At 49.0% G+C, this 72089-nt stretch overlaps 1 protein-coding gene across 1 annotated transcript; it reads right to left on the bottom strand.

Annotated features, from left to right (window-relative positions):
- Window positions 1-37451: 37451 nt before the first annotated feature.
- LOC142455958 (elongation factor 2-like) lies at window positions 37452-58641 on the bottom strand. Its single transcript, XM_075557302.1, is given in 4 exon segments — window positions 37452-38335; window positions 38338-39360; window positions 39362-39499; window positions 58504-58641. Coding segments are annotated over 4 exon segments (1731 nt in total). The 3' UTR covers window positions 37452-37903.
- Window positions 58642-72089: the final 13448 nt, after the last annotated feature.

Below are 72089 nucleotides of genomic sequence, written 5' to 3'. Positions count from 1 at the left end.
CAATTACAGCCACAGCCACACCTTTGTTTCTATCCACGACTCTTCAATTCCTTTCAAAACAAAAATGACTTTGGTATTTTTTTGCCTCTTCTGAATTTAAAGGCAATGCTTGTTCATTGTAAACAAAACAAAACAAACCCCACCAAATAAGCAAGCAAGCAAACAAAAACTCAGATTATACCAAAAAGCATAAGGAAGACTCCCTTTCAAGGGCATCCTCGGAGATGCTGCCGTTGGCGTGCTGGAATGACCTCGTGCGCATGTTCGCTCTGTATGCCTGTGCACACACAGAACACACGTTTACAAAGATGCCAGGAAGTACAGATTTAGGCTCTCCTTCAGAAGAGCTGTCCTGTATTCTATCACATGGGTGTAGCTTCCCTCTCATCTCCTCCCTTTTCTGCTGCAACATCTAGAAGGTTTTAATAAGCCCTTAATGAGCTTATTAAAGACATGGCAAGACAGCGTTATGATTTTAGCAATTTACGCCATGAAGACTCCATCTTCCATGCAGCTGGAAGTGAATTCGAACCCAGATGGACATGGCGGGAAGCACATCCTGTCTGGAGTCAGACAGGTTCTAGGTCTGCGTTTGCTGCTTTCCTGTGTGGGCAAGTCCCTTGGCCTCTCTGACGCGCATCTACAGGCGCATCGACATGAAAACTGGGTGTGAAGTCCTGTGAAATTGGGAGCCACCCTGGTCTGGGATTTCTCCGTTCTCAGAAAACGGGGAGAATTGTAGGATTTCCCTGGACGAGACTTAAAAGAAACCCATGGTGTCAGGTGGTTGTTGGTTAACGAGTCCATTCCAACCAGCCCTGCGCTATCCCTGCTGTGTTTGAGCCGCGTTAGAGCCGCTGGGTCCATCCAATTCACCGAGGAGCGTCAGTCCTCTTTCGATGACACTTTCCCAAGAGGTCCTTTGCCAAAGACTGCTCTCTCCGGACAAGATGCCCACAATCCATGAGATGAAGTCTTGCCATCTTCGTTGTTTGGGAGCCTTCTAGCTGTCCTTCTTCCAAGACCTAGGACTTGGTTCTGCCGGCCGTCCACGGTACTTTTCACCAACCCCATAATTCAAAAGCACCAATTCTTTTGAGCTCTTCCTTACTCATTGTCCAATTTCGGGTGCGATGTTAGAGAGCCCTAGAAAAGTTGAGCCTTAGCAGTTAGTGCCCTCTCCTTACTTCCGCCCACCACACCAGCTGCTTGGCATTGACTCTGACCAGGGAGGCCTCTGTGTGTCCGCGTAGACTGTGCGCCACAGGTGTTTGATGGCTGACTTTCAGAAGTAGATGGCCAGGCCTTTCTGCTGAGGTGTCTTAGGTGGGGTTAAACGCCAACCTTTGCATGAGCAGCCAAGTCCTTAACTATTTATGCCACCCAGGCACTCTGCTGTCCCTCCTTTTGATGTTTCAGGGCCTTGAGGAAGCCAAATGTTAATTAGGTGATGGTGACCGAATGAATCATTTCGGAGATCTCCAAGTCTATAAAATGACCTAGTGGGAAAATGGGAGTTGGCATACGGATTTTTCTCATTCCCACGACTGCCTTGGGGTCCTGGAAAACACTGTCTAACGCTGGAGTCCTCTTCTTCACTCTGTGATGCTTATGATCCAAGGCAATCTCTTTTTCTTTCCATGTTATAGCTGTTTCTGAGAATATACACAGCGGAACCAAAACAATTCGTTTCTACGTGTACAATTCAGGGACACTGATTATGTGCTTCAATTTGTTTCATCCTTCTTACCTCCTTTTCTGAGTTCTCCCTCCTCATTAACATACACTCCCTGCCGTCGAAGGTCCCTGTCTCGTGTGCCTGGTGGCTGTTGTCTGCCAGTGATTCCGGGTGCTGTGGTTAGGAGCTGGCCTCAACTTGTGCCGACCCCATGTAAACACAGCGGAGCGTTGCCCAGACCTGCACCAGCCTCCCATGATTAGTTACTCTTTTTATTTTCCCCTCACAAGGAGACCTTTTATTTGTCAACATTAATTCTGAATTTCAAACAGATTCCTGAACGGGTGGCTCATAGCCATCAGCTCATTCCACATTTGCACCTGTCTCGTCTCCGGTAGTTTCTCCAGGACTTCCACCTTCACTGTGACGCTCCATGAGTCTTCCCAAGCCAAACTTGGGCTTCTTCAGCATTTTACTTTTCTGACAAACACCTCATGGAGGGGGTAAAGAGACTGGCCAGCCTTTGCTCTGTCTTTCCCAGTGCTCTCTGGACTCAGTTTATTGACCACTTCTTTCAAGTCATTTGTCTGCCCCTCTCGGGTCCTGATTTCCCTCATTTTCTTCTGGATTTGGCAGACCCGTGAGCACAAGAGGTCTTCCGAATCCGATTATTGCGTTTTTTGGTAAAACCAACACAGAACAGACGCAGCAGACACCCGTTGGTAGTCTGGACATCAACACGAGCTTCCTTCCCGGTCTGCCATTTTGTGACCACGGAGCGCGTGCTGTCCCGCGTAAGGATGTCAGTCAGGCAGTGTTTGCCCTGAACATCGTCCATGATCAGCATGAATTTTCTAAAGGCAACCTCCTCACTTTGCAGGTCAACAAGGCTCACTTCAAAAACTCTACCCTGGCGGCCATCACATGCAATTTTGGTTCTTTGAGTCTTGGTGACCAGAGTTTCTTCAATAGTTCTTATATTGAACAGAGCTGGTGATTTCATATCAAACCAATCTTTCTTAGAAAATGGATCAATCGCTTTCTTCTTAGCTCCTTTTGTTGCTATCTTTTGTAAGGCGCTTGTTCTTGCCGGCCGCCGTGGTGCCGTGCAGAGAGCCATAATGGCCTCTGTCCAGAGCCGTGAGGCCCGGCCATGACTTGGAATTTATTAGCCTGAGCTCTGGGCATTCTTCTACCCCAGCCTACGTGACAGAGCACTGCAGCTGTAAAGCTTGAGCAAACAAGGGGTGATGCTCTTTAGATAAGCATCCGTGTCCTGCATCCCCTTGATTGGGCAAAAGATCGTCTTCCGCTATGCTTGATTTGCATGTACATGCCACTCCTCTGCGTACCTAATTGAAGACTGTAAGCCCTTACTGACCCATGGGCAGGGCACACTCCCCTGAACTCCCTGATTGGCCTGTTGCCAAAGTAGCCTAATCTGTGTGTGCGGCTGAGGCTCTCCCCCTTTGGTTGGCCCTTATAAGCTGTGACTCTTTGTTCATTAAAACAGGACTTGATCAGGATATTGTCTTGTCCTCATTCTCCGTGCCTCTTGTACCCCCCCATTTCCCACTCTCTCCTCCAGGACCCATGGTGAAGCGGGAACGGGACAGGCCTCGTTCTTACGCTTGAGCCTGTTGTTGTGGCTTGTGTCCATCCATCTCACGGAGGGTCTTCCTCTCTTTCACTGACCCTCACTTTACCAAGCATGAGGTCCTTCTTCAAGAACCAGCCGTCCCTGATAACAAGTACAAAGTGAGTGAGCCAAAGTCTGGAGCATTCGGGCCGCACTTCTTCCAAGGCAGATTTCGTCCTTCTTCTGGCAGTCCGTGTGTAGTCAACATTCTTTACCAACGCCGTGATTCAAAGGCATCTTTGCTAACCCTTCTTCATTGCCGAGGTTTCGAACGCAGATGAGGCAATTGAAAATACCATAGCTTGATCGGGACATCTTAGTCCTCAAAGTGACCTCTTTGCTTTGTAATATTTTTGGCATCAGATTTTCCCAAGGCAAGACTTCATTTGTTTTCTTGGCTATTATTTCTATGGTTGTTGTTTATGGACCCAAGTACAATGAGATTTTTGATCAATTTAATCTTTTGATAATTTTCTCTGTTTATCATGGGGGTTACATATTAGTCCAGTTGTTGTTGCGCTGTACTCCTCACTGCCGGCTGTAATCTTGCTTCAATTTCAGCAAGGAAACGTGTCATCTCCATATCACAGATTGTTAGTGATTCGTCCTCTAGTCCTTCTTCTCCGGGGAGTCATTTCTCAGATTATATGCTCAGCACACCCAGTGAATGAACATGGTGATGAGATGCAATCTCGACACGCACACTTTCCTTAATTTTACACAATGCAGTCTGTATCCTCGTGCTCTGTTTGAATAATTGCCTCTGGGTCTAAGTACAGGTTCCACGAGAGCACAGTTCAGCGTTCTGGGATTCTCATGCTTCACCATCCCGTCTATAATTTGCTATGATCTACACAGCTGAGCGTCTCTACATAGTCTACGAAACACAGGTACACATCATCCTGGTATTCTGTGATTCCAGCCAGCATCCATCTGGCGTCAGCACTGACATTGCTTGTTCCAAGTTCTCTACCGAACCGGTTTTGAATTTCTGACAGTTTCCTGTTGATGTATTGCTGCCACTGTTTTTAATTGTCTTCATCAAAATTTTAGTTGTGTGTGATATCGGTGACATCGTTGGATCCTTTCCACATTCGGTGGGCTCACCTGTCTTTGGACTAGGCACAGATATGCATCTTTTCCAGGCATTTGGCCGGGTAGCTGCATTCCAAATTTCTTTTTCTTTCCCTCTCCAAATGTCTTCTCATAGATGAGTGAATTATTACAGGATTGCCTGCATCTGTAGAATCTCTCAACTGACAGCTCACCACCACAGTACAACACGAGTCCCGATGAGTGGTGGAGATGAGTGCAGCCTTCCTATCCTGTGCACGTTTGCAGGGAAGGCGACAAGTCGCAGAGGGGCATGGCTCCGCTGGAGCCGCCCTCAAAGCCCGAGTGAGCAGCAGTGAAGAAATCAAATGAAGTAGGACATTTGGCAAACTTGCTGCAAAAGCTCCTTTTAAGTGCTATGAAGGTGTACTGACCGATCAAGCCATCACATTTTTAATTGCCTCGTATGCATATAAGACATGAATAATAACTAAGGTATACCCAAAAAGTGACGCCTTTGAAGGATGGCATTGGTAACGAACATTGACTACTGCAGACTACCAGGAGCACGAGCCGCATCCCCTTGGGAGAAGTCCTGGAATGTGCACCGGGAAGGCAAGACTTGCTCTCACGTATTTTGGACATGTTACCAGACCGAGACTAAATCTTGGAACAGGTCAACATGCTTGGTAAAGTCGGGGGTCAATGAAAAAGTGGAAGACCCTTCATGAGTTGGACTGATCCAGGGGCTGCAACAATGGGCTCAAGAGCAACAGCTAATGGGAGGATGGGGCGGGTCAGGGCAGAGGTTCCCTTTGTTGTGCTTGGGGCTGGTGTACGTTGGGGCCAACTCAACAGGACCTACAACAAGGACTGCTATGAGGAGGCAGCTCTTCCTCAGTCGTATTTGGAGTACCTTCCAGCTTGAGCGGTTCATCTCCTGGCACTACGTCAGATATAGCGATGAGATTTCCACAGGTTAATTTTTTTAATAGGGGGCACCAAGGCTTTTTGCCTTGTCTGTCCCGGACCGAGAAGAGCCCAGGTGGTGTAGTGGTTACATGTTAGGCTGCTCACCACAAGGTCAGCGATGGAAACCACCGGCTGCCCTTACAGTCGCTTACAGAGGGCAGCGCTCCTCTGTTCTATGGGGTCGCTAGGAGTCAGCAGGGAGTGAGTGAGCTCTCAGCGGGGAAGCGCTGCTAAAGCCCGCCCACCATCATAGGAATAGGCAAGCCGCCCCAGAACAAGGAGCTGCCGAGGGGCAGTGACCCCACAGAGATAATTATGGAAAGACCACAAGACTCAGGGCAGACATTCCTTTCCAGTTGAGCTAAACAATCACTGGGTGTTAAGAAGACTTCAGGGGGAACTTCTGGTGTCAGAGTTAAAGATGATCTCAGTGCGATAGCTCCAGGGGTTCACGCAGCCTCCGTGGCTTCAGGAAGTTTAGAGCTTGTGAGAATTTGAAATTCTGTTCTGCATGTCCCCCCTTTTGATTGGGATTCTTCTATGGAATCTTTGTTCACATTGTGCAGTGATGACACCCAGGCACTATCCAGCTCCAGTCTCATGGCAAAGGAGGCAGTTATTGTGAGGCAATTAGCCACACATGCCCTTTCCTCCTCTCATTCCTGACTCCTCCTTCTGTTGCTCCAGACAAATAGAGACCGTGTGTGCACGCGGCGCACATGCCTTAGATAGCTGCTTGTTAGACAAGCTCTTTCAGCCTCGGTACCTCAATTTTCTCTTCTATAAAATGGAGCTTACGATCCTGCCTGACCTGTCACACAGGGTCATTGTGAGCACACATGACAAGCCACATGTGAAAGTGTTTTGGAAATCTAAAGAGTTTCACACCCACAAAGCCGCTTCTCTGCAGGCCCTGCCCCAGCGCCGAGAGGCATGATGGGATAGCACACAGGTGGGTGAACCCCTGGTTAAAAGGTGGGCCTTTGTAGAGGAGGAGACGGGAGGCCTGCCCTGACAGGCGCCCTTCGGGGAGCTGGGGGACAGTGGGAATATAGCAGGCGAGGTCCCTGACTTACAGAACTGAGCTGCTGGCAGACAGTGAACGGGGAGGCGAACACAACTAGATCATCTAAGAGAGAGTCGGGGTTCTGAGTGACAGGAAACCCGTTGGCAGGGGGTGAAGTGGGGCTAGTTTGGGGAAGATACCACCTGAACACGAAGACGGGAAGGAGAGGGAGTGCTCAGTGGCGCAGAGACGGAAAGCGCAGAGCCCTGCCCGTTTGAGGAACTTAGAGCAGGCAGGGCAGCTGGCGGCTGTGGAGGACAGGGTGGGCAGAGAGGAGGGAGACACGATCTAGTTTGTGCGGTTTGAAGTCTCACTTCCTGTGGCTGGGGACTAAACGGCTGTCTAGAGCTTGTAAGAGTTTTCTTCATGAACCAGCCCAACTTCCTGAAACTACCAGCTAGGAAAGTGGGGGCTCAGAGCGAGGCTGCTGGCCCAGTGTTATCTGCACTCTGTACGTGGGTTGGTATTCCAGCACAGTTCTTCGATCCAGGACCCTGAGCGCCAGCCTCTCCCCCAGGGATGTGTGGGAGATTGGAAGGAGGGCCCCCAAAGTTCTCTCCCAGCAGCCAAGGCTTCCTGCTTCAAGCAGACCCCAGGACTGGGCTCCAGGAAGGTCATGTGCAGCCCAGCTGGGCCTTGAGCGGTGCTGTGAGACCCAGTCCACAGCCCTCAGCTGGCAGGAGCGGGAGGAGGGCTCCGCTCCACGAGCCCAGCCAGCCAAGAGCAACCTGATCGAGCAGGAAACGGGCCTTCAGCCAGACAAAGCCTCAACTGGGCACCTGGAGCCTTTGTTCCCTTTATTCTCGGTGCAAACTTTCCCAGGCACCTGCAGCTGGGCCTCACGAGCACCTGGGCCAACAAGGGGCTCCCACGGGATCTGGTTCTCCTGCCACAGGGAGTGGCCCAACTCGTGACCGTGAGGGAGCTCTCTTGTAGCGTAGCAAAAACAATCGTGTCCACTTAGTCCTCTTTCTACGTGGGGCCGGTGGCACTTCATTTAACTCACAACAAACCCACAAGCCACAGGATTACCACTCCCAGTGCACAGATTAGGAAACTGAGGCACAGAGAGAGAAAGTAACCTGCCCTAGGTAACATGGTAGAGCACCCCCCATTGAAGAAGAAGGAGAAAACCCTGTTGTTATGGCAACCCCCTGTGTTACAAAACCAAAGCTAATCCACAGGATTTTTCTGTGATTCTTAGAAAAGCAGATCACCAGGCCTTGCTTCCACGGTGCTACCAGATAGGTAACAAAGCATCAACTTTTAGGTCAGGGGTGGAGTAGGAAAATTAACAGCAGATATCTTACTTTGATTTTAAGGATTCTCTTTCTTATCCACAAACTCAAAAATTCACGGCCTTTGAGTCCATTCAGACGCACAGTCACCCTACAGGACAGGGTAGAACTGGCCCTGTGGGTTTCCGAGACTGTAAGTCTTTACAGGAGTGGAAAGCCCTGTCCCAGCACATGTGCCGCTGCCGCAGCGAGCCCCACCAGCCCTGTCTTTCTCCCTCAGAGAGGCTGTACCTTCCAACTGCAGCCTGATGGGTGACCACCATGCCACCCGGGCTCCTTAAGTCACCAAACCCAATGTTCATCATGCAAAACCTGCCTCCCAGAGGCTGCTCCACAGCAAAGCCATTCCGTCTGGGGACAAAGGGTTGTCAAGCCATTGCCTCTTGTTGCATTCTCAAGAGGCGTCAGACTGCAGGTGGGTGGTGGGCCAGATTCTTAGCAACCAGCGCTGCAGTTAACTGCGGTCAGAAAGATAGGACTCCAGCGACCACACTGCCATTGGCCAGTGCTTGATCTTCAGTTCTCCTTCCTGTCCTCGGTTTGTGGGGCGCCGTGCTTACAACGCTCGGCTGCTAACCGAAAAAAATGACCGTTGGGACTCGCCAATTGCTTCTCGGGAGAAAAATAGGGGGATCTACTCCCCTAAAGATGTTGGAAACCCCACAGAGCAGTTCTACCCTGTGCTGGAGGGTCCCTGTGGACCTGAACCAGCAGTGGGTTTGGGGGCGGGGTCTTCGCGTTACAGCCTTGTGTTGGAGTTGATTCCGAGCACTGGGTTGGTGGGAGGCTGTGGTTTATAGCGGTTGTCACTGCTGTTGGAGACCATTGTGTCGGCTCCGACTCATAGCAACCTGACGCAGACAGAGCAATACACCGCCCGGTCCTGCGCCCCATCCTCGCAATTGTCCTGAGCTCATCGTTGGGCCTGAGCCCACTGCTGCAGCCACTGTGTCAATCCATCGTGGGGGCCTTCCTCCTTTTCACTGGCCCTCCACTTTACGGAACACGAAGTCCTTCTCCTGTAACACGTCCAAAGTCTGTCCCAAGTCTTGTCACCCTTGCCTCGGTACAGCACTCTTACTGTACTTCTTCCAAGAAAGATTTGTTTGTCCTTTTAGAAATTCATGGGACTTTCAATATTCTTCACCAGGACCACAATGCAAATGCATGGATCCTCCGCTGGTCTTTCTTAGTCAACGGCCAACCTTCACATGCACACGAGGCAATTGAAAATACCATGACATGAGGCGTACCTTAGTCCTCAAAGTAATGTCTTTGCTTTTTAATGCTCAATCGAGGTCTTGTGGAGCAGATTTACCCAATGCAGCATCTCCTTTGGTTCCTTGACTGCTGTTTCCATGAGCGTTGGTCGTGGATCCAAGCAAGACAAAATCCTTCACGACTTCAACCTCTGCTTCATTGATCATGAAGTTACCTCTTGGTTCAGCTGTGGGGATTTGCGTCGTCTGTACATTGAGTTGTAATCCGTACTGAAGGCTGTAGTCCTGGACCTTCATCAGCAAGGGCTTCAGTTCCTCCTCCCTTTCAGCCAGCGAGGTGTGTGTCCCCTGCACGTCGCAGGTTGTTAATGACCCTCATCGATGCCAGCAAACTTGGAAGGCCGCTGTTGGCTAACTGACTGGAAGAGACCGTATCTGAGCCCCTCCAGAGAAAGGTGGCCCAACAGAATGCTCGACTACAGAATGGTACCATGCTATCTCACGCAAGTAAACTTTTCCCGGAATCAATGTACACCGACAGGGAGCCGCCGGAGGTCAGGCTGGAGTCCGAAGATGTCAAAAAGGGGTCTCATCGCTGGTGTCAGATGGATCTTGGCTCAAAGCAGAGAAAACCAGAAAGATGTTTACTTGAGTTTTTTTTTTTTTTTTGATTGTGCAAACACATTCAACGTGGTGGACCTCAATAAACCATGAATAACCCTGAGAAGAAGGGGAATTCCAGAACACTTTCTGGTGCTCCTGGAGAACCTGTACGTGGAGCAAGAGGCAACTGTGCAAGCAGAGCAAAGGGATACAGCGTGGTTTAAAGTCAGGACGGATGTGCGTCTGGTTGTCTCCTCTCACCATACAGGTTCAATGTCTAGGCTGAGCAAACCATCAGAGAACCTGGCTTCTATGAAGAAGAATATGGATCCGGATGGGAGGAAGATGGTTCATAGTGGGAGGACTAAATCCATTCACAGAGACTGAGCCTCCATGGAGTTCTCTCTGACTGTGACCAGCATGGTGAGCAGCGTTGCCCTCAGCAGAGTGTTGGAGAGTGGATAACTCCTACGACTCCCCCAGCCAGTCCAGGGAGGGGAGGCTCACCCTCGGACCCATTCCTGGGTGTGCCCTTGTTGGGGTTCTAGGCTTGAATTGGCTTAGAGACTGTCTTGGACTTGAGCCCTGAATCGATCCCGTACACATTTCTAATCTGTGATGCGGTGTATCTCCCCACCCCGGCCCTTTCCTGCTTCTCTAGTTTCGCCTTCGACTGATGAATTGCCTCCAATCCTGATGTGGGGAGCTTCCTGGGATCTTCATGTCCAGCACTGTCACAGTCCGGTGCTGCCGGTGTCCCTGCTCGGAAGGATTGCTCTCTGCCCCGCTGAAGAGTTAATGAGTGAGTTTCTATGAAATATATTTGAATTTGAGGCCTCTTGTCTCTCCTCAGGAGCCAGGCTGGCCATTCTCCCTCTGCAAACTGCTAGTCTTGCATCAGCACTGACTCGGTGGCAGAGTTCGGTTTGGGTTTTCTCTCTCTGAGCACAGGCTTCTTCCAGCCGTCTCCTTGTTCTGGCCTCAAAATGCCCTCCTGCAGCACCCGGGACTGCGCTCAATAACCCTGATCTTCAAATTCCGCATGTTTTAGTGATTTTTCCACTCAGGGCACTCATGTGATGGAAAGAAGTGTGGGCTGGCCTTTGGGACCAGCCACCTGAATCCTGCCTGGCTCTGCGACCTTGGGCAGGGCATTTCCTAGTCACCACGCCGGTCATCTGACTCTGACCCCAGCAAGCTGCTGTGTCCCTGGGAGCATTTGATGTATGCAAAGCCTCTGGCACAAAGGCTCACGGTCCACCCACGTGGCCGCCTCCTCACTTCCCACGGCTCTGTGACCTTGGACATGTTCTGGGCTCGAGCCTCAGTTTCCTCCTCATGTAAATAAATGATGTTACCTAATAGAGCCGTGCAAAGCCTAGGGCTCTTCTGAGAGGAGGCCCCCGCACCTTTGAAGTGGCCACACGCCGAGAACTGCCCCCTCTGCTTTCGACCCAAAGAAACAAGCACAGCTGCAAAAGCCCATCCTAGAGCCGTCTCCATTTGAGGCAAAAAGCCGTACTCTGGGGCTCCGAAGGTTTTCGCAGGAAGGTAAACAAGAAGAGGGGGCTCAAGTCAGGAAAGGGCTGCCCAGTTCTCCAGGCTACCTAGTGCCACACTCTCAGATAAGAGAAATCCTCAACCAGCCGCTCTGACCCCCAGCTGTAACCTGATGTGTCGGGGGAAGCCAGCCCCTAACACATCACCACGGGTCCGGTAGGCACAATTGTACAGCGATAATAAGTAAAGATCATAGTAAAGTTATAGAGAGCATGAGAGATAGAAGTATTGAAATAAATGGAGTCAGACACGATTCATGGTAGCATGCTCACCTCAGCCCCGCTTGGTGGTCCACGTTGAGGGAGAGAGATCTTTAATGCTAGCCTAGGCTTTTATCTTCTCTGGGGACATGCAAGCCCCCTAATTACAGGCGAGGACATACATCACAGGGAGGGATTGTGCTATAGGTAATACAATAATGAGAGGGGGTGGTCTAGGGACATACATGCAATAGGGAGAGGAGGGATTGGGGCATACATGTGACAAGATGGGCGGATAACTTAACTTTGGATGTCACAGAGCCAGTTTGGTCTCTAACAACTGATAGAGATCATTATTAGTAGGGTATGAATGCTTGGTCTTGGTCGCAGGCCTCAGGGAGAAATAGTTTATTGTCCCCAGCTGCGGGGCGCGAGGCCTACCCTGTAGTCTGGTGATTAACTGCCCTCAGTGAGGATGTCAGTGAGTGTCTGGCCTCCCCCCACACTGATGGACAGCCAAAAAACGTGTGCTAAGGAGAAAAAAAACCCTAGATTCAAATATGTTGTATTTTTATTGAGCCTTAAACAGGCTAAAGATGAAACAAGTACCATCGTCTTGGATGAGGGAAACCGTCAGTGCACGCACAGCTGACCGGCTGATGGAGCCTGCCTACTCCCAGCCCGGGCGTTCACTACACACCCCAGAGAAGAGGAGCTGGTCACCACGCCATGGCTGGTGGCAGGTCAGCTCATCACTGCTGCAGGCGGGACACAGCGCGGAAAGGGCCACGATGGGAGGGCCACGACGGGACTACAGGACACATCCCTGTATGTGTTGGACAGGTCCTCTAGAGAGACAAACCAGATTGCTAGTGATTATATATAAATATATTTACAAAGATAGACATAACATTCAAGAAATGAAATGTTAAATTATATACAGATAGATAATACAAGAAATTAACAGTTAAATTATAAAGCAGTGAGACACTAGCAGTCCTTCAAGTTTTGAGAGCTGCCAGGTGCCAGTCCCCTTCTGTAGAGAGAGCTGGGCTATATATACCCAGGCAGCAAACAGCAAGGCAGGTCCCCAACTGTCATCAACTGTCAGTCCCCAGCTCCAGAGATGAACATTCCAATCATGTGGGCTTAAAGGGACCTCAACTTACAGTGACACAGTCCACAGGCTAGGCATCCCACAGGTAGTGTACCCCTTTAAACTGAGGCACAGAACAACCAAGGTGAGGCTCACCAAGCCATTTATCCCTCTGCCCTTCAGTTAATTCTACTTGTGTTTATCGGCCAGGCTGGCACAATAAACCATAGCACTGTAGGAGGAAATAGGTTGCAGGATTGGCTCTGAAGCTCCAGCACCTGGCTCTGTGGTGGCCCAGGGAAAACTCATGCTCATGTGACCCTGAGCCATAGCCACAAGGTGCTATGAATACAGGACCCCCTCCCCGCACATTTTCAACTAGATACTTCGCTTCTGATCCACTAAACCTGTGGCAGTCAGATTGGACTAAGTGACAGTGGATTTAGCCAATTAGAAACAAGGTATCTAATTGAAAGGTGGGGGTGGGGGAGTCCTGTCTTGGAAGCACCTGTGGCTGTCTGTAACTTAGTGGTTTCTGAGACTAAATCTTTAAAGGACCTCACAGGCTAATCCTTCGGCCTCTGAGTGGCTGGTGCGGTTAAACTGCTGACTTTGCAGTTCGCAAGCCCACACTGAACCCAGAGTGCCACTATCCAGCCAGTCTCCTTAGACCCCATCCAAGAAGACCTCGCTGCCATCGAGTCAGTGCCGACGCAGCAACCCCATAGGACAGGGTAGAGCTGCCCCTGTGAGCTTCTGAGTCTGTAACTCTTTGTGGGAATGGCAAGCCTCATCTTTCTTCCCCAGAGCAGCTGGTAGTTTCGAACTATTGACCCTGAGGGCAGCAAGCCAATGTGTAGCCCACTGTACCACCAGTACTCCCACTTGGACTTCATGCACTTACTTAACGTCTAGGGAAGGGTGCTGGGGATTTCCATCCCCCAACGCCCTTTTCCTATAAGTTAGTAAACCCTTATTAAGTTCTTGCTGTCCTATGTGCACATGTGGTCCCTGTCCCCAAGAAACATGAAGAAAAGACAAAGCCACTACCCTCGTAGGTATGCTTCAGGCCAGGGGGCTCACGCACAGTTCTTTCCCGGTGGCCATGCCTGTGTGTGGACTTTTGAAAGTTCATGGAAAAATGGAACTAAAAGATAATGGCATTTCCCCACATACTTTTTGAAGCCCCTTCATGTTTCCAGCCTTAGATTATTAATAAGCACAGTAAGCATGGGTTTCCATACGAATCTGTGGTGAACGGTTTCACAGGGACGTACCTTGCTTTTTAGGACGATCCACCTCAGTCTGTTTTTCTCAATTTCTATTTCTCTCGTCCAACGTTGCGATGCGGGTAAGAGCTGCCGACCATTGTACAATTCTGTGTTGGCCACAGGCCTGGTCCAGGGTGGAGCATGTGATCCCCAATAGCAAGGCCCATTAGAGATTTTGGGGGGTGGTTGTTTTTCAGTAGTAGAATTCTTACCTCCAAGGCAGCAGTCCCAGGTTCACTTCCCCACCAATGAACCTCAAGCACGGGCACCACCAGCCGTCTGTGGAGGTTTATGTATTGCCATGGTGCTGAGCTGGTTTCAGCAGACTCTCAGGACCAGAGGAACAGGAAGAAAGGCCTGGTGATCCACCCTTCCCCCCACCCCAACAAAACTAGCCGCTGACAATGCTGTACTGGCTGCTTCCTGGAAGGTGGTGTCATGTGGAACCTCTTAGAGGCTCCATCTGGAGTTCCAGAAACAGAGTGGTTAAAATCAGATGGAGTTACTTAAATTTACACCTGCTTCTTTGGAGCCCCCTGCCTCGAGATTCCAACACCAGGTGGAGTTGGTCCTGAGTTCACTGCTTTGGGTGCTGCCGTGGGGGAAGCGGTGGAAGCAGGAGATACGACTGCTCTCTTGTTAGGAGTGGTTCTCAGCATGTCTTGGGAGGATGCTCGGAAGATAAATGGGCAGATGTGACGCTGAAGGGCCTCCTGAATTAAACTTGACCCCGACAAACCTTTGTGCTATTGAAGTTCATTAAAACTGACCTTTGATGCTTGAATGTTCCCAAAGAAGCAGATAGTTAGTAGGGAAGTTTTGCGTTTTAGATGTTTTCTCTAAATGGGAACACACTGAGGTCTATTAAATGGGGGAAGGTGTTGTCACATCAAGCTGTACTGGGCAGTGCAGGCTATGGTTGGTGTTTGCTGACTGGCACGGAGGTGAGAGAAGTGACATGACTGCACCTGCTGTTGGGTGGGAAATAAAGCAGGAAGCCCCTGCCCAGACTCCCGGGGGAGCAGCAGTGTTTGGTCCTAATTACAGCTTCTGACACCAGTCACCCAGGACTCTCCCCCCATTGTTTCACTGGGTTTTTGTTGTGTCCCTAGTTAATGTTATACTTACCTATCAAATAGAGTCCTTCGAAACGGAAACTCTTCTTTCTTTGGTGGAAAAAAGTTTAGAAAAATCTATTCAATGTGTATCTAATCCTGAAACATAGATATTATTTAAGGTTGAAAAATTTTTACATCCAACATTGAAATGGAGAAGATATTTATTGTTTTCCAAAACCAACATTTATATTAACATACCCATTACGAGAAGTGCTATGTTAAATATAAACCCTTTATGTTGGGAGAATAAACAGAGCAACAGCCACAGAAACGTGCTGGATCACAGCAGTCTGAGTCTCAAAGGTACCACCATCACCGCCCGCAGTAACATCAGAGCTTGACCAGGATTGTTGAATTGGAGTTGGGCAGGATAAACAATCTGGGGAAGAAACAACAGGACCGAAGGGTCTGGGAGGACATGGGAGAAGAGGAGTTGGGTGGGGGTCAGGGTGGGGGGAGGAAGTGGGTGTTAACAAACCCAGGGACAAGGGATCCAAAATCGATGGTGAGGAGGGTATAGGAGGCCTGGTAGGGCATGATCAAGGGCAATGTAATGGAGGAATTATTGAAATAGAAATGAAGACTGAACATGATGTGGGACAAGAGGAAAGTGAAAGGAAATACAGGAAAGAACTAGGAGGCAAAGGTCATTTATGGAGTTCTAAATACAGGCATGTACATATGTAAATATATTTATATATGACAATAGGGAAATAGATCTATGTGCATATATTTATAGGTTTAGTATTAAGGTAGCAGATGGACATTGGGTCTCTACTGAAGTACTCCCTCAATGCAAGAACACTTTGTTCTATTAAACTGGCATTCCATGATGCTCACCTTCCCTACATGATCGCTGAAGACAAAGCAGGTGCATAAGCAAATGTGATGAAGAAAGCTGATGATGCCCGGCTATCAAAAGAGATAGCGTCTGGGGTCTTAAAGGCCCTCTAGCACAGAAGCAACAAAGCCCACATGGAAGAAGCACACCAGACTATGCGATCAGGAGGTATCGATGGGATCAGGCATCAGGCATCAAAGACAAAAAATCATATCATTGTGAATGAGGGGGGGTGCAGATTTGGGACCCAAAGTCCATCTGTAGGCAACTGGACATCCCCTTACAGAAGGGCCGCAGGGAGGAGATGAGCCAGTCGGGGTGTGGTATGGCAACGATGAAACATACAACTTTCCTCTAGTTCTTTAATCCTTTCCCCCTCCCCCCACTATCATGATCCCAATTCTACCGTACAAGTCTAGCTGGCCCAGAGGGGGTAGTACACCGGTACAGAGGTACAGATAAGAAGAGCTGGAATCACAGGGAATCCAGGACAGATAAACCCTTCAGGACCATTAATGAGAGTAGAGATAGTGGAGAGTAAGGAGAAGGGGGCGGGGGGGAGGGAGAAAGGGAGAACTGATCACAATGATTTACATATAACCCCCTCAAAGGGGGATGGACAACAGAAAAGTGGGTGAAGGGAGACATCAGACAGTGTAAGACATGACAAAATAATAATCATTTATAAATTATCTAGGGTTTGTGTGGGAGGGGAGAGGCGGGGAGGGAGGGGGGAAAATGAGGACCTGATACCCAGGGCTCAAGTAGAAACCAAATGTTTTGAGAATGATGCTGGCAACAAATGTACAAATGTGCTTGACACAATGGATGGATGGATGGATTGTGATAAGAGTTGTACGAACCCCCAATAAAATTATTTTTTTTAATGGAGTTGGAGGGGGATTCCCTGTTTTTCGTGGATTGGTGCTTTTGAAGGCTCCGAATGTCGTCCAGCTGACAGTCAGGGAAGAGTTTTCTGGGAAGCCAGTTTTCTGGGAAGCAGAGGCCTGTTGGCAGTAGCCGGGATGAACACATCAAAGAGGGAGGCCCGACTGAGTGGCAGAGGATCCGGACAACATTATAACCCCCATGCGCCAGTTGTCCTTCAGGCAAGCTCAGCCCCTCCTGCCCTGCTTGTGGTGTGGCTAAGGGAGCCAATAAATTCCTTTCTGTTTCTTACAACCCAACCCCCAGAGCGCTGAGTCGTTGTAAACATAGCAGCTCAGTAGAGAGATGTCACAGGCCAGACCTGAGGCTTTGCCAAGGGAAAGTGTTAAATCAGCTAGGCCGTGAAGACAGAATACAGAGCCAGCTCGCACCTCTCCACGGAGCCCCCATCTGTGCCGGGCACAGTGTCAGGCATCTCAGAAGGAGATGAGGAAGGCTCGGTCTCCTTCCTCAGGGAGTAATCGGCTGGGACTTCTTAGATCGAATGAGGCTTGCGGGAGTCATGAAAGGACAGCTGAAACCTGGCCGGGGGTGGGGAGAGCTTGCCGCCCAGGGAAAAGCAAGAATTGAACACGGAGGCACCAGACAGCTGTTCGCGAAGGCATGGGCATTGCTCATCACTGGCGCTCCGCGGAGAGCTGTCGTGGTGGTAGGGTGCCCTTGGGTTGGCGCTGACTCCTCGTGACCTTATTGACAACAGAGGGAAACATTGTCCAGTCTTGCGTCATCCGCACCACCACGGCCACAGCCACGTTCGAGCCCGGGGTTGCAGCCATGAAAGACCTGCTGATCTCCCCCAGAGAGTCCAGCCTCGTCAACCCTCTGTGGGCAGGGCTGCTGGATCACCTGGGGTGGCTATGAGTTCAAGTCAACTTGATAGCACCCCGCAAGCGTGCTGTCCTCCTCCAGATGAAGTGGTGTGCCCTCAGCAAGACGGAGCCTTACCGTTCTTGCTTCTAAGGAACCAACTGGCTGTCCTCTGGCTCCAGTGGACAATGCTCACTGCATGTATGACTAGAGGACAGGCGGAGAAAGGGCATGAGCCTGCCATTCGGCGGGCCTGCAGAGGAGCTACTTGGACAGTGGAGAGGAGGAGTGGAGGGTGATGGGAGTCTGGCCACAGTGGCCCTGGCTGAAAAGAATGGGCTGTGTCTGAGCCCTGCCACACAGTCCTCCTGGCAGGGCCGGAACCAGCTGGCTGGGCAGAACGGATCCCACAGGTCCGGTGGCCCCATCTCAGTTGTGGTTGCCACGCCTACACTCTCTCTGCCAGCCTGGCCAACCAGGCTCCGCCCAGCACCCTAACCAGTACCACAGCCACTGGAGGTCATGCCCCAGACGCCACCCGCCCTCCTGGCTCCTGGCGAAGCTGCCAGCGCAGCACTCTGGTCCCAGTCTGTAATTTCAACATGACCTCCTCCCCAGTCTGACCGCTCACGGCCTTCTGACCCCGGGATGCACACCCTCCAGGGAGCGGCCGGAACAGCCAGGCTCTGGGGTGGTGCAGGGGCTAACACACCAACCCCGAGGTTGTTGGTTTGAACCCATCAGTCGCTTTTACAGTCTTGGAAGCCCCATGGGCAGGTCCTCGGCCTCGTGTCCTCGCGGTGAGCTGGAATAACTGGACGCCAGTGGGTTGTTTAGGTTGGAGTCTTCCATAATCCCTGGATTTGAGCTTCAGAACAGAGGTTGACGTCTGCACTGCCTGGAGGCTGGGCACAGCCGGAATCATCCAAGCCTGGACCAAGGAGAGCACTCCCTCTAGTGGCCAGAAGCCGCATAGCACCTTGACCGTCCTCCCTCTTGTTGACTGCCACCCAGGCTCTTCTGCCTGACTCAGTAATTCTGTATGGGCAGGCTAGAACTGCCCCTGTGAATTTCTGACAATGTATCTCTTCACAGGAGTAGAAAGCCTCATCTTTCTCCTGAGGGGCGGCTGGTGGCTTTGAACTGCTGACCCTGTGGTTAGCAGCCCAACGCAAAACCCACTACATTACTGGGGCTCCTTTGACCATCCCAGAGACCCAGAATTTCATCCCCCTTTCCCTCCCCCTCCCCTCCCCCTCCTCTCCTTTTCTTCTTCTTCTTCTTCTTCTTCTTCTTCTTCTTCTTCTTCTTCTTCTTCTTCTTCTTCTTCTTCTTCTTCTTCTTCTTCTTCTTCTTCTTCTTCTTCTTCTTCTTCAGCAAGCACATTTCTGAGGTGCCGAGAACACAAATTCAAATGATACAAGGTGGGCTTGATACCTCAAGGAATCTCATGGATTTCTTCTGGAAAAGTCTTTGTAGACTTTCTGAAGTCAAAGCAGCACCTTTCTGACTCCAATTTCCCTTCCCATTTGTCTGCTAGGTCAGGAGGGGGTGGAGAACTGAGAGGACCGTGGTGCTAGTTAGTTAGCGGCTCTCTGGAGAGCCCGTGTAGTTAAACATGCTCCCTGAGCTTAAGGAACATGCTTCCCATGCAGCTGTAATGCTCACAGCCCTGTCGGGGCAAACAGAGAGGAGAACCCAACCACACTCATCTCTGGGAATGGAGCTGGACCCATGGCTGGTCGGGTGTTACTGAGCAGAACTGAGCTCTCTGTTAGCATGTAATTCTGAGCGCTAGGTTTGGGAAAGGCTAGGGCTTGCAGTGGGAGCCTCAATGCATTCTGAGTCTCCACATAAGATCGAGCCTCCGTTGAGTTCCTTCTGGCCACTGACCAGCACTGTGATCACATTTGTCCCCTGTGTTTGCTACCACTCTGCTAGTCAGCTCGGGGAGGAGTGGCCTCTCCCTCAGGGACTTGCCTGGATGTACCTTTGATGAAAGCTAAGCTCATATGGTCATGAGTCTTGCCCTGATCAAGATCAAGGTGGTCAGACAATCTTGTAAGGTTTTCTTACCTGCAGTAAGGTAGTCATCCCAATCACGGGCCCTTTCTCAATTCATGGTCCTTTCTCCCACCTGCAACTGTAATAAACGGATCTGCTGCAAATCATGATTTTGTGACAGTGGCCTTTGTGCTCATGGCCTATTTAAGTAGCCACATCACTGTGAATCCTTGGATACCCTGATGACCTCCTAATGATGGTCTCCCTCCTTCGGATGATTTGTCTTTGTCTTATTTAAAATGTAATAGAAATGGATATTGTAGCCCCTAATAAAACGTTTTTTTAAAAAAGAAATGGATATTGTGGTAGTTACATTATCTGGTGTCAATTTGAGCATTAAGAGTGTAGGGGTGGAGTCTAGGCTGTCAATCAAGAGATAGCCAATGAGGCCTCTCCTGAGGAACCTGAGAACTCCTGTATTTCTTCGTTGGAGGTGGGAGACTTTCCTCACCTCACTCCCTTGGAGACTCTCTCCTGACAAGGCTCACTCCCTGAGCGATAATCTACTTACAAGACACGTGGCACTACGCTGATAGAGCCCATTCCCTGGAGCCACGTGGAGATGCTTCCACTGCCACTAGATCCACAAGACTTTCCACCCACTGGCTTGGGATCATCCTGCATTTGACATCATTGCATGTGTTTCATGAGACTGAAGAGGACGTTATAGACTGGTATTGGACATATGGGCTAAATTACCTTATGCAAAGACCGAGAGTTAAAAAAGCAAAAGAAAGAACACATCCAGCATGTCTTAAACTGAAAGGACTCAAGAAGAAACTCAAGCTTCTATCCAAAAATTGTGAACGGTGCAGGAAGCATCCAAAGAAGATGGAAAGACCGCACAGAGCCACCACCACACCAAAGAGAACTAGCTGGCATTCAATCACCCCGATATGCCCCATCTGAGCGAGAACCAATGGTACTGAAGGAAGCAGTCCCAGCTGCACTGAAAGCATTAGCCAAAAACAAGGCTCTAAGAATTGATGGAATAGCAATTGAAATGTTTCCACAAGCTAACGAAACACTGGAAACACTCACTAATCTATGCCAAGAAATTTAGAAGACAGTTACTTGGCCAACTGGTTGGAAGAGATTCATATTTGTACCCATTCCAGAGAAAGGTGATCCAAGAGAATGTACAAAATTTATAGAAACATATCATTAATATCATAGGCAAGTAAGATTTTGCTGAAGATCATCCAACAGTTATCTGCAGTGGTCCATTGACAGGGAGCTGCCAGAGATTCAGAAGAGGATGTCAGATGGTTCATTGCCGATGTCAGATGGTTCTTGGCTCAAAGCAGAGAATACCAGAAAGATGTCTGCTTGTAGTTCATTGACTATACAAAGGCATTTGACTGTGTGGACCATAATAAACCGTGGATCACCTTGAGAAGAATGGGGATCTCCCAGGACTACACTGTGCTCATGCAGAAACTGCATGGATCATGAAGCAGTTGTGCGAACAGGGCGCAAGGTTTAAAATCAGGAAAGATGTGTGTCGGGGTTGTATTCTCTCACTCTACAGATTCAATTTGTATGCTGAGCAAATAATTAAAGAAGGTGGCTTCTAGAAAGAAGACTGTGACATCAGGATTGGAGGAAGGCTGATCAACAATCTGCTTTATACAGATGACACACCTTGCTTGCTGAAAGGGAGGAGGACTTGAAGCACTTGCTGATGAAGAGGAAGAATTGCAGCCTTCAGGATGGATTACAACTCAATGTGAAGAAGACCAAAATCCTCACAACTGAACCAATAGGTAACATCATGATGAATGGAGAAATGATTGACGTTGTCAAGCATTTGTCTTATTTGGATGCACAATCAATGTTCATGGAAGCAACAGTTGAGAAATCAAAGGAACCTTTTTTACAAAGATGGCACTGAAGGCAAGAAGGAATCTCCTGCCCCTCTCAAAACGGAAGCCAAAGCAAAGGCTTTAAAAGTCAAGAAGGCCATGTGAAAGCTGTCCACAGCCACACGAAAAAGAAGATCCGCACGTCACCTACCTTCCAGCGGCCCAAGACCCTGAGACTAAGAAGGCAGTCCAAATACCTTCAGAAGAGCCACCCCCAAGAGAAATAAGCTGGACCACTGTGCCATCCACAAGTTCTCCTTGACCACAGTCTGCCATGAAGAAGATGGAAGATAACAGCACACTTGTGTTCATTGTGGATGTCAGAGCCAACGAGCACCAGATCAGACAGGCTGTGAAGAAGCTCTATGACAGTGACGTAACCAAGGTCAACACCTTGATCAGGCCTGATGCTGAGAAGGCATGTGTTTAACTGGCTCCTGACTATGACACTTTAGATATTGCCAAAAAATCAGAATCATCTAAACTGAACCCAGCTGGCTAATGCTAAATATAAACATTTTCAATACAAAAGAAACAGAAAGAAAGAGATCAAAGGAGACATTTCATTGGGCAAATCTGCTGCACAAGACCTTTTTCAAGTTTTGACAAGCAAGGATGTTACTTGGAGGACTAAGATGCGCCTGATCCAAACCATGGTGCTTCCCGTCGCCTCAAATGCATGTGAAAACTGCACAATGAATCAGTAAGAAGGAAAAAATGGCTACTTTTGAACTGCGGTCTGGTGAAGCATACGGAAAGTTGCATGGATCGCCCAGAGCACAAATGGCGCTGTTTTGGAGGAAGTACAGCCAGAATGCTCCGTAACGGCAAGACTGGTGAGACTTCGTTGGTCGCACATCCTTTGGACATGCTGTCAGGAGAGAGCAGCCCTGGAGAAGGGCGGCAGCCGGCAGAGTGGAGACGCAGTGAGAAAGAGGCAGGTGCTGGACAAGACGGATGGACACAGTGGCTGGACGCAAACCTAGGGACAGTTGTGAGGAGGGCGCGGGCTGGGCCGTGACTGGCTTTGCTGTGCATCGGGTCGCTGTGGGCGGGGACGGACTCGATGTCACCACACAGCTCAGTGCCTTTGAATCTGGGGCTCCTTGGTTGTCATCCTCTCCCCGACCCCACAGTTTTATTGGCATATATCATACAATTTAATAGTTCGATCACATCAAGAAGACTTGTACAATCCTCACCACAAGCATTTTTAGAATGTCTTTTCTTCAGTCTTGTTGGCTGTCATCTTTACGACCGCTTACCAGCAGGCCTTTCCTCCAGGGGGTTGCTAGGTAACTTCGAACTGCCAACCTTGGAGGATTGACATCGTCAGGGTTCAATGGACGGACAAGCTAACGCCCTCCTCTCTCTGCATCCCTCACCTCTGCAAACTTGGCTTTTCACCTCACTGGGACTTCTTTACAGGGCCTGGGGCGCAAACTGAGTACCAGCTCGCTTTGCCTGGGTTGTTAGGTCATGCCAGGTGCTTGGTGCCAGCTGTGGCTGGTGGTGGTGGTGAGGCAGGAGGAGGGTGGGGGTTCGAAACAAGAGAAGACAGGTCCTGAACACCCAGGGCTTCTGGCCACCGTAGACACAACATACACATATGACACAACGTTTAAACAATGACGAAACAACAGAGCGCCAACTAACAAACATGTGAGTGGGAGGGATGCCCATGGCGGGAAACTTCCTGGAAATGTGGCTTGGAGAGGTTCTGGAAGAATGCCAGGTCCCCAGACAGAGGCCTCCTGGGGGCTGGAGCAATGTCAAGGAGGAGGCCAGTATCTGCATATCTTTGGAGATGCACCCATTTAGACCCACTTATGCCCCACGGCACCGTGCCCACCTGGCAACCTCTCTTACTCTGCTGCCCTTGCCAAAGACCCCACACGCCTCCTCAGCCTCCTGCTACCATCATTTGGCTGTCACACAGGCTCAGACATGAACCACGACCTGGGACCCTTGCCCTGAACTCCAAGGGCCCCCCTGGGAGCACTAAGGCAGGCTGTGGGTATCATAGTGGCCCTGCCCCTCAGGAGGTCCTGGTGGTTGTGTGCTTATCTTGCTTCCAGCTTAGAAGTGACCTAGCCAAGTCCTTTGGATGCCCAGAGCCACACAGGCTCCCATGCCCAGAAGCCTGGTGTGCTCATTCTCACCTGGACAAGGTTGGCACAACCCCCACAATGGACACTATGCCCCCACTATGGCACACTGCACGTGGCCGCTGCCCACTCTGACTGTAGCTGGCATGGATGCTTGCCGGGCTCCTTGGGTTCAGTGGATGGCTATGAAAACAGTGCATGAAGCAGCGGAGCTTGAGAACAGGAGCCAACTGCTTTTCACCATATTGCAGACCAGGAAGGTCATGGGCAAAGAATGTTGGGTGCAGGGTTTGGGGGATACCACCGAGCTTGTTTAGCATGCACTACTAGTCGGCTAAAGACCAGCAGAATGCCAACTTAATAATTAACAATGGGATAGGCAATTGCCACCCAATTTGGAAGCACTCAAGAACAAGAAAGGGGATCAGTAAATCAGTAACTCCATGAAAGACCATCAGATGGAACAAATAGAAGAGAAATGCATTCCAGAAAGCCCGAGCAACCATCTTGCCACCCAAGTGCCAAGTCCTGAGAATCATTTCCCCATTTGGACTCCACGAGAGTTTTTAAATACTCAAGGCGCACCCCACCCCCATCCTATGACGGCAGAATTGAATACAAACCAAGGCCTCTGCCCACTCACTGCATTAGTGACGGCTCGAGGCCCATTCTCCGGGAGGGATTCTGCTGTCGGAGATGATATCAGCCTTTGACCTGTGCCTGTCTGGACTTGGCTGGTTGCTGGATGACCCACTTCGACTGGGCAGTTTGGCTTCTGGACAGAACAATTTTGCTCCTGGGCGAGGGGGCGAGGGGCAGGCAGGGGCATCATCTGGATATTTTTTGCCCATTACCATGAAGTCGCCTTTGACTCCTGGCAACCCCAGATGTGTCTCAGAGCAGAACCGGCGGACATAGATTTCCAATGGTTGGTTTTCCAGAAGTAGATCACTAGACCTTTCTTTCAACATGCTTTGCATGCACTTGAAGCTCCAGATTTTCTTTCAGCTACTAAGTGTGTTAACTGTTAAACTCAAACTACTGCCACTGAGTTGATGTCAATTCATAATGTCCCTATAGGACAGGGTAGAACTGTCCCTGTGAGTTTCTGAGACTGTGACTCATTATGGGAGTAGAAAGTCCTATCTTTCTCCCATGGAGTGGCTGGTGGTTTTGAAATACTGACCTTGCAGTTAGCACTCCAGTGCATAACCACTACACCATTGGGGCTCCTGCTACCTTTTAGTATTGCCAAATGGTTTCATCAGCGAGGATGCTTTTGTGTGATTTCATATGAAACTCAAGGGAGGGTCAGACTTTTGTCCATTTGCCCAGTAAATATGACCTCTTAATGGGGACACAGAGATGCCAGTTCATTTGTTTGTGCTTTCAGTCTCGGCCCTCCCCAGAGGGTTGAGCCATTTTGCTCTTCATAAAAGAGAGTGTTTATTTCTCCACCGCCTTACCGACAGAGAGTGTTTAGAAACACTGGGTTCTTGCCAATCTGATAGGTGCAAAGTGGTATCACCGTGTGATTTCAATTTTAATTTTCCTTATGGCTGGAGTATCTTTTGATGAAGTTGCCTCTCTTTTCTTTGTTTTGGGTTTTTAGATATTTGAAATACAACTTTATTCTGCTTCTGCATGAAAAGGAATGGGAACGAAGGTCCACGAACGAAGTGTCACCATTGACGATTGCGATGTGACTCCCACAGCCTTGTATTTACGTTTCAAGAAAGAAAACAGCTATGTTCCCAAACAGCTAGATACTTGGGTCCAAAACACAACACAACCAAAGGAAGGTTTTAACAGCCACGCCCACGCATCTCCTTCAGCAGCCTGAAGATGCACCTCCTGCTGAGCGTGATAAGAGTGGCGAACACACCACCCACTGACATCCCAGGACAGATACCTTTAAGACTGGACTTGTGATGCTGCACATCCTCTACATCATGCTCGCCTTGGACTCCAAAGCTGGGTCCATAACAGCCCTGGGGGGTGGGAGGGGGGAGGGGGGCAGGAGCAGGCATGGGAACAAACTCCAAGTTAGGATCTCCAGTTAGTTCTGTAGCAAGTGGAAGGGAGGGCTTTTTGAAGTTTGGCAGAAATTCCATCAGACTGAAGGGTCTTCTTTCGGTGGGAGACGATGGATTTTACCTTGACTTTCCTGTCCTTAATGCCCAATTTGTTGCCGCACGGTACCATGGGATGGTTTCACACACTTGAACCGGATCCCCATGCCAGTTACGCTCGACATTATCATGGCACTCTGGGCTTGGATACACCAGCCATCACTCGGCCCTCCCATTTCTCGTGACCTGCCGGCCGTGTCCCACACGTCGAATTCCACAGGTCCTCTGGGAGGGTGGAGCACCAGGGGATGGACCCCAGCTCCTCCGGTGGCTACATGCTTCTCAAATTCACCACCAGAGGACAGTTCACCGGTGACGGTTTCCCAGTGCGAGCTTGGACTGGACTTGGCGTTCTCCTTGGGGGGCGCGGTGATGGACGTTTCCAGAGTGTCTCCAGGCTGCACCTGACAGAGGGATCTGAAGCTATCTTTTTCTGTGTTTAATGCGTCGTGCTTTCCCCTGGTCTGCAACATGTGTCTTCGCGGACTTTGTCCGCTGTCCCGGGTTGTTCCATGTTCTTTCTTTTGGTGCTGGTCTTCGCAGTGCTGTGTCATCCTCGGGCTAAAACTAAGAGGGTGGTGGCAGCAATCCCAGTCACCGAGCTGTGCAGAACGCCACACAGGCTCCCTCTCCATGCGCAACTGTCCCTAACCACCTTCTCCTATGTTTCCATGGAGAAAATTCTTCAGGCCAAAGAGCCAAAAAGAAACCACTTCACTTTCCCAGCCTGCTTTGCAGCTAGGAAGGACCACGTGACACGGTCCTGATCAGCAGAACTGGGGACTTCTAGGAAATCTTCCGTTAGAAGGGGTCACTCACAGAGCCCCTTCCTTTCTGCCTTAAGCGGGGTCAAGTGGCTGGGCTTGCAGTCTCCGTGAGGTAACAAAAGAAACGCTAAGCGTCTTCAAGAGACGTTGATCCAAATATTACTTGAGCTGTCCAGACACTGCCAGTCACCACCTCCCTGCAGACCTTCGGCTCTGGTCTTATGGAACCTTAACTCTCTTCATTCCTGTTTCTTCTTTTCCACAGGTGAAAAGAGGAAAACTGGACTTTGGTGGATCGAGCAAGGAGCAGGCCAGGACTCAACGTCACCAAGGCAAGCCCTGGGAAAACGGAGGGGTACACATTTCTACATGCACAACAGGGAGTAAACCGAGGGAGCTCTGAATATGGAACGGACACCACGCTCATGGCTCTGCATTAGGGTGAAGGATAGGGCTTCTCAGACTCCTTGTTCTCAAAAATCTCCTGAGTTGGTCTCTGACATCTTTCCAACTATCTGCATTCTGTTTCCCTCAGGTCCTTTTATTAGGACATAATGCAGACGCCCTACCTAATTCCATCACTAAGTCACAGCAAGAAGTGTTCAATCGCTACTATAATCAATTTTAATATCTTCATTCTTAAACCACTGTTGGTCGGGGGGCAGTGGTGGCGGTGGCGGTTCTGTTACTTACTGATAAAAATATTCCTAACGGACTTTTCCTGACTGACTGCTTTAGGGGCAAGAAAACACTTCCCAGAAGTAGCCCTTTCCTCATCCCTGGAGTTGATTAGATTGGATCACATGCTCTTTCCCGAACCAATCACCATAAGGGGGATAGGCTTACCCTTAGCCAATCTGGGTGAGTCCAGGTCAACTTTCCCTAAGGCGAAAACTGGATGAAAAAAAAAAGTACTTTTAATGCAAGGTATGGCTGCTGGGTGGCAGCCAGCCTGTCCTCCCGCAGTGACTGAGTGTACTCAAGTCCTGGTTTTGGCCTGGGGTTGTTACCCCTGCCTGTTATGTGAACTAGTGATCCAGTCATGCTGCTTCAGACATTGATGGGTTCCACCTGTGTGCAGAGGTTTGTAATGTGTTCCGTCAGGGAGGCCACCCAGTACAGTGAAGGAGACACAGTCGATTCCCCTTGGTGCACGGATACAACATCCCTCAACATGTTAATGTTATTTTTTTTAACAATTTATTGGGGCTGATACAATTCTTTTCACAGTTCATACATATACATACATCAATTGTATAAAGCACATCTGTACAGTCTTTGCCCTAATCATTTTTTTCTCTTTTCTTCTTTTGCATTTTATTAGGGACTCAAACAACTCTTACCACAATCCATACATATACATACATCAATTGTATAAAGCACATCCATACATTCCCTGCCCCAATCATTCTCAAGGCATTTGCTCTCCACTTAAGCCCCTTGCATCAGGTCCTCTTTTTTTTCCCCCCTCCCTCCCCATTCCCCCCTCCCTCATATGCCCTTGGTAATTTATACCTCATTATTTTGTCATATCTTGCCCTATCCGGAGTCTCCCTTCCCCCCTTCTCTGCGGTCCCTCTCCCAGGGAAGAGGTCACATGTGGATCCTTGTAATCAGTTCCCCCTTTCCAACCTACTCCACTCTCCCAGCATCGTCCCTCACACCCTTGGTCCTGAAGGTATCATCCACCCTGGATTCCCTGTACCTCCAACCCTCATATGTACCAGTGTACAGCCTCTGTCCTATCCAGCCCTGCAAGGTAGAATTCGGATCATGGTAGTTGGGGGGAGGAAGCATCCAAGATCTGGGGGAAAGCTGTGTTCTTCGTCGATACTACCTCACACCCTAATTAACCCATCTCCTCTCCTAAACCCCTCTATGAGGGGATCTCCATTGGCCGACACTTGGGCCTTGGGTCTCCACTCTGCACTTCCCCCTTCATTTAATATGATATATATATACATATATACACATACATATATACATACACACACATACATACACACACTTATATCTTTTTTTTTTTGCATGATGCCTTATACCTGGTCCCTTGGCACCTCGTGATCGCACTGGCCGGTGTGCTTCTTCCATGTGCGCTTATTTGCTTCTGAGCTAGATGGCCGCTTGTTCACCTTCAAGCCTTTAAGACCCCAGACACTATCTCTTTTGATAGCCGGGCACCATCAGCTTTCTTCACCACATTTGCTTATGCACCCATTTGTCTTCAGCGATCCTATCATGGAGGTGTGCAGTCAATGATATGATTTTTTGTTCTTTGATGCCTGGTAACTGATCCCTTTGGGACCACTCGATCACACAGGCTGGTGTGTTCTTCCATGTGGACTTTGTTGCTTCTGAGCTAGATGGCCGCTTGTTTATCTTCAAGCCTTTAAGACCCCAGTCACTATCTCTTTTGATAGCTGGGCACCATCAGCTTTCTTCACCACATTTACTTGTTCACCCACTTTGGCTCCAGCCGTTGTGTCGGGAGAGTGAGCACCATAGAGTTCCAATTTAATAAAAGAAGGTATTCATGCATTGAGGGAGTGTTTGAGTAGAGGCCCAAGGTCCTTCCGCCACCTTAATACTTGACCTATAAATATAGACACATAGATCTATTTCCCCATCCTCCTATATATATTTGCATGTACATGTCTTTGTCTAGACCTCCATGAATGCCCTTTGACTCCTAGCTCTTTCCTCCATCTCCCTTGACCTTCCTCCTGCCCTACTACCATGCTTCATCGCCACCTGGGCTAGAGTATACCTCTTCTCTAAGCAACCTTACCCTTGATCATTTCCCACCAGGCCTGCCACTCCCCCTTCTCTACCATTTGGGGTCCCATGTTTTTCCCTTGTCCCTGGGTTTGTTAACACCACTTCCTTACCCCCCCTACCCCCCCACCCCAAGTCCCCCCGGAACTGTCGGTCCCGTTGTTTTTCCTCCAGATAGTTCATCCAGCCTGTCCTATTCAGACTTAATGTTATTGTTATGTCTATTTCGGCTCGTGGGGGAGCTCCTTCAGGTGTTGTAGGCCATAATCTCTATGGGAGCAGGTCAGCAGGCCGTCTTCTGTCGATTATCCTGTTCATGGACTCCACAAGGGCAAGGGCATAGCTTCTTTTTTTTCTACTTGTGAGTTGAACTGTGTCTCCCGGTCTTAGCCCTTGTGCCTGTGATTTTCCTTGAGGATAGAGTCTGTGCTGCTGTCAGGAAGGACAGGACCCCAGGGTGAGATCATTCTGGAGTTAGGATGGGTCCTAAATCTCATGGCTGGGGTCCTTAGAAGAGAAAAGAGGAGGGGATCAGGGACACAAGGAAGGGCACATGAGAATAGAGGCATGGGTTGGGGTGATGTAGCTACAAGCCACAGAGAACCAAGGGTTTCCAACAATTACCAGAGGCTAGAAGAGAGTCAAGAGACAGATTCTTCCTCAGGGGCCTGTAGCAGAAATCTAACCCCGCCCTTGGGTTTAGGTTTCTGGCCTCCAGAACCTTGAGAGAATACATTTTTGTTGTTTTAAACTACCTGGGGGTTGGTAATTCCCTGCGGCGACCCTAGGAAGCTAACCGGTGCTGTACCTCTAATCCCTAACAATGGATAAAAAAGTGCTGGGTAGGATCAAGCCTTTCTATGCAGACCCAGAGACCCCCCTCCTCTTGCCATCAACACACAAATGTTGGGTTCTGACCATTCCGTTTGCTGCCTTATGACTCCATAACACCCCTTCTTTCTCCTTCTTTAGTCAAGGTCACACCAAGGTGAAGGATAGGCCGAGAAGTTGTCACCTCTTCTAGCCTCGCACCCCTGTCCTAGAGGGAGCTGAAGGTGGGCAGGACCTCTGACTGAGTCCCTCACTGAAAGAATCACTTCTTTTTCTCCGGCCCTTCAATTTTGCTCAGCCCTCTGATCCAGCCCATCTGCTCCCTTCAGAAAGGGGAGTGGCTCTTGGCCTCTCTCCAGTCTCTTGGCTTCAGTCTATCTTCCTTGTAAAATTTCAAAGGCCATTGGCAGTGGCTCAGAATCCCATTTCCCAGTAGCCGGGGGTATAATTAGGCCAGACCCAAGCACCTAAACTTATTTCCAGGAGCCAGGAACTCATTGGCAAACACCCTCAACTTATCTTGGACTAGCCTGGAGCCTGGCCCTGTCCCCCCACATCACTCGTTCCCGGTCTGTCCCACCTGAGAGAAGGCGTTCTTTCCTCTGCATCCCTCCCTTGGATCCTCCCGGCAGGCCTCTTTTTCTTTCATCTCTTGCTCTGAGCAGAAGGAAAAGTTCCTTTGAATTGTCTGCCCTGGTAGGATTCTGTTACGGTTACTTCCACCATGCGTTTACTTCCACAGCTCTTTTGTAGTTTGTTGTGGGATGATTCAAGACGAGAAGAGAGAGCTGGAAACATTCATTGATCATTGTTGTCATTGCTAGGGGCCATCCAGTCGGCTCTGACCCACAGTGACCCTAGCACATGGTCCTCCGCCCTCCTCACACTTGCTCCTATGCCCGAGGCCATTGATAGCACCACCGAGTCAGTCCATTGCATCGAGGGCCTTCCTCTCCTTCACTGACCTTCCACTTCACCATACGCAAGGTCCTTCTCCAGGGACTGGTCTCTCCTGACAATATGTCCAAAGTATGTAGGACAGATTCTTGCCATCCTGGTCTTTAAGTAGCATGCTGGCCTGACTTCTTCCAACACAGATGGATGTGTCCCCTTGGCAGTCCACGGCACTTTCAATATTCCTTTCCAGCACCACAATTCAAATGGATCGATTCTTCCCCGGCCTTTCTTATTCGTCCCCCACTTTCACGTGCGTAGGAGGCCACGGAGGATCCCATGGCTCGGCTCAGGCACCCCTTAGTCCTCAGAGTAACATCCTTGCTCATCTATACTCTGCAGAGGTCTGATAGCTTTCCTCACTAGCCAGTGAAGGGCCCATGCAGCGTGGTGGAGTTCCCCATCGAAACTTCAAGGGGAAACGTTCACCTTGTCTGGAGCCCTGGGTGTCTGCACATGGAGGACCTCAAATTCCTCGCCGAAGAAACCCATTTCGGTGGCTTCCCCCGGGACAGCACATCCACAACAGGAAGCGTGATGGCACCTCCATCATAAACCGAGGAGGACCTGGGAGCAGCTTCCGTTGGTGGCTGGCGCCACGGTTGCCACTGAAGCGCCTGCTGACGTGAGTGTCCTGTCTTCCAGGAACGGCAGCCTGCGGGCTGGGCTCAAGGTTTCTGCTGCGCCCGGAGTGACTCCCATTGCAAGGCGCTTTCACTCCCGGAACTTCAGTCCCGGGGCTGCCCACCTGCCTCTCACGGATGTGAGCTTGCCCACCATTGCTCTGTGTAACAGATTCTCCTCTGCGGCTGCGTGGACCGTGCCAGCCTATGTACCCACAAGGGAGCTCACTGGGTGCAGCTGATGGGCTGGAGGCCGGCTCGTGTGCTTGTGGGAGGTCATGCCTGATCTCTGCTTTTACAGAGACCCAGAGGAGGTGGAAAAGGACGAGCAGGCTCCGTCCGAAAGGCTGTGACCAAGGAAGAGTGTCAGGGGGGATGGACTGCTCCCGCTTCACTACTGCCCAGCCTGAGGCCACAGACGGGTGCGAAGGCGTGTAGGCGCCCTCAGTATCCAGCAGTCCCCACTGAAGACTACAGATACCACTTTGAAGACTAAGGTTCCCCTGACCCAAATCGTAGGGATGTGAAAATGGTATAGCGAAGAAGGAAGACTGAAGAAGAATCGATGTTTTTTCACGATGAGGCTAGCCAAGCATGTTGAATGTGCTCTGGACTGCCAAAGGACAAACATATTTGCTTGGAAAGAGGTGCCCAGGATGCTCCAGAGAAGTGAGAATGCAAGACCCCTCAAGCACTTTGGACACGTTACCAGGAGAGGCCAGTCCTGGAGAAGGGTGTTACGCTGGGGAAGTTGAGGGTCAGGTAAGGAGACAGACCCTTGACAAGATGGATTTCCATGGTGCTTCCAACAGCGGACTGAGACATGGCACTGGTGTGGGCAGTGCCGACCTGGGCTGCGTTTCCTCTGCTGTGCACAGGGTCACCTGACAACAACTTTTCCTCTATTATCAAAAACAACACATGCTCATTAAAACAATGTAGAAAATCCAGTTAAGTAGGGAGAGGAAGTTAGGAAAAACAGCGTCTGGTCTGATCAGCTAGACTGAAGCATAGGTAAACTCTCCTAACGGTCGTACTTTCCTTTATTTGCCTTCTTTACATGTTTTCCCCTTTAAAATGAAATTCTCACTATTAGCACACTTGCATACCCATCCACAAAACAATTCCACTTTACAGAATAATTGTGAATGTGTACAAATAGGTCAACCCTCAGAAGGCCCACCTTACAGGGAGTCTGTTTTCTATCAACACCAGCAGGACCGTGTTCCAGAGCCGAGAGAAGGCTGTTTGTGGAAGCAGCTTGTACCAGCAGACAAGAGTTGGAGGGACAGAGCCCTCTTTCCCAAAGCCGTGTTCTTTGGGAAGAAGAGAGAAGTAAGGCTGGAAGGTACCCTTTTACTTTCTACTTTATGCACCCAAGCATTCATGCATGTGCAACCTCAGAGGGAACAAGAAACACACAGCAAAATAATAAAAACAAGCGGCATTTGAACACAAGAACAATGATGATTTTTGCAAAGCGATTTCAGTTTGGTTTCTCATTTCAGAAGTTCCCATACTTGCTGCGCTGGGTGCCCTGCGGCCACAGGCTGCAGCACGTTGGGAATCTGTAAAACAGGCCCAGGACAAGCAATGACACAGGAGCCGTGGCAGGAGCCGTTAGAGCCCTGGAGGATGTGGGTTGGTCACAGGAAACCCAGGGGTTCTTGCAGCCGTTTGTGATTTCCTCGTCCTTTTTAGTTTTTGTCTGAAATTTGGGCCTCAGCCTAAAGGGCAGGGAGCAGGTGCAGAGCCAACAGAGATGGAAGTGCCTCCACTAACTGCCACAGGCTTCCACCCAACTCATCGTTGCTCTACTGTGTTCCTCTCACGGGGACCCCGTGGGTGTCCCCGGAGAACTGTGCCCGTGGGGTTCTCGCTAGGCCTTTTTTTTTGAGGTGCCCGGGCAGAGGGCCTCTGGTAGCACCCAGGGACGCACGCTTCACTTAGCCCACACACCAGGGCAGGAGAAGCAGGTCTCGGGATGAAAGGGACTCACTGCTAACTGCGCTAATGTGGTGGAGGGGGGCAGGGGACCTGAAGGAGTCAAGGAAAGTCGTCCTTGTTGGCCAGAGAGCTTTCCCAAAGAACCGTCACTGGCCCATTCCATATGGAAGCCACCCAGGCCCGCCCACTGCACACTCCAGGCCTGCCTCGGAGCCTATGTGGTCCACAGACCCCACTGGAAACACAATGACAAGAAGGAAACTCCTCCAGGAAGATTCTGACCAAAGATTTTCATTTCGGGGTCTTTTGTCTTCCGCCTCCCCCTCTCCCGAGGTCCCTGCACCCCAGCCAAGGAGCCCTTTCTGGCCTGTGGGTCACTGAGTGCCTGCCTACATTTTTTGCCTCTGGGGTTTGGTGTAAGCAAGCTGCTATCCCACTTTTAGAGCACGCTGCCCTCTGGGGGTGTGTGTGTGGGGTGGTGGTGGTGGTATCTAATTAAATGTGAAGAAATGTACCTAATCTTACCTACATATGTCCATCTAATTGTTTCACCATGTATATAACCCCCAGGGGGGAAAATTCATTTCCTTCAAAATGCCGTCTATTACTAAAACCACACTATTTCACCAAAGACTGCAAAGCAGAAAATCATCCAGAAAGCTTAGTGTTTGGCGGCCAGAACAGAGGTCAGCAGGTCGTTCCAACAGTTTCCGCAAACAGCTGAGCCGCGTTGGCACTGTGATGAGAGCCTGGGCGTCTCACTCCTTCAGAGTGGCGGAGAGCTGCGGTAGAGGTGAGGGTGCGCTACAAGCAACAATTGGCATCCCGACGGCACTGGCTGGAACTGTTCAGCCAGAGATGGATCCTGTTGCTCCCAAACTTCCTATCCAGTAAGCGAGAAGGCGAGCGGAGAGGGCCGCCGAGGAGATAAACCAGCAGGCAGCCGGGCCCTGCACGAAGGATCCAGGTGGATGCTGAGCAGCACCGGCCTCGAGCAGACGCTGCCTGTTGGTCTGAAGGGGCTTGTGTGTGCGTGTGCGTGTGCGTGTGCGTGAGCGCGCGCGAGCATGTCATGTGCCAAGAGAAAAGGCCCCAGCACACCCCGTGGCCCCCAGATAGCTTTCTGTTAGGTGGCTAGCATGGGGACTGGGGTGTCCATAGCGCATGCTCAGAGGTTCGCGCTTCCGGCCAAGAAAGGGTGGCACACCTGGGTGGGCGATGCACCTGGATTGGCCCATGTAGGCCAGGTGAATTTGATTCAGCCGATGGGATCGGCCGCGCCTCCCAACGGGGTGGGGGTGGGGTCGCGCCCCTGAAAAGCCACAGTTTGCTCTGGTGGGTGCTCTCCCGGCACACAGTGCAGCATGGCCGGCCTTCTGGCCTCTATAAGGTCACTTGGCTCACAAACGAGGCTTCCGCGTGGATTCTTTCTGGCACGCAGCCCAGGACGGAAGTCTGTCTCTCCCCCCGAGAGGGACCTCACTTTCCCTCTTCAATTGACGCTCATCAGAGAGAGGAAGGGTAAGCCGAGGCACGTGTTCAGTGAAGCGGTGGAAAAGACAAGCAATGGGATGGTGCCGCACCTGTACAAGTAAGCGCTGCAATCTTTTAAAAACGTATTATTATTTTTTTAGCTTTCAAGCCCAGCGTGCCTTCACCCCGACAGGACAGGGAGCTGCTGGGAAATCGGAGCCAGGTGGTCTCCGGCCTGCGTTTGCTGCTCTGGATGGGGCATTGTGACCCTCGCAGACACCAGCCAGCACTTGCTTGCTGGGTCGTTGTTCGCCTGTGGGAGCCGTTTCCAGGCCACTCTCCCCATGGAGAAGGCGACAGCAGGGTTGCTTCGGTAGGTACCAGGCTCTGTTATAATACACGTGCTTCTGAAAATTCTTACTGAAGACCTCCTTGTAAGGATCAGCCATTTCTTCTGCACTCCGCGTGGCCTTTGGACCTGTTTCAGTCTTCAGTCCCCATGGATGGGCTCTTCGTTTCCATTCCTAAAAGTCGATTCTGTTGCGCCCAGAGTTCCCGGTTCCATTCTTGTATTTCTTTATTATTTCTTTCAGTCTGACAAGAACATTTATTAAGTCTTAAATGAGACAAAGACACAGGCTCTGGATTAGGGAGACCAGTAGCACCGAACCAGAACGGTATCTCTATTCGTGTATTTCTTGTCTAGTTCTCAAAGCGTTTGTTTGTTGCGATGGTGACTGCTTTGCAGGGATGTAACACTGAACAGGTGGAGGGGTTGATTGTCTATCCGGGGGTCCAATCCAATCATGGCAAGATTTCCTTGGAGGACAGAACCCCAAGATCCCTAGTTGCTCCATCCCTGCACTCAGTGCCTTGCTCTGGGTGAGCTCGTGACCTGGACCAGCAAAAGGAGGAGGGGAGGTCTTGCTCCTGGGCCAGGTTCTTGACCCCGTAACTGTCTGATTGTGACGTGGGTCAAAGTTTCCAGTAGAAATAGGTTTCCATTCAGTGTTTTGTGCCATTGCTCGCAACCCCCACCATGTAACAGCTCCCTTCCCCGGGCTGATCACCTCTACTCCTTCTTCTCCATCCCTTCCTGCCTTTTGAGCCGAGTCCCTGGGCAAATGCAGCCCTTTTGATGGCCTGTGGTTGATTGGACTCTAAAGAGTTCCTACCTGTCTGATGTTGTTCACCTGATAGGCTTTCTGTTGTTTGGCTGAAAGCTGAGCCGTGAGAGGTCAGATCCAGGCCCGAAGCACAGCTAGCTAAGGGCATAGTCTTGGGCGTTCCACCAGTTTTTGTCAGACCAGGGAAGCTACCTACCTACATTTCTTCCTTCCGTCCTTCCTTTGTTTCACCCTGTACTATTCAGGACCCTTTTCAGAGCACTCCACGTTGGTGGCTGGGCACCTTCCTATTCTCCTGGTCTCAGGGACACGGAAGCTGGGTTCCTGTGGTCCAGTAGTCCTTTGGACTAATCGTTTCCGTGTGCCTTCGATTTCCTGCACTCTGTGTGCTCAGGATGGGGAAGACCAAGAGTTGCTCTTCAGACAAGCACGGGAGTTCTGAAACAACCAAACCGGAGACTCCTCTTTGTCGCAGCATCGTGTCCAGCTTGGGAGGTCTGGGGCACTCACTCACTCTTCTGTTTTATGAATACCAGACACTGAAGTAGTGGATAATAAAAACTTCTTCTTGTACATTGGCTTATGAGGTGAGGTGAAGCTACAAGTATGCTCACTGCAGGGCTATTTATATATATATATATTTTTTTTTTCATAGAAGGGAGAGGTTTATGTACAAGAGCAATTGAACATTGAGAAAACATCCCAGCCCAGTCCAGATCAAGTCCATAAGTCTGATATTATCCCATATGTCCAATACCAATCTATAAAGTCCTCTTCAGACTCACAAAACACATGCAATGAAGCCAAATGCAGGACGATCACAAGTCTTTGGGTCCAGTGGTGTTGTAAGCATCTCAGTGCTGGCAGGGGTCTCTCTGTGGCTTCTCCAGCTTCCGAGGTCTGGTTGTGTCCACATGGCTTGTCTTCTGCAATGTCTCCCAGGGAGTAGCAGAGAGAGGTGTCAAATGCCTCAAAGGAGGAAGTACCAGATTTTCCAGAATTCTCAGGAGAAGGCCATGCCCACGCTGAAGTCTCATTGACTAGCTCCAGATTGACAGTCTAGACTCCACCCCTACACTCTTAGTCCTTAAATTGACACCAGATTAGGTGACAGCCACAGACCACCACTTGTCAGTTTATCACTTTCACATAACTCTTTAGCCATATATAATTTCAAACAATAATAAAGTCACATCTTTACCTAATAGGATAAAACAAGAAAGCATACAATTCAATATGTGCCACACTCATTTAAACAACATTCTATAAGTGAACAAAACATATCTATGCCTAACAATTGCAGTTAAGTAACACCTACACCTTAATCCTATAATCCTATGAATATACTACCCCACCTATGAAAGTTTGTAAGCCAACCACTTCATGCCTTTATTCCCCCAATTTGGGGTATCCAGTTTCTTTTTTTTTTTCCACCACCATCCCGAATTTATTACACCAATGGCACTGACACAGCTGGAGGTGCCCCCCATAAGCCCACACACAACTCCCTCCCTGCCTCTGGTAGCTGGCTGTCCAAGGAGGGCCTGTCACCCAGATAGACCTCCAATGTTTTCATTTAATATATACTTTTTTTGGACGTCAGTTTCCTTCTGAATTGAGGGGGCAGGGTGTCGGGATGTCCCATGTCCCACCTCCCAACCGGCCAATTAAGTCCTGCCAAGAGGCCGTTCATCCCGCCGCCCCTGAAATAAATACCGGGAGATGGCATTGAGTGTGAATGCAGAGCGATGGCACAGAGCAGGCCCGCCCCCGCCCCTAGGGCCAGGGTGACAAGAGCATGAGGACGTGTTGCTGTAGGTGCTGGCCCAGTCCCACCCAGGGCTGCAGGTGGCCACCATGAGGCCACCTACAATTTGTCCAGGAAGTTGTCCAGGGCCGGGATGCCCTCCTTCAGGCCTTTGCGCTTGCGCGTCTCGGCCACCACCTGGCTGGGTCGACTGGTGTTTTCGAAGGGGTCCCCGGGCAGGATCTGCCCGTGGTCGAGCACGCACTGCGGGAAGGCCTGGCCGCCAGTGTTGGACCGTAGGTCGGCTGTGAAGCCAAAGGACTCATTGACTGGCAGGTATGCCTTCACAACAAACATGGGGGTGCCAGCCACCTGGGACTCCTCGAACACATGGCCCCGCTTCCTGTTCAGAACGCCACAGATGCCCCCGACCACTTGCTCGGGACACTGGATCTCCACAAGGTAGATAGGCTCCATGAGGCGTGGCTGGGCTGTCAGCACGCTGGAGTAGAGGCAGCGCCGGGCAGTGGGGATGATCTGGCCACCCCCCCGCGGTGGATGGCATCCGCATGCAGGGTCACGTCGTGGACATCAAAGCGCACACCCCTGATGTTCTCCTCGCACAGCGCACCCTCCTTGGTGGCCCACTGGAAGCCGGCCACCACGCTGTCCTTGATCTCATTGAGATACTGTACTCCCTTGGTGATGTCGGTCAGAACGTTGGGGCCAGTACCATCAGGCCCAAAGCACCAGATCTTGCGGGCCTCAGCCACATCCCACTCGTACTTCTTGGCCAGGTACCGAGCCCGCTGCTTGAGCTCCTGGCGCGCTGACACATCACCCTTGTCGATGTCCTCGGCCAGGCCGTCGGGGAAGGGCCGTGCCTTCATGTACAGCCGGTTGTGCTTGTTGGGGGACTTGGAGAGGCAGAGCATGCTCGACTCCTCGCTGATGGTCTCGCGGTAGGAGACAACTGGGTCCGATTTCTTGATGGGGATGCAGGTGTGGTCCTCCTCCAGGTCCTTGAGGCAGATCTCCAGGTGCAGCTCGCCAGCCCCTGCAATGATGTGCTTGCCGGACTCCTCGATGATGCACTGCACCATGGGGTCAGACTTGGCCAGCCGCTTCAGGCCCTCTACCAGCTTGGGCAGGTCAGCGGGGTTCTTGGCTTCCACAGCCACCCTGACCACAGGGCTCACACTGAACTTCATCACACGCATGTTATGGGCATGCTCAAAGGTGGTGATGGTGCCAGTCTTCACCAGGAATTGATCGACGCCTACCAGACCCACAATGTTCCCACAGGGCACATCCTCAATGGGCTCCACATAGCGGCCCATCATCAGAATAGTTCTCTGGATGGACTTCAGGTAGAGGTCCTCCTTCTTTCCTGGGGTGTAGTTGGGCCCCATGATCCGGACCTTAAGGCCAGTGGACACTAGTCCAGAGAAGACACGGCCAAAGGTGTAGAAGTGACCCTTGTCTGAGGTTGGCACCATCTTGGAAATGTACATCATGAGGGGACCTTTGGGGTCACAGCTTTTAATACCCATGGCAGCCTCATCGTCGGGGGGGCCCTTCATAGAGCAGCTCGCAGCGGTACTTCTGGGCCGTCACAGGAGAGGGCAGGTGGATGGTGATCATCTGCAGCAGCGCGTCCCCGGCTGGCAGCCACCGTCGCATCACAGCCTTCAGGAGGGGTATCCAGTTTCTATACTGCCCACTTACATCAACTCAGTGCTCTCAGGAGACAATCATCCGTGAAGAATCTTCATTCCAGTTGGAACCTTGTGAAATCCCCATCTATAAGTCAAGTCAAATCAGGACTGGCCATCCATAAAGTCAACAGCAATAGGCACCAGTTCACAGGCTCAAAAATCTCTTCATCTGATGAGGTTCTGGTCAACTCAATGTAGGCTGCCTCTCTTAGCCTCAACAGGGTGTCCCTTGGTCGCCTTGCCTTAGACCAGGGGTCCTCAAACTTTTAAACAGGAGGCCAGTTCACTGGCCCTCAGGCCCATTGGAAGGCCAGACTATAGTTTTAAAAAACAACAACAAACTATGAACAAATTCCTATGCACACTGCACATATCTTATTTTGAAGTAAAAAAACAAATGGGGCAAAAATACCCGGCGGGCCGGATAAATGTCCTTGGTGGGCTGCCTGTGGCCCACGGGCCATAGTTTGAGGACCCCTGCCTTAGACCATGGCCCCATCACAAATTCTCAACAACCTTGAACTAGGTCATGAACTTCAGACCAGCCAACCCGCTGTTGTTTTCTCCTGTGAGCCAAGTCCATGGGGATCAGTGGCCACACTCAACCCGTCTCTTTATTGCTGCATTTCTCCCACTTCCACTCAACAAGTGGATCCAGGTGGTCACCTGCCAAGCATTTTAGTCTGCTCTCAGGCTCCCTTTAACATTCAGTCCCAGAGAGGAGTTTTCTTCATGGTTCCAGATTTTTTCCAGCATTTCTATTTATACTAATTTTTTAAATGTCTCTAAATAGGAGACTGCTTAAATAGTTTGTGAAGTGCTACTTGACAGACTGTGATTGGCAGTCTATTAGATCTAGGACAGGAACAAAGTGCCAGTAGGTAGGCAGTGTATCACAATAGGAATTTACCCTCACCGTTGGGAGGCTGCTGAAATGAAAGCAGTGTTGGTAGGGACGTGCTTTGTTGGTAGGGACGTGCTTTGTCTGAAAGCTCCAGGGGAGGCTCCTGCCTTCAAGCTTCAGATTGTTCCTGTTTCTTGGATGTGGCAGCTTCTTTCCAATCTAGGCCTCTGTCTTCACATGGTTGTCTTCCTTCTGTGTCCGCATTTACATGATGTTCTCCCCTCGGTCCGTCTTCCCATCTCTTTTCATAAGGACTCACAATGGATTGGTGCCCATCCTGCTCCTATGTGACTTCATGTCAACTGGGTACACCTGCCAAGATGCTGCTTCTAAATAAAGTCACAGTGACAGGTACCATGGATTACAACTTGAGCATGTCTTTGTGCGCGCATGTGTGTGTACACAATTCAACTCAGAATAGGCAGCGATCTAAAGTGATGGTATAAAAAATATGATGTGCAACCTTGCTCAGCTAAACGGTCGTTCCATGATACCCACCTTCCCAACATGATCGCTGAAGACAGACGTGTGCATAAGCAAATGTGGGAAAGAAAGCTGATGGTGCCTGGCTATCAAAAAATATATAGCGTCTTGGATCTTAAAGGCTTGAAGGCAAACAAGTGGCTCTCTAGCTTGGACGCAACAAAGCCCACAGAGAAGAAGCACATAAGCCTAAGTGAACACGAGGTGTTGAAGGGATCAGGTAGCAGACACCAAAGAGCAAAACCATCTTTGTGTGATCACCTGTGATCATTATGTGAAGATGAATGTGTGCATAAGTAAGTGTGGTGAAGAAGGCTGATGGTGCCCAGCTATCGAGAGATATAGTATCTGGGGACTTAAAGGCTTGAAAGTACACAAACGGCCATCTAGCCCCAGAAGCAACAAAGCCCACATGGAAGCAGCATATCAACATGTGTGATCATGAAGAGCCAAGGGACCAGGTTTCTAGCAACAAAGGCAGGGAAAAAATATCATATCATCTTGAATGAGGGGAGTGCATGATGGGGACCCAATGCCCATCTATAGACAACTGGACATCCCTTGCAGAGGGGTAGTGGGGAGGAGATGAGTCACTCAGGGTTCCGTGTAGTAATAATGAAACTCACAACTTTCCTCTAGTTCTTAAACGCTTCCTCCCCTCCAACTATCATGATCCCAATTCTGCCTTGCAAACCTGATTAGACCAGAGGATGCACAACAGTACAGTTGGGATCTGGAAACACAGGGACTCTAGGACAGATGAACCCTTCAGGACCAACTATGAGAGTGGCGATACCTGGAGGGAAGGGGGTGTAGAAAGGGGGAACCGATATGGGGGATCTACATATAACCTCTTCTCTGGGGGATGGGCAACAGGAAAGTGGGTGAAGGGAGACACCAGGCAGTGTAAGATAAGATAAAATAATAATTTATAAATTATTAAGTGTTCATGAGGGAGGGGGAGTGGGAAGGGAAGGGGAGGGAAATAAGGAAAATGAGCTGATTCCAAGAATCCAAGTGGAAGGTGAATTTTGAAAATGATGAAGGCAACGAATGTATAAGGGTGCTTTACTCAATTGATGTATGTATGGATTGTGATAAGAGTTGTATGAGCCCCAATAAAATGATTTATTAAAAAAATGATGTCCAAATCTTGCCTCCCATAGTCCCAAGCTGTGGAGTTATTTTTGTTTTCATTGAACTTTTTGAAGTCACCTTTTAAGTCTACGTCTGGGTTACAAGTGGCTTCTCTTACCTTGGCACTCATAGAAGATATGAAAATGCTTTAAAGGCCCTCCAGTCAGAGTGGGGGCATATGGAGGTCAAGTTATCAGTGGAGTTTTAACTCAGGTATGCCTCACAGGGGGTCCAGTGGGTCCCCAAACCCATCCTGTTATTTCCCAAGATCCAGAATGCATCATTGGAATAGACATACTTAGTAACTGGCAGAACCCCCATTTTGGATCCCTGAAATGTGGAATAAGAGCTATCATCATAGGAAAGGCCAAGTGGACACCATTAGAACTGCCATTACCTAGTAAAATAGTAAACCAAAAGCAGTACTGCATTCCTGGAGGGATTGCAGAGATCAGTGCCACCATCAAAGACTTGAAGGTTGCAGGGGGCATGATTCCTACTACATCTTCATTTAATTCATCTATTTGTCCTGAAAAAAAAAATCTTGGAGATGGAGCTTGGAGAATGTCAGGGGATTATTGTAAACTTAACCAGGTGGTGACTCCAATTGCAGCTGCCATTCCAGATGTGACTTCATTGCTTGAACAAGTTAATACTTCTGCTGGTACATGGTATGCAGCTATTGATCTGGCCAATTCCTTCTTCTCAATAGCAGTCTTGGAGGACCACCAGAAGCAGTTTGCCTTCAGCTGGCAGGGGCAACAAGACACTTTCACAACTCTCTCCCAGGGGCACATCAACTCTTCGGCCCTGTGCCATAATTTAGTCCAAAGGTACTTTGATCACCTATCTCTTCCACAAAATGTCACATTAGTCCATTATATTGATGACATACTGATTGGACCCGCTAAGAAGGAAGTATCAAAGACTCTAGATTCATTGGTACAACATCTGTGTGAAAGAGGCTGGGAAATCAACCCAACAAAGATTCAGGCACCCTCCCCCTCAGTAAAAGTTTCTAGGTAGCCAGTGGTGTGGGGCATGTCAAAACCTTCTTACTAAAGTGAAGGATAAGCTATTGCATCTGGCCCCCCAAACAACTAAACAGGAGGCACAACACCTAGTGGGCCTCTTCGGATTTTGGAGGCAACATATCCCTCACTTGGGTGTTCTACTCTGACATATTTACCATGTGACATGAAAGGCCTCCAATTTTGAGTGGGGCCCAGAACAAGAAAAGGCTCTGTAACAGATTCAGGCTGCTATGCAAGCTGCTTTGCCACTGGGGCCACATGATCCAGCTAGAGGCGTCAGTTGTAGCTAGAAATGCAGTGTGGAGTCTTTGGCAGACCCCTATTGGTGAATCACAGCATAGAACCTTTGGATTTCAGAGTAAAGTCCTGCCATTCTCCGAAGTACTCCTTTTTGGAAAAACAGCTGTTGGCCTATTACTGGGCCTTGGTGGAGACTGAACGCCTCACCATGAGCCACCAAGTCACCATGAGGCCTAGGCTGTCCATCATGAACTGGGTATTGTCTGACCCACAGAATCATAAAGTTGGGCGTGCGCAGCAACACTCCTTTGTTAACTAGAAGTGGTATATACAAGATCGGTCTAGAATAGGACCCGAAGGGACAAGTAAGCTCCATGCAGAAATGGCTCAAATGCCCACAGTCTCCACTCCTGTCACAGTACCTTCCTTCTCCCAGTCTACACCTAAGGCCTCCTGGGGAGTTCCTTATGATAAGTTGAGGAACAGAAAAGTCATGCTTGGTTTACGGATGGCTCTGCATGATATGCAGGTGCCACTCATAAATGGACAGCAGCAGCACTACAGCCTCTTTCTGGGATATCCCTGAAGGGCAGTGGTGAAGGGAAATCTTCCCAATGGGCAGAACTTCGAGCAGTGCACCTGGCCATTCAGTTTGCATATAAGGAAAAATGGCCAGATGTGAGATTATATACTGATTCATGGGCTGTGGCTAATGGCTTGGCTGGATGGTCTGGGAATTACGGGGAGCATGATTGGAAAACTGGTGACAAGGAGGTGTGGGGAAGAGGTATGTGGATAGACCTCTCTGAATGGTCCAAGAAGTGGAGATAATTGTATCTCACGTGAACGCTCACCAAAGGGTTACCTCTGAAGAGGAGGACTTTAACAATCAAGTGGATAAGATGACACGTGCTGTGGAGACTGGTCCTCCTCTTTCCTCCTCCATTCCTGTCATTGAACATTCCTGCACATGAACAAAGTGGACATGGCAGCAGGGATGGAGGTTATGCATGGGCACAGCAACATGGGCTTCCACTCACCAAAGCTGACTTGGCCACTGCCACTGCTCAGTGCCCCATCTACCAGCAGTAGAAGCCAATATTGAGTCCAAGATATGGGACCATTTCTTGGGGAGATCAACCAGCAACCTGGTGGCAGGTTGATTACATAGGACCACTTCCGTCATGAAAGGGCAGTGTTTTCTTCTTACCTACTCTGGATATGGATTTGTCTTCCCTGCACACAATGCTTCTGCCAAAACTACCATTTGCAGACTTACAGAATGCCTCATCCACCGGCATGGCATCCCACACAGCATCGTTTCAGATCAAGGAACTCACTTCACAGCAAATACAGTGCGGCAATGGACCCATTCCCATGGAATTCACTGGTCATATCATGTTCCTCATCATCCTGAAGCAGCTGGTTTGATAGAACGATGGGATGGGCTCCTAAAGACACAATTACGGCACCAACTAGGTGGCAACAACTTGCGGGGCTGGGGCAGTGTTCTCCAGGAAGCTGTATATGCTCTAAACCAGCGGCCAATATATGGTGCTGTGTCTCCAATAGTCAGGATTCCTGGGTCCAGGAACCAAGAGGTGGAAGCTGGAGTGGTACCACTCACTATTACTCCTAGTGATCCCCTTGCAGCCTTTTTTGCTTCCTGTCCCAGCAACCCTGTGTTCCTCAGGCCTGGAGGTCCTGGTCCCGAAGGAAGGAACTCTCCCACCTGGAAACACAGCACGGATTCCACTGAACTGGCAGCTGAGAATGCCCCCTGGCCACTTTGGACTTCTCATGCCTTTGGATCAACAGGTCAGGAAGAGTGTCACCGTACTGAGTGGTATGATTGATCCTGATTACCAAGGAGAAATTGGACTGGTGCTACATAATGGAGGTAAAGAAGAATATGTCTGGAATCCAGGAGATCCCCTTGGCTGTCTCTTAGTGCTACCGTGCCTTTTTATTAAAGTAAATGATAAATTACAGCAACCCAATCCTGACAACATCACCCCACCAGGCAAAGAACCACGGCCAGCTGAGGTGCTGGTCAAGGGCAAAGGTAGCACAGAATGGGTAGTAGAAAAGGAAGTTCTACCTATCCGTTACAACCACATGATCGATTTCAAAATCAAGGCTTGTGATTGTCAGTATTTCTTCTTTATATGTGCTTATTGAATATCTTTCCTTTGTTCATGTGCAATATATCAGATACAATTAGATTTAGTGTGTTTTCATTTACATGTATGATAGATGTATGATGTTAGGTGTAAGTGTGATTTCATTAATGCCTGGAAATTATATATGGCTAAGAGATTGTGTACAGGTGCCAAGTTGGCAAGGGTAGACTGTGATAGTTTGGTTTATTGTGCCAACCTGGCCAATAGTAACATGTGGGATTAATCAGGTCGCAGTTTGATTGGAGGGAAACACGATAAATGGCTCTGCAAGGCCCACCCCCTTCTCTCTTGCTCTCTGGTGATTGGACCAGCGTGCTGCTGCTTTAGCTAGTTTTCTGCCTCAACCTGTGTGCTACACCACCTGTGGGCCCAGCATACCCGTGGATCATGGATCGTGTCACTAGAGCTTGAGGCTCCTTCAAGACCTGCTTCGCCATGCTGCTGGTGCACACATCGCTTGAGCTTGCGGCTGGTGGATCTGGTCACCTTGTATTGAGTTCAATATCCCTTCCCAGAAGTTCCTGTAAGCTCTTGAGCTACTGACTGTTGCTGACCCACCCTGCTATTTGCTGCCTGCGGGCAGACTCTGCTTGCCTTGCCAAAGGGAGGCCTCTGCTGTCTGCTTCCTTGACCTTGGACCCAGCAGCCCCCATGAGTCAAAGGACTTCTAGTATATTAACTGTTCCAGCAAAGCGAGTTGAACTGAGATCTCTGTACTGCTGTGTGGACTGATTAGCTGTTATATTCCTTCTTGCTGTGTAAACCTATATCTATATATAAAATCACAAGTGTCCTGGTTTTGTTTCTTTACAAAACCCTGCCTAACACAATTGATGTCTCCCAAGTTTTCACTCAATATAGGTTCAAACCTCAGCTGGGCTCCCTGTGTGAGGCAAAATCCCATAACCCCATATTCTCAGAGATAATCATAAACCACAAACCAAACTCACTGCCATTGAGTCAATTCTGCCTCACAGTGGCCCTGGTGGGATCATGGGGTACGAGTCAGGCTGTTGAGCGCAAGGAGAAAGACTAGACTTTCTACTCTGTAAAGAGTTGCTGTCCAGAAAATCCAGAGGGTCAGTTCTACCCTGTCCTCTAGGGTCACTATGATTCAGAAATAATCATACGCAAACTTACTGCCATCGAGTCAATTCCAACCCATAGCCGTGTGGTGGATTTCCGTGAGGGTAATCACTGAAATGGAGTAGAAAGCCTCGTCTTACTTCCGCAGAGTTGCTGATGGTTTTGAACTGTTGACCTTGTGATTAGCGACCCAGCGTGTCACCCCCAGTTACAGTGTGCAGTCAGTTCCAACTCCGAGTGAGTCCATGTGTGCAGAGTAGGGTTTTGAAGGAGGTGATGAGGCTTTTCCCCCAGGCACCTTTGGGTGGGTTCAAGTCACAGCCATGCCCTTGGCACACCACCCCAGAGATTCCTGGTAGCAAGCAGCCTTTTTTAAGCCCTCAGGGAGACATAGTTTTAATAGCTAGAGCACAGCACAGTAGTTAGAGATCAGCATTTGAACCCGCACTTGGCTGAACCTAGCTCCGATCCCGCTCAGCCATCCCTAGAGTAAAGCACCTGTTCAGTCTTCTGCTTCCACTTTCTCCGCTAACCTGGAAACAAGAAGAACTCAGGCGTGAGGGTCAAATGCATGACGCTTCTAGCACGCTTAGCACTGTGCGGCCCAGTGGGTGGTCACAAGACACGACACGAACACAAACTGATAGGTCAATTGACATCGGATTGGAAGTCTTGGGGCCTCCCCCTCAAGTGCACAGTTTCTTAGGCAATCATTGCTTACGCTGAGTGCACATCACAATGAAAACATGTCACATCAAGTGGGCTCAACGGGACTACTGTTAGCTATGCGCACAAAAACAAGTCTTAAAAACGTTACAAGTAGAAAATTCAAAATTACAGACGTGGTTCAAGTATTTTTAATTGGACCCCACTGGCTTAGAACAATGCCTAGCGGTTGGGCAGCGAGTCTGCGTGGCTGTCTGCCGTGGTCTGTGCGCTGGCGGCTCGGTGAGCGCTGACGGCTCGGTGAGCGCTGACCTCTGTTCCCAGTCTGGCCTCCGCTTTGGAGAGCGATGGCTGTGAGATATAGCCTGCTTCCCCATCTTGAGTGTGTGGTCACACAGGTGTATTGCCCTCGGCCCCCCCAAAAAACATCTCCCCAGGCCTCCCCCTCCCCCCGCCTTTGAGCTCCCTCTTCCCCCTGCTTGGAGATCACCCTTGTCAGGCCTTGCCTTTCTGAGGGTTGACCTGCCTTCCTCGCCCAGAGATGGCACTTTGCCAGCAGGGGCAGTGGGCAGGTGGGCACACAGCCGAGAGAGCGCCCCGGGCAGCCTTTCCCCTGACAAACCCAACCCGCCCCGCCCTCTGCTGCTGGTGGAGAGGAGACGCGTGTCCGGCTGTGGTTCGGAGCCGTCCACGTGTAAACCAGATGGCTCGCTTTCAGGCAGTTAGCCAAACAGTTTTTGGTTCGGGAGATATCTTGATCAGCCTCTTTGGTTGAGGAGGTGCCAAGGTCAAGGTCTGAAGGGAGCTGATTAAACAAGGGAGGAGATGACCTGCTGTGTCGTGGCGTGGCATCTTGGCACAGTGGGTGGGTGGGGTGGAGTTGGGGGTGGGGGTGCTGACACCAATATGATTTGAGAGTCCCTGGTGGCTGCCGCACCGCAGGGGGAGGTGGTGCCTAGGCAGTGGCGTCCCTAAGGCTGGTTCGCCCTTCACCCAGTGGGATAATTGGTCACCCACCAGTCAGGGTGTGGGTAGGCAGGCTGAGGTGCAGGAGCGAAGGGGCCCTGTAATGAGGGGGGAATCCAGTGTGCTCTCGCTTCTGGGGGGACGGAGGGAGATGTGGGACATGACTCCCGTTAGATACCTAACTGGGAGCCGCCAACTTTAGTTGAGGGACTCCAGGAGGAGGAGGAGGGAGGCAGGAAGACTAGTGAAAGGCGGGGCAAAGCAAAATGCCTGGGGCCAGAGCTCAGGAAGGACAGTGTCCGGTGGGCCATCAATCCCCCCCAGCAGAGGACCTTTTAAGAACAGGACCTGCCACCCTCCTCTTTAAATTGTTGTGTTTCTACCCCAAGCCTTCAGCAAAGCCTATGTCTGGTGTGAGGAGGCATCAAGGAGGTGGGGCTGGCCCCCAAGTCCAGGTGGACACGAACTGAGGGGACAGGGGTGTGAGCGGTAGGAGCCCTGTAGTCAGCAGCTTGAGAATAGGTCCTGGGACCCCTGGAAACCGTGTGGGTGGGGGTGTGTGTGCAGGTCTCCCATGGGTGTGCATGCAGGGTGGGAGTGAGAGGAGAGCCTGCTTAGGTCTCCACAGCCAGGGTGACCCAGCCTGCATGGGGGTCACTGCCTGGAAGATGTCCTGCTTGGACACTGCATCCTCTGCCTGGCCCAGACCTTTCCCCAAACAGCTTGTCGTGTTGTAAGTTCCGCAGCATGCCCAGTGAGCCTCCCCCTTCGGAATAAGCGGCACCATCACAGGGTGCTGGAATGCATACCGAATATTTAAACAAAAGCAAAACTAGCTAACCCAAATCTACTGCCAACTAGTTGATTCCAACTCATTTCACGGGAACAGGGAGCTCTTTTTCTGAAGCAGCTGGTGGATTTGAACTGTTGCCCCGAGCTTAGCCCCCAGGGCGTCACCTCATGTCAACTCCAACCAAACAAAACCACTGCTGTTGTGTTTCTTCCAACCCAGAGTGACCCTTGAGAGCATTTCTGGGGCTGTACACCTTTGTGGGAGTGCCTCCCCCCCCCCCTCGGAGCAGTTGGTGGGTTTGAACTATGGACCTTGTGGTGAGCAGCCCAACTTGTACCCACTGTGCCACCAGAGCGCCTTGAATAGTCCTCCATCAATCTATGACCTGAGAGCCTGTTTCTTTTGAGCCCTTTCCTCCTGGTAAAGTACCCCATCACAGCAAGCAAGCACCGATTCTAACCAGATCCAGAAGGGCACTGTGAAACCTGTCCTGAGGACAGTCAACCTCCAGTTGACCCTGGAGCAAAGGCACTTTGGTAAAGGACCCAAGCCATTGCAGAGACAGCTCCAGACCAACTCAGACAACAGTTAGAAGTGGGGAGTCTGATGAGCCATCACCTTAACACCTCCACCCCAATGCATATTCATGACCCTTTAAGTGAAATTGCTTAATATGACCCTTCTCTCCAGAGGCTTTGTAATGCCCATGGGGTCTCAGTGTGACAAAAGACCTGTATCCTTACCATTTTGTAACTTGTTTCCCCAGTAAACCCTATAATTGTGATATTGTCTGTGAGTTCTATGTGGCCATGGTAAGAGATGGCATAGTGAGTTAGGATTGGGCTGCTAACCACGAGGTGGGCAGTTCGAAACCACCAGCCTCTCATGGGAGGTCAAGGAAGCTGTCTACTATTGTAGATTTAGTGTCAGAAAACCACAAAGGCAGTTCAACTTTGTCCTGTAGGGGTCGCTATGAGTTGGAACCAGCTTGATGGCAATGAGTTGGGTTAGTTTGTTTTAGCAGAGTACAGGGATGGTTGGTGCTGGAATGATGTATTGAAGGATTGGGGATGGAGCCACGGCTACTCACTGTGTCCTAGCAACTGGCCTTGGACTGGTGTGGAGTTGGATTCCCCTTCTCCTTTGACGTTTCCTGAGGAGGGCGATTCTGTCCTGGGGAGTGGGGGTGGGGGCGCTGGAATGATCCAGAGGGGCAACAAGACCCGGCTTTAGCCTGGATTGCAGTACACAAATTCTCAGAGAGGCCCCGAGGTGTGTGTTTGTTGCTCCCGGAAAGGGGACAGAAAGCCCTGTCTGCTTGGGAACACCACCGACAGAGGAGGTGAGACAGGCCCCCATGCCATTTCCTCACCATTCTAGTACATGCTCACAATTCTCTCCCTTACTTTTGGGGGTACATGTATAAAATGGGAAATCTCCCCTTTTTTGTGGGGTGGGGTGGGGGCTGGGGAGCGAAGCATTGCCTTGGCAACTGTAGGCCAGCCCGCTCGCTCCATGGCTGACCAACCAAAGTACAGCTGTCCCCTTCTCCTCTCACCCAGGCGCTGTAGTTAAGCCACGCCGGGGAGCCCTTGCTAAGATGGGCTTATTCCAGGGCCGGCCAAGGCAAGGGATGGGCCAAAGGTGAGGTCTGGCTAGCCTGAGTCCCAACCTGGGCAAGGTGGGCAGCGCCTATGGGGGCTCTGACTCTGGGGTGGGGGTTGCCTGCCATTTTTCTCATGCCAGGGCCTGTCAAGCTGCCCCTCCCTGAGTAGACACTGCCACCTTCTGGCTCTTTGTCTACTCACTGCTCCCTTCTCGACAAAGACACGCTTTTTCCTGAGCAAGCAGTGCTAGTTAGCTTTGCTGAAGTCCCCATTGGCTCTGTTCCCGTCCTCCTGGGGTCCCTCCCAGGCCACCTGTATGAGGTAGTGTGATCTCAGTCTTTTTATAAGCAATCTGTTTGTCTCCTCCCCGGACAATTGAACTGGGCCGTCAGCATTGAAACTCCACAAGGACATCTTCTTTGCCTTATTTTCAGTTGGTTGGGGGTGGCCTGGCCTGGTTTCACTGCCACTATCTTGGTTATCAAGGCACCCAAATCCACAATCTCCACTCCCCTCTGCGGCGCTTTTCCTAGGAATCCCACGGAGATCCCTGTAACCAGATGCTCAGGCTTACCAAGGTGTTTTTCTCGCTGCCCTTCAACTGTAGTTTAGCTCTCACTCTCAAGTTACACGGGCCTGGAGCAAACACATTTCCTGCCTGGCCCTGGGGAATCCGTTCAAGAGCTCTTTGCTTTGGTATCTCAATTCTGAAGCTGAAGCCCCAGCCCCCTTCATGGGCAGGCCCCACCAGGGACCCAGCCCTTCACTGTCCAGATAGAGCCATTCACAAAGCCCACGCAAAGGTAACTTGGCTCACGTTATTGGCTTAGATTCCAGAGTGTTGTAAAGACGGTATCTGAAAGGTGGTCGGGAGACTGTGACTTTTGGGACACACAAGCCATCCACGACGGTGGAACGTGACTGCGGTGGTCCTCAGCTCCTGCCTGGTCACTACCTGTCTCCACCCCTATTGTGCCTTTCCTCGTTGGGTTCTTGTTAGCTGCCCTCTGTCAAGTTGTTGCCCAGTTCTTGATGACCCAAAGGCACAGCAGAACCGAACACCACCGTCCACTTCTGGGCCGTCTCCAGGATCAGTTTTGGGCTGGGCTGTTGGTTTTCTATGGTCGATTTTGGGAAGTGGATTGCCAGGCCTTTCTTCCTAATCTATCTTATTCTGGACACTGCTGAAACCTGTTCAGTATCATCGCAACAGCCACGTCCCCACTGATAGATGGGTAGTAGCTGTGTCTGAGGAACACTGGCCAGGAATTGAACCTGGCTCTCCCACATGGAAGGTGGCAATTCTACCCCTCAACCACCACTGTCCCATCTTCCTGGTTTAGAGGCTCTCTTGGGCACTTCATGTTTCCTTTCCACAAAGCTCCTCTCCAGAGAGACCTACTCGCCTGGCGGCTCCAGCAATAGTTTCTCCTTTCTCTTCCTGTGGCAGTTACATAATCTGTCAACTTGAGGAAGGGGTGGAGCCTAGCCTGTCAATCAGGTCACAGTTTGATAACCTCATTTGGAGGAGCAACATTGATAAATGGCTCACGGGGGGCCAGACACACTCTCTCCGCTACACATTTCTGCTGACAAGCCACAGGAGCCACGCTGAGGGAGCCAGAGCCCCGGAGCTGGAGGAGCCACGTGGAGACCCACGCCAGCGCTGTGATGCTGCCACCACCACTGGATCCATAAGGCTTCCCCCGCTGGCCTGAGATCTTTCTGCATTCATCGTCATTCCATGTGTTGTGTGAGCCTGAAGAAGAATTTGTAGACTGGTGTCGGACATATGGGCTAATATTTGATTTATGGACTTGATCTCCACTTGTCTGGGATGTTTTCTTAGTAGACAATGACTCTTTGATCTAAAGCTCTCTCTTACACACGGATGAGTGTCTCTGGATTTGCTTCTCTAGTTAACTTGGGCTAACACACTTCCCAGGGGCCCCGTGTTTCTGAGGAAGGCCTGCCTCAGAGATTCCCCAGACCTGATTTCAGGAGGTCAAGTACTCTGCAGCCCGAGAGCAAGTCATGTGGCCAGTGCTGGCTGGTCAGACCCCAGCAGCACACTCGGAGGGCCCACCTTCCCTGGTCCCCCCAAACTGGCGTCAACGTATCTTGAAAACAAGACTGCTCACTCCTTGGATCCTTGAGAGTTGTTGAAGGCCCCGCAGTATTGTCTCTCTCCTCCGGCTTTCAACTCTGCACCTCTGAAGCTTTCGTAGATATGGATGAGCTCCTTTATCCTTGTCATAGTTACAAAATGTCTTGTCAACTTGAAGCTGGATAAAAGTGTAGCCTGTCAATTAGGTCACAGCCTGATGGTGACTCCTTAAGGGAGTCATTAGAAGGGCCCTGCCCACCCCCTTCTGGAGAGCCACTCTGGGAGTTGCTTGAACCACCGCTATTGGATCCACAGGACTTTGCATGTTTCTGCATTCTGCATCGTTGTATGAGGCTTCATGAGTCTGAAGAGGGACTTTGTGGACTAGGACCAGGCTTATGGGCTTGAGTTGTACTGGGCTGGGATGTTTCCTTGATATACAATTACATTTTGATATAAAGCTTTCTTACACAAATAAGAGTGTCACTGGATTGATTTCTCTAGTCAACCCCAGCATAACACAGTCCTCAAGTCCTTTGGGGGGGGAAGGAGCCTCTGTGGGAAATGGGAGAAACGGAGAATTTGGGAATGCTCCTGTGCCCCTGGGACTCTGTCCAATCAGACCAAGGACCAGGTCCTGGTAATAACATTTCCAGTCTTTTTGGAATTTCATGCAACCTCCTGTGTGCGTGGCTGTAATTTGCTTTTGTGCGCCTCATGTAAAGCCATACCTTCACTGGCTTCCACGGATCCTGGAATACAGCCTTCCTTACCACTGCCTTCAAGATCCTGGTGGTCTGCATCCTGCCCATCCCTCTAGTCTCACCGCCTGCCTCTCTTCCCCGGCTCACCGGACTCCAAGCACATTGGTCTTTGTGTTCTCGCATTCCAAATCTTCGCCTGTGCAAGGAAGGGCATCACTTTGCAGAAACCAACAAGTTCTCAGTACTCCGGAGTCAACTAACACCTGAGTTAATGAATGGCGGTGATTAGACCGACAGGGACAACTGGAGGGCCCATTGTTGCCCAAGCCTCATCTAATCTATCATGGCCACATAGGGAGGCTGTCAGTAGCCCCAGCACTACTTCTGAGATGTGCAGGCAGGAGAGAGGGTAGTGCGCCCTCTGTTGGGACATGGGAACGTCACACTGTGACCCCTCCCAGTTCTTAACACTGTAATAAAGCTGTAGTCACAAGTTAGATCTAGTCTTAGCGAATTCTGTGAGTTATTACAGTGGAGTAGTGAACACAGGAGCAGCGCCAGCCAGCAGGGGCTGTCATTCAAACAACACAACACAGCAGCAGCAACAACAAAAACTCACTGCCCGTGAGGCAAGAATGATTCATATGGACCCGTAAGACACGGTAGAACTGCCCCTGTGGGTTTCTGAGACCGCAACTCTTTGTTGTTTGTTGGTTTGCTTTTGAGTGTTCGTAGATGACACTATTTATCTATTTATTTTTTAAAGATTTTTTTATTGGGGACTCTTACAATTCACCCATCAATTGTATCAAGGATATTTGTACATATGCTGCCATCATCCTTTTCTAAACAGTTACTTTCTATTTGGGCCCTTAGTATCAGCTTCTCTTTTTCCCCTCCCTCTCCCCCACCCCTTGTGACCCCTTGATAAATGATAAAGTATTATTTTCATATCTTACACCGATCACTGTTTCCCTTCACCCACCTTTTTGTTTGCCCTGCTGGGGGGTAGGGGGAGGTGGTGGCAGGGAGGTGGGGTGTGTTATGCGTCTATCATTGTGGTCAGTTCTCCTTTCCTCCCCTCTTCCCTCCTCCCCTCCTGCTATCGGAGACTATAACTCTGCCTGGGAGTAGAAAGCCCGTCTTTCTCCCTTGGAGTAGCTAGTGGTTTCGAACTGCTGATATTTTGGATCATAGGCCAATGCCTAACTACTCCATGTACCACCAGGGCTCCTACGGCTGTCACAGGCAGTCTAAGAGAAAGCGTCCTTCTAGTGTGGGAGTCCTGCTCTGGCTCTGGGCACCTGGGGCTGGCTGACACACTGTGCTGCCCATACGGGTGGCAATGAGGATGCAGAAGTGGCAAGTGGGAAGGCAAGGACCAGATCTATTTCCACACTTTGGGAATTGGAGTCGCAAGGATCCTTATCCTGAAGATGGGGTTTGTTCCCTCCTTGTATTCTACCTCAGGGTCTTTGCACCGGCTCTTCTGTCTACTCAGATTGCTAATCCCAAGGATCTTCTCTAGCTGCCAATTAATCCTGCCAGTTAGTTCCCAGCTCAAATGTCAGGTCCTAAAACCGGAAAGAGTTACAGTCTTGGAAACACACAAGGCCGTTCTACCCTGCCCTACAGGGTCATTCTGAGTTGGAATCAACTCACTGGCAGTGAATTTGAGTTTTAGTGGCTGGAAAGCCTGCCCTGACCCACCAGTCTATAGCCCTACCCCTTCCTCAGGGTTATCTCCTGTTATGTATTTTCTGCACCGATCTCTATCTGAAGCCCCAGCTCCAGGGCCTCACATTTTCATAGACCTCACCCAAGATCAGTACCTCCTTTCATATTTCTTTCTTCCAAACGAGTCTCCAACCTAGTTATATAAGCCTTAGGCCGCACAGACTTTAAATCCATTTGTACCCAGAGCAAAGGACCAGGCTGCATTGGGTACGTCCTGTGCCTGCTTTGGGCTGGAAGACAAGCTCAGCATTCCACCTCCCAGGCCCTTGGTGCCAAGAGGCGGCTTTGTCCAGGCATCTTGGAAACTGTCCTGCTCACTGCGCCCTGGATTTGGGACAGGGTCATGGACTAGTGGGGGTTGGGGGAGGGTAGTGGCATCTAAACTCTCAGAGCCGCTTTTTGTTTTTCTTCTTCTGTGGACCTCTTCCCTTAACTCCCCCAAATAAATACAAACACTTACACTCAGGAGCCAGCCCACTCTAAAAGGAAAGAGGCTGGGAAACTCCAAGACTTCTAAGCATCATGCATCTTTTCCCTTTCCAGGCTCTTCTGAAAAGCGAATCCTATGTCTACAACCTATCTCACGTCTTACCAGTGTAGGCACACTGATCTAAACTCCCCACTGCCTTGTTCTCTGAAGAACCGACTAATTGATCACAGGGCTCTCTCTAGACAGACTCCTCCGTAACCATGACAAACAGAGCAGAGAGGAAACCTATTTACCTCCCCATGAGACGCTGGTCCAAACGATTGAAGTGGCAAATCTGACTCGAAGGTAAGGGTCAGGGCTTGTGATAGATCCGCACGCCCAGCTGAGTACGGAGAGGGCGATGGCAGGGGTGTGCTTTCTATTTCATCAAGGAAGTGGAGATATCAAGAGACCTTTGCATTTCCTATAGCTCCATAGAAAGATTGCTACCCTGGGGCTAGCGGTCATGCATTGTTCTGGGCAGGAGACTCACCTTCTTCTTTCTGTACATGGGGTACTGTGCATGTGCAATAATTTTAGGCTAGTGTCTTAGGCTGAGTTCTATAGAGAAGCACAACCAGTGAAGTATGTAGTTTATACCAAGTATGTAGTTTAAATCAAGAAAGTGGCTCACACAGTTGGAGAAGTGAGAAAGTTCTAAGCCCAGGCAAGTACCAAGTGTGTGGGTCAGACGCTATGCTGGATGGCGATTTCTCCTGACTCACATAACTATGGGGGCTGACAAATCCAAGATCATCAGGAAGACAACAAGCTTGTGGCTACCGAGGTGAATCAATCGAAGGTTGGCAGGTTATATGGGAGGCTGCTGATGACTCCCAGGATCAGTAGGCAATATGGCAGGTTGTTGGCTCAAGTCCAAAGAACCAGTGGCTGACAAGCCAGATGCAGAATCAAAAAGCAGACCAAGTTTTGCCATAGTATCCACTTATGTTAGAAGCAGGTTACATCCCTGAGGAAACTTCCTTTCAAATGATTGGCTGTTAAGTCTACGCGTATGATTGCAGGATCCAGCACACCCACAGTGTTGGTCCAAGAAGAATGTGTGTCTCCTTCACCCGATGCCAGGCTTCTCTTGGCAACCTCCTTTAGCTCTTCCCCAAAGCTGGTTGTCAAAACCCTCCTCCGCACTCTCCTAAGACCTGCACACTGTTTTTTAAAACAGTTTTATTGGCATCTAATCTATATATCACACAATTCAATAGCTTAATCATATCAAGAAATGTTGTACAACCAGTACCACAATCAATTTTAGAACATTTCCTCCCCCCTTTCCCATGGTTAAATTGCATTTAAAATGAGTTATATAATCAGTTCTAGTAGCCCCCTCCCACTCCCACATACTTTGCTTGCTCCCCTAACCCCCTCACCCTCCCAATCTCTCACCCTCCCTCCCCTATAAACCCTTGCATCAGTTCTTACCACTGTGCCTCTACAACTGTGCTTCACACACTGGAAAACTCAATAGACACAATCCAAAACAAAACCAAAACCAAGTGGTAAGGATAAAATAATAACAATAATACATCGATAAAAATTCAAATAGTGGCAAGAAAGAAAAGACCACCATGAATACTTAAAGGCTAAGCAAGAAATACTTGCACCTAGAACAATTTCAGGTTGAGGTCAATTGACCAGGTATACAGTTTGATGCAGTAAAATCAAGATGACAATTACCTCTGTCTGTTAGTAAACTTTCTCGGGACCCTTGCCTGTGGCTAGAGGGGATCTGCCCAAGTGTTAATCTGCCTATAGGGGTTTTGGGCTCCCACTGTCCTCCACAGCCTTCTACCAATTGGGTGTTCGCAATTTAGGCTCTAAGACTTTTCCCTTTGTCATATTTGAATTTTGCTATTGTTGTCTTTGGATCATGCAAGCTGATGTGCTTCTTCCATGTGGAGTTAGTTGACTCCTAGCTTAGATGGTTGCTTGATTGAATACAATCCTTTAAGACCCCAGACACTATTCCGATTGATAGCTAGGCACCATCTGCTTTCTTCACCACACTTTGCTGAAGCACCCTTGTCTTCAGTGATCCTTTCTTGCGGGGGAGGATTGAGCAGGGCCATCTGATCAGAACTAACTGTTCTTGGATTGGGGACTAGAGTTCATAATCCATCTGCTTGTCCCTGGGATATGCAGGACTCAGGTTTACTGTGTTTGTATTATGACAAATTAAAAACCCCAAAGACCAACTATCCCAACCACAGCGACCAACAACAATAAAAGACAAACACACAAACAAAAACAAGCAACCTAAAGATTGGAAAACCAAAACCCATAGAACCAGAAAAGCATAACATTGCCAATCATCATCCATTTTTCTAAGGACACATCCCTCTGGACACCAGAGGTACGAGGAGTCTGTGCCAGTACAGCTTCACTGGGAGCTCCTCATGGTTCCATCTCCCATTCCATGGAGCTGTTTGCCTGAGGCACCCTCCCCAACACTAGTCACCCCGATTCCCACTGGTCTGGAGCAGAACCCCTGGGTATTTCCTCCTCACCCCACTCCAGAGAGGTGAGCGTTCTCTGCTCGGGCGCTGTGATCCCCCTTGCCATCATGGTCTTCTCTCCCCTTGCCAGCTCCTTTTCCTTGGCATATATACTTGCCAAGGACACCTCACCTTAACATAACAAAGCACAACGAAAACCCAACTCCCGAAAGCCCTCCTACCATCTGGCATCTCCCTCCAGCTTCCTCCTTGGAAGAAAAGTGACAATGGCTCACTCCACTTTGTCACTTCTAGACGTTCCACAACCCACTGCTCTGAGACTCCCACTTTTCCTGTCCCAGCCCCTCACCAGGGTCACCCCTGGTGACCTCTTGATGGTGAAATCCAGGGAACCCCGTCAGTGCCCACGTACCTGGTCATTTTGGAGCTTTCTGACTGCGAAGCCCTCCCTGGAAGTCTCTGCTGGGACACCTTGTGCCTTCTGTGACAGCATCACCTCTGTCTCCTTCCTCAGGGACCCCGAGGTATTGCTGCCTCCAGAGACTCGCATGGTCCTCCATCCCACTCTCTACAGAGCACATTCGCACATCTCCCCGGACAGTTTCTTCACACTCATGCCTTCCATTCGGCCTCTAGGCTAGCTGAGGACAGTCTGCAACACGTCCAAGAGCAAGGAGCCCTGGTGGCTCGGTGGTGAAAGCATGGGGGCCACTAACCGAAAAGTTTGAAGTTTGGACTCACCAAGCCGCTCTGTGGAGAAAGATGTAACAGTCAGCTTCCCTGAAGATGCACAGCCTTGGAAAGCCTGGGGCGGGGGTGGGGGGCAGGTCTATTATGCAGCACAGGGTCTCTGTGCGTGGAGCCTTTTATTTTGGGGGGAGAGGTGAACATGTCAGAGAACGCAGACTAATGGTATATGAGCGAGAGTGCCGGGGAAGAGGGCAGATCATGGAGGAAGTGATTTTACTTTCCACAGACAGACCTGGGGTTGAATTCTGGGTCCTTCCCATGTGGCTCTGGGCAAGGTAACACACTTCCGCCATGCCGAGTTCTCAGAACTGGGCTAAGAATAGTAACTACTTCATTGGGTTGCTATGAGGATTACTGGTCAATGGGGTCATTCAAGAGCAAACACCCCATCGGGGAGCGGCCACGTTCATACTGAATTAGCAGAGGTCAGGGAGAACGATAGAAGGGCAGTTAAAGTGAGGCATGGAAACTGGGATGCAGGTTTGGAAACACCTGAGGGAGTCGGGCAGTGGGGGGGGTTGGCCAAAGGCATCTGTAGCCCAGGAGCTGGGCTGTCTTGGAGCTGAGACCTGGAACAAGTCTGCTGCTTTCCCTCCAGCCCCTGAACAACCTTGAGAGCACCTGACAGGGTGCTGGCCAGGGTGCTGTGCGTGCCCTTCCCAGGCATTCCCAAGATAGTTTGTTCTGAAGCGGGGGAGGTGCCCGGGGGATCAGAATATTAAACAGCTTGCAACTAGGGGAGGAAAAGGGCACCTTCAGGGGCTGTGTCCGGGGAGGGAGGAGGGCGGCGGGGGGCGGGGCCTAGTTACCAAGGAAATGAACATTGGTCCTTACGTAGTACATGGAACCTGCCCTTAGCACTTGTCCAGTTGTCAGTCTTGAACTAGAATATGGATCCTCCTTTCCCCTGGGCAGAAAGACCCCTGGACAAAGCCAGTGGTGGCTGAGCAGCTTATACAGGCTCATGAAAGCCAATTGTGACGTCTCCAGGGGCTTTGCAAGCCGGCTGTTAAACACGATCATTATTAGAAATTAAGTTCTATAAACGTGCACTGAATCTTAAAAAAATACTAAAGTCGACTTAGTTAAATAAAATGTACGTTACATTATATAGCTTTCTTCGTGTGAGTTGCCTAAAATTATTTTTAAAATTCTGTTCTAATTTTTCCAGATACTTAAAAAAATTAATCATTTTATTGGAGGGCTTGTACAAATCTTACAGCAATCCATCATTCAGTAGTATTAAGCACTTTGTACACATGTTGTCATCAACATGTCCAAAATGATTTCTTTCTACTGGAGATTTGGTATCAGTCCTTCTTTTTTCCCTTCTCCTGCTCCCACCCTCTCACTCGCGTGAATCCTTGATCAGTGATTTATTATTGTGTGTCTTACACTGTCTATTGTTTCCCTTCATCCACCTTTCTGTTAGGGGGAGACTATATATCCAACCTAGTGATGGGTTCCCCTTTTCTGCCCCTCCCTCCTGCCCCCGCCACCCCCCACCCTCATGATATCGCTAGTCCCACTACTGCCCCTGGGGGTTTCTCTGTCCTGAATTCCATGTGCCGAGAGCGCCTATCCGTGCCCGTGTGTGCACTCAGGTCTAGCTGGATTTGTAAGGGAGAACAAATGGTAGTGGGCAGTAGTTGGGGGAGCATTCAGGAACTAGAGGAATGATGTGTGTTTCATCAGGTCTATACTGCCTCATGGTTGAATCACCCCTTCCTTGTCACCCCTCTGTGGGGGGATGACCAATCATCTACAGATGAGCTTTGGGTCTCCACCCCAGCCCCCCTCATTCACATCCAGGTATGTTTTATAATTTCTATTTTAAAACCTGGCACTGCTGAGTCGATGCAGCCCCAGCGCCCCTGTGGGAGAGCACAGAACGCCCCGCCCCGCAAGCTCTCAAGGCAGCAAACTTCTCAGCAGCAGACTGCCTCTCCTCTCTGCTGTGAAATGGCTGGTGGGTTCGACACATTGTAGAATATAGGTAAGTGATCAAATCATACTGACTCAGAAGCTCTCATTCCGTAATTCTTTCATTGCATTTTACTAGTAATATTGTGGGTATTTCTATCTTTGGGATCTGTATGGTGGTAAACGCCGTATCATGGAGATACCATGGGACTCAGTTCCATGATGGCTTGTTGATGAGGACAATGGTGTGGGGACCACGTCTGCCTGCCTTTGGCGTTGGTAAGGAGAAGGCGAATCCAGCACCACACTAACCCAAGGCTGATTGACCTAAGACACAGGTCCCACATGCTTCCAGCCTCCATCCTTCTGTACCCTGTACTGACAGCAACCATCCCCCACCCCACCCCCCATCGCACCTCATTTCCCTGCGGGTTCAGTAACTCATTGCAATGGCCATGCAGATCTCACAGACATTACTTACCACTATGGGGTTGACTAGGCAAGCGAACGGGTCATAAAATGGCAAAGAATCAGTTCTTTGTTAGCAAGGCCTCTTCTCAGCCACACTGACGGGCATGTCTCTCTCTGCTCCTCCACCTCTCCACCATGTGGCCCTTTGGCCTCTGCTTTGCTCTGCAGGGTGGGAAGCCTGATGCTCAGTCACAGGGTCTCAGTGCTGCAGCTCTGCTCTGCCTTGCGGTCTCAGCATGGCTCTACTGGGCTCTCTCATGATCTCAAAGCTACAGCCTCTGGTGCCTCTGGTGCTTTACCACGTCACACAGGGATCTCACACCTGCTCTGCCGGTGGCTCTTCTTTTTTGGTGGTCACTGGATTCTCTCCCTCCCGATTTCTGAGATGGCTCATTTATATAAAGTTGAACGACCAAACTGACCAATCCCCTCTACTCGTGAGTGTTTCACACACCCTCTTTGCATGGTCCCACCTAATCATTTGTGGGCGTCACAAAGACATGGATAAAAGAGACATACCGAGTAGTTTCACAGCTGGTAACTGGAGTTCAGCCCTCCGGGAAGTCTTTACACCACAGAAATAAGTACGTGCTACAAATCAATCCCTTTCCCCACACAGAGCTGGTTGGTAAATGTTTACTCGCACCTCACTGGACAAGCCAATTTCCAGAAGTTTGTCTTTAGCCATTTTGCTTGATTTTCAGTAAATCCTATGAAGATTTAGAGCAGGGGCCCCCAAACGTTTTAAACAGGGGCCAGTTCACTGTCCCTCAGACCCTTTGGAGGGCCAGACTATAGTTAATTTGTTTTTTAAAAACTATGAACAAGTTGGAGGTACAGGGAATCCAGGGTGGATACCTTCAGGACCAAGGGTGTGAGGGACGATGCTGGGAGAGTGGAGGGTGAGTGGGTTGGAAAGGGGGAACTGATTACAAGGATCCACATGTGACCTCTTCCCTGGGAGAGGGACAGCAGAGAAGGGGGGAAGGGAGACTCCGGATAGGGCAAGATATGACAAAACAACGATGTATAAATTACCAAGGGCATATGAGGGAGGGGGGAAGGGGGAGGGAGGAGGGGAAAAAAAAGAGGACCTGATGCAAGGGGCTTAAGTGGAGAGCAAATGCCTTTAGAATGATTGGGGCAGGGAATGTATGGATGTGCTTTATACAATTGATGTATGTATATGTATGGATTGTGGTAAGAGTTGTATGAGTCCCTAATAAAATGTAAAAGAAGAAAAGAGAAAAAAATGATTAGGGCAAAGACTGTACAGATGTGCTTTATACAATTGATGTATGTATATATATGAACTGTGAAAAGAATTGTATGAGCCCCAATAAATTGTTAAAATTAAAAAAAAAAACTATGAACAAATTCCTATGTACACTACCCATACGTTATTTTGAAGTAAAAAAACAAAAGGGGGTTAAACACCCGCGGGCCGGATAAATGCCCTCGGTGGGCCGCATGTGGCCCGCAGGCCATAGTTTGATGATTTAGAGCCTCAGAAACCCTCTGCAGGGTTGCTCTGAGTCGGAGTTGACTCATGGCAATGGGCTGGTTGGTTCATTTATCAAAAGTTCCCACACTTGATTTTTCTACCTTCCCCTTTCAGGAAAGCATTCCTCAGTGACCCCTTGGCAATTAGAAGCCTTTCTACTGTAGCCTTTAATGCAGGATAAAGGGTAGGTGCCAGAGGGTGGGACCATGCACTGGGGGAAACACTGATCTATTCTGAGTTACTTGGCTACTTGGTGGGCTGCTAACTGCAAGGTCAGCAGTTTGAAGCCCCCCTGCAGGCAAAAGACGAGGTTATTTGCTCCTGTCATGATTTACAGCCTTGGCCAAGCAAAGAGCCTTTGTCCTACTCTGCCCTACAGTGCCAGTGTGAACGCATCAATCGCAGTGGGGTCGGGCTTTGGTTTCATCTACCCTAGGTGAACAGGTCCAAGTGCCACTCCAGCCATCTTTGGTCCCTCACAGCAGTACGAAAGGAGCAACCGCACATACGTCTGAGTCTTAGCAGCCCTACACCTCGACCCGGGGGAGGATGATGGTGGCCATTATTGATCGCATAGCCTTTGTCCTCTCCTTCCTCTGAAAGCATTCATTTAAGTGAAGTGGGCAGTGAATTACTCCTCTACCCATTTTACTGATGATAAGGTCAGCCACAGATAAGTTACTTGAAACCACCTAGAAGAAGGGGTCCTTTCTTAACTACTGGCTGTGATAAAGAATAATCTGGTAGTCTGATGAAGGGATTTGATTAAGTGGTTCAATTGCCACCATCTAAGCATCTTACCCTGCCTTTATTTTTCAACCACTACAGGGAATTGGTTTTGTCTTGTTTGGCTTTTGCAATCAGTTTACTTAACCTGTAATTCATGTAAAGCAGTGGTTCTCAAATTGTGGGTTGCAACCCCTTTGGGGATTGAATGACCCTTTCACAGGGGTCACCTGATTCATAACAGTAGCAAAATTACAGTTATTAAGTAGCAACGAAAATAATTTTATGGTTGGGGGGTCACCACAACATGAGGAACTGTATTAAAGGGTCGCGGCATTAGGAAGGTTGAGAACCACTGACGAAAACATGTTCATTTGGATGTAATTTTATTGTTCTTAGACACACACAATCATGTTATGTACTCACAAAAGATAACCTACCCAAGATCTTTTTAAGGATTTTTTAATGAACATGTAAGACTGTTCTAGAGTTAATGATTTCCTGACTGTTGGGGTGGATGTAAGGCTTCAAAAGCAATGATTAATTTTGGATTGAGATCCAACTGTGCACCCAGCTCAGTTCAAGACTCAGGCCTCTCCCATTGTGATGGCACCTGAGGCACAGAGAGTGTAAGTCACTCGCTGAAGGGGACACAGGTTGTGAGGGATGCAGCCAGGACATTAACCAGGTTTGTGTAATTCAAGACCCCCTGCTCTAGGAAGATGAACTGTGATTTTTAAAGTTGTCCCCTAGAATATTTAATGGCATAAAAAGATGCACATAAGTTTTAAAAAGGGGAAAAGGGAGGTTATAAAATACCATTTTAGGATTCATTTTTGGATACATGGTGTGTTTCACATTTTAACATATCTGGAATTAAGGTGCATCAAAAGTCAATTGAAGGAACTGACACTTCACCTAAGAGGACATTAAAGTAAAGCCAACAGACACACGAAATGATGCTCACGATCTTTAGCCATTGGAGCACTGCAATTCAGAACTACAATGAGACACCATCTCACCCAGGCCAAATGACCCCGATTAAAAACAAGCAAGCAAAATAGTAAATAATAATAACCACAGATGGACAGGATGCATTGAAACAGCTAAAATGCCTATCACCAGTAGAACGGATAAGTAAGTTGTGACATATTCATAAAACAGGATTTTATACAACAGCAAAATTAACAAATTGTGGCCACATTCAACAACATAGATGGCTTTCACAAAGATACTATTAAAAATAGAATATCTTATGGAGGTTGGTGAAAGTTTACACAAGTGAGGTTCTCACCCCACAATTTCTATAACAATTGTTCAGCGACATTAGTTGCATAGGTCAAAGTGGATCAACAGTCTCTTCGTGTCCAGTTTATTCCCATTCCAATACTCTAGTTTCCCTGCCCCCTTCTTTTCTCCTCTCTGGTTTTGAGTCACATCCGTATTGCAAAGTACCCAAGGAACAGAAGCTGGAAGAGTCAAAGATCTTACCCCAGAGTCAAGAACCTGTCCCTACAACCGGTGCCCTGATTTCCAAGAAGGCTTCTAAAATATGTCTGTTTGCTAAAATATAAAAAAGAAGAAGAAGAAGTCGTCTCAACAGCAGGAACAGAGAAATCCCAGAACCATCAAGGAAGAACCATCCCTGGACAACACTCCACTGGATCATTGGCTGAAGTGGAAGAGGCCAAATCTGGAGGCACCAGAAGCTGTGCCACAGGCACAGAGCAAAGGAGCCAGGCTGAGATGAGGCAAGGAGACTAGGAGACAGAACCGAGGAGCACTGCTGAGACAATGAAACTGAGGCAGAGCACTGGCCTGGCTTCCCGGCCTAGGGAGGCTGAGGTTGAGGGGACTATGGTGGAGGAGGGGCTGGGAACTTCAGAGAGACTTACTTGGCTGTTGGGTGAGGAGAGGGGTGAGCCAATAACTATGTCTTTAACGTCTTCTGATCTTGGTTTGTGGTAGCTTGTTAGCTTCCCTAATACGCCCGTTAGGGGTGAGTTTTGTCTATGAATTCATTGTGTCCATTGGAGCGGCTTATCAAACCCCACTGAAGAGTAGAGTGCTGTGCGAAGGACAGTTGGTGTCAGAATAGGGGGAAGGAGGATGGAGGATGGTCTGGCCTCTGCCTGGAGGCAACCGGCCTTGGGCTGGTGAGAGGTGGATTCTCCTTCTCCCTTGTGTGCCTAGAGGAGGCCAGCTATGGCTTCCTGCTGTTTGCTCACCCACTTAGACAATGAGGGAGGCAATCCTTCCTGACTCTCTCTGGTTAACACTCTAGACAGGATTTACAAGACTGCCCTGCCTAACCCTAGCTCTTGGCTGTTAGTGAGTCCTTGGGCAACTTCTTCTAGTTCTTATTAGAAGAAGGGAAACACTATTACCACTTCCACTGAAATAACATCTGACAATGGGAAAAAAAAAAAAAACATCTGACAACGAGATGCATTCACCCAAACTTACAAGCTAGTCTCAAAACAAGCAGGTTCTACTTACATAAACTTACTATAGGGATCTACATTGTTGACTCTAAGTTTAAAAAACATCACGGGCCACACTAAGTTAGGCCTAGCTATGCCTAGTCCACGTCTTTAAATCTATCTATCTATCTACTTGCCTATCCTCTATTCACCCTCAATTTCCTGAACTTTCGAAACATCGTTGGCAAATACCGACAACCGGTTTCTAAAAAAAGCAGTCAAGGACTGGAGCGGGGCGGGATGCTATCAGGAGTCAGCTACAAGTTGCCAATACAAATAAACGATAAAGCAAACAATGAATCCCCAGTCCTGTAGGTGACTTACATGGGTCCTTAATGCTGTCTTGTAAGCATTGCACTGCTAACCTGAAGGTTAGCCTGTCTGCTCCAGTAAAGCTTTACAAAGGTTTGAAGCCCTATGTAGGGTCTCTACGACTTAGAATCGACTTGATGGCAGTGCATGTGGGTTTGGCGTTTACTCAGACTGGTATTACAAACACAGGGGACAAGCAACTCTATCAACCATTAGATTAATGCTAAATTCATCAGACTAAGGCTAACTTTCTTTCTCGCTCTCTCTCTCTCTCTGGTCATTCGATTGCTTGTGCCTTCAGCACTTTCCAGTGATTTTCTGCTCCTCAATAAGGAAAGCAGGCTTGATGCGGTCCTGGACACATTCAGCACACATGGAACCACCATAGGCTCTGCTGACATTTTTTGATTTCTGAAAGGGCAACCTCAAGAAAAATTTAGGTCTCACAGTAGGGACACCTCAAAGTTGGCCTGGGCACACACCACAAGCAGATTTTTGTGCTTTATCACGCCTCTTCATAGAGAGGAAAACAATTCTATTTCTGGGGGTTCAGCACAGCCTAAGTTTGTTAGAGGTTGTCCTGTAGGACTGCCAATCTCAGGAGCGCAGACACTGAACCATCTTGAATGCCTCTACACAGCGTCCCTGGAACAGTGCTCAATTTCTTTTCAGACTTCTTAACAATAAGTTCCCTGACCAAAGAGTCCACTGGTCTGTCCCTTCTGCTTAAAGACTATGTTAATTAAAGACACCAGTTAGAAGATTTCTTGCGCACTAATCCCTGTGCTAAGAAATTACAGGGAATCAAAACTTGGACCCATTTATCCCAACTCCAGAAAACTCCGCTTCCGACTGGACTGTTGAATCTCAAGAAGGAATGAAATGCAAATTCAAACATCTCCAAGAAGAGAAGCCGACAGCAGCCGAGGAGACTTTTCCTGAGACCTTCATACCTGACATGAATGGCTTGGACCCTCTAGAGTAAAATTTGGATTTCTATTCTTTGCTTTAGGAATTGCTATATTTCACCCGCTACCCCTTTGAAATAAGTGGTTAAAAGAAGAGCTTTGACACTTTTTGAATCTTTCTAGTCACTGGAATCTTAATAGTCAGATGTGGGTACTTTGATGACTTTAATTAATGGCTAGAGATGTCTATAATGCCATCTGTTAACCACCGGAGCTATTTTTCCTTAATTTAAATTGATAACTCCTGAAAATGTTTTCAGTTCAGAAATGCCTTGTTTGATTTTCATACCCTCTAAAATAGCTTTTGCTCTATAAACTCATATTTTAAAAACAACAAAAAATTAATTATAGAATCATTAAGAAATTTTTTTTTCTTAAAAGTCACTGGGCCTCACCAATGAAGTAGTATTCCTTGTTTTCGTGTATAGGCCTGATTACATAAACACTACCATTCGAAGAGAGTTGTGTTCCTTGTCACCCACCCGAGAGCGTCTTGTTGGAATTTGTGTCGTATTCTTGTCCGTTGCTTCTGCTTTTATAGTCTATCAGCCAGCCCCCTTACCTTAATTAATTTAGTAAGACATGTGAATTTTGAACAAACATATGTCTTTTTATCATTGATTGTAAGTATATTTGCCCTTCACTGGTTAGTAACCTTTTTGTCCTCTTTCATGCCTTTTCCCACTGAAATTTATTGATTTTGTCACTGCTAGCTCTTGTAAGCTTGCCTCATTTTCTGTCTCCGCTATGAAGCCCTTCTTGACCTTGCTGCTCACTCCAGTCCCTGTGATCTGCACAAAGATGCCTTGGTCAGATGTGTGCAATTGCTGGCTAGCATCGCCACCCTCACTGAGGGCTGGACCTGCCATCCAACACTACAGGGAGTGCATAAACATTCTGACCCACCTGCAATCCTTACGACCAATCATAGCCTGTTCCCACAGCCACTCCCAACCACTCCACTACCTTTAAATGCTTTGCATGTGTCAGGCCGTGGCACCCTCGCAAAACATCTGTCCTACCCAATGTCCCTGCCTTAACCTAACCTTTGTTATTGGGCAACAATTAAATTACTCTTCAGGGGCCAGCCCCAATTCCAACTAAGTGGACAGCCCCCCCCCCCTTCCCATGGAATAATTCACTTCAGAGGACAGCACTGAAGTTGCAGCTCAGGGCGAGGGACATGTCTGATCAGAGCACATGGGAGCAAATGAAGGTAGAGGAAGAGAGAGCGGAGCACATCCTGGCCCACCAAGCCTTAAGGATGCTATCCCTGCTCAGAGCAGCCAATGCACAGAGAGGACCATAGGGCTGACCCCACTACAAGACAAGATGTCCCTCACTGACCTATAGCCCTACAGGAGACAACACTGGAGACATAGTGCAGGAATTGCACCTTATCTGACCCCACCACACTGGGGCAAACCACTTAGGGCATGCAACAGAACAGCAAGGGGAACAGAGCAACGAACTCCCCAGGGAATACCAAAAATAGACTTTGGGGCCAGGGCATGGTACCTCATCAGAATTAACCAGAAAACACTCCTAAAGGTCAACAAACAGACCTTGAACTATTTACAGGCTTTTCTCTTTTTTTGTCCTTGGTTTTTGTTGTTTTGTTTTCTTTGTTGCTTTGTCTTGTTTTTTTGTGAATATTATTATCTCTGCAGGTCTATCTAGATAAGATAGGCTGAATAAATAATATGGAGGAGAAAACAATGGGAACTACGGATCTGGGGGGACATGGGAGCAGGGGAAAGAAAGTGGGTGTTAACAAAACCAGGGACAAGGGAACAACAAGTGATCCAAAGTCAATGGTGAAGAGGGCAAGGAGGCCTGGTAGGACTTGATCAAGGGCAATGTAACCGAGAGGAATTATTGAAACCCAAATGAAGGCTAAACATGATAGAGGGACAAGAGGAAAGTAAAAGGAAATAGAGGAAAGAGCTAGGAGGCAAAGGGCATTTTTAGAGGTCTAAATACAGGCATGTACATATGTAATTATATTTATATATAACAATGGGGAAATAGATCTATGGACATATATTTATACGTTTATTAGTAAGGTAGCACATGAACATTGGGCCCCTACTCAAGTACTCCCTCTATGCAAGAAAAGTTTGTTCTGTTAAACTGGGATTCCATGATGCTCATCTTCCCAACAATATCACTGAAGACAAAGCAGATGTGTAAGCAAATGTGGTGAAGAATGTGCCCGACTATCAAAAGATATAGCATCTGGGGTTTTAAAGGCTTTAAAATAAGCAAGTAGCTATCTAGCTGAGAAGCAACAAAGCCCACATGGAAGAAGACACCAGCCTGTGTGATCAAAAGGGGTCAATGGATCAGGTATCAGGCATCAAAGAACAAAAATCATATCATTGTGAATGAGGGGAGAGTGTAGAATGGAGACCCAAAGCCCATCTGTAGGCAACTGGACATCTCCTTACAGAAGGGTCTTGGGGAGGAGATGAGCCAGTCAGGGTGCAGTGTAGCACCGATGAAACATACAACTTTCTCTATTTCTTTAATGCTTCCTCCTCCCCACTATCATGATCCCAATTCTATCTTACAAATCTGGCTAGACCAGAGGATGTACACTGGTACAGATAAGAACTGGAAACACAGGGAAACCAGGACAGATAAACCCTCCATGACCAATAATGAGAGTAATGATACCAGGAGGGTAAGGTGTGGGGAGAAAAGGGTAACCGATCACAATGATCTACATATAAGCCCCTCCCTAGGGGATGGGCAACAGAAAACTGGGTGAAGGGACAAATCGGTCAGTATAAGACATGGAAAAATAATAATAATTTATAAATTATCAAGGGTTCATGAGGGAGGTTGGGGAAGGGAGGGGAAAAATGAGGAGCTGATACCAAGGGCTCAAGTAGAAAGCAAATGTTTTGAGAATGACAATGACAACAAATGTACAAATGTGCTGGACACAATGGATGTATGTATGCATTGTAATAAGAGTTGTACAAGCCCCCAATAAAATTATTTTAAAAGATAGTTACAGTTTTGCTCACAGGGCAGTTCTACCCCATCTTATAGGTTTGCTATGAGTTGGCATCAATTGGATGGCACGGTGCCGTTTCCTCCAGCTCTTTCTCCAAGGGCATAGATGCTCTGCAGCCAGTCCAGGGAAGGGCAGTCTCCCATAGGGGCTTGCCTGGTGTGTTCCTGATGGGCAATAGTGGGGGTCTCGAGTCAAGAGTTATGCCCGATAAGTGGTGCCCTGACTGCTTTGGTTGGCAGGCCCTGGACTAGTTTTGTAAGCTCTTCTAGCTCACATAATGTACCTGTCCCATCCATGGCTCTGGTCTGGCTTCTGTTGTTCCACCCGTAACTGTGATGGAGTGATCTGCCACCAGTCATGAATTTGTGACAGTTTCTTTTGTTCCAGGCTTTATTTAACTGGCATCTTGACTGTGAATCCTTAGATGCCATTATGACCTTCTTCATCTGGATGATGTATCTGTGTCTTTGTGTGGTCTTTGTCTCTTTTAAGACTTAATAAAGATTCTCCTTTAATTATATTTGAGACTGGGATTTCTTTGTAGCATAAAACAGATACATGGACCACAGAAGCATCAGTTTCCACAACCCTGAGATCAGAAGAACTAGATGGTGCCCTGGGACCACATTAGAACATCTTGCGTAGAGTAGGAGGAAAACGTGGAACAGAATGCAAAATCCTAAAAGGGGCCAGGGTTACTGGTCAGATAGAAACTGGTAAGACCCCCAAGACTATGGCCTGTAGGAACCCTTCAGTTCTGGAACTGAATTCACTCCCCTGCTAGAACAAGCAACCATTTAAGATCCAAAGTGATGCATTTATCTAAGGACAAAGTTCAAAGGCGTAGGGAAGGAGGAATGGAAACAGGAATCACAGAGAGGAAGTAAGATTGGTGAGGGGCTTCTGATGGATGAGTTGGGGGAAAAAAGTATATGAACATTAAATATGTATGAAACTAATGTGAAACTAGTGGTCTGTAAACCTTCAATCAATTAACATTAAAATGTTTAAAAATTAAGAAGTACACAATGCTTGATTTCATGTATATATGTAAAATATGAGTCCAATAAATAAAAGACAGGGATTTTCAACTCCTAAAACTAGGGGTGCAATTCAAATAATTTAACAGCTGGTTCACTGCCCTAAAGACTCATTTGCATATTTAAAAAGATATAGCAAACAGTAGTTTATTATTTCATACAGTTAATTAAATAAAAGGGGTACATATTAAAAAGAGTATGGAATATAAATTTGTGATTTCTACATCAGCCACCCACCTTAGAGAGAACCCTGATTACAAGTTCCATTTTAACAACTGGCTCTAAAACAACAACTCCCCCTAAAACAAACAAACAAATAACAAACTAGTTGATCAAAATAAAACATTAGGCATTAGTTCTGCCCAACCAGTGCAAATCAGCTGAATCCCACTACTGCCTAAAGCTATTAACCTAAAATAAAAGGGATTTTCCATTCCTAAAACTATGAACCTAAAAGTATCTTTAAACCTTAAACCAAACATAACCCACAAAGTCTTCTTAAAAGCAACCAACAGTTTAGCTTAATTCGTAAAGAATATCTAAACAAAAAAAGAATATCTGCCTTAAGAATTTTGCTGTTTTAAAGAACTGCCTCTGTGGGATGGCAGGGACGGGCAGTAGCGTGACAGGTCGGAGGGAAGTTCACCTGGCAGTGAGTTCGTGCCAAGGAACGGAGGAGGCCAGCGAGAACAGTTGTTGGATTTGAAGGGTGTAAGCAAGGTCACGGAATCGTGCAGGAGAAACTTGAATTGCAGAAACATGTCTTTGTGGCGTATGGTTTCCACAACAGCAACAA

Source organism: Tenrec ecaudatus, chromosome 9, assembly GCF_050624435.1.
Source record: "Tenrec ecaudatus isolate mTenEca1 chromosome 9, mTenEca1.hap1, whole genome shotgun sequence".
Lineage (NCBI taxonomy): Eukaryota > Metazoa > Chordata > Mammalia > Afrosoricida > Tenrecidae > Tenrec > Tenrec ecaudatus.
The sequence above is the reverse complement of the archived record's forward strand: the minus strand, read 5'-3'. Positions and strand labels throughout refer to the sequence as shown.